Source organism: Malurus melanocephalus, unplaced genomic scaffold, assembly GCF_030028575.1.
Source record: "Malurus melanocephalus ecotype Western Australia unplaced genomic scaffold, MMel_1.1 scaffold_128, whole genome shotgun sequence".
Lineage (NCBI taxonomy): Eukaryota > Metazoa > Chordata > Aves > Passeriformes > Maluridae > Malurus > Malurus melanocephalus.
Genome location: NW_026623360.1, coordinates 221,181 through 293,102, shown reverse-complemented (window position 1 = coordinate 293,102; position 71,922 = coordinate 221,181). Strand labels below are relative to the sequence as shown.

The window sequence follows — 71,922 nt, the reverse complement described above, 5'->3', positions numbered from 1 at the left end:
AACAGTAATGCTTTAGAAGATGGCTTTGTGTGGAAAATGGTCCAGCTGTTATGCTGCTCTGCTCTTGGTGGGAACTGTGGTCTTCTATCCCACAGTGAATGCACACAAAAGAGACAACAAAATGAGCTGTGTCYTACTCCACAATGCTGTAACAGGAGKGAAGAAACTCCATCCTAAAAAACCTCTGTGGCTGGAGAAAGACCAAGGTCTCAGTGGTTTACCAGAGGAAAACACGGTGCCAGAGAGACTCAGCTGAGTTTAGGAGACACTTGCTAGACACAAAAGCTCTGGGCTCTGCAAAGCAGCTGGATGAGGCAGCAGCCAGCTCCTGTTCCTCCCAAGTTTCCGTCTGCTGGAGAAAATATCCAAGAAAGGTRTCCATTAGCTCTGTTCCACTGCAGTATTCCTTCACTGGATTAAGCGAGAAGCTGAAAGGTTCTCACCCACTCTGGTAACACYACTAGTGATGGGAACTGGTCATGAAAGATCCCACAGCAGCTTCACCTGGAAGAGGAACATCAAATCGCAGCTAGTGATGGCATTGCTTACACCTTCCCTTGTCACCACTGTTCAGCTTTAAAARCACTCAGCAGTCTTCATTTTCTGCATTTATACTCTCCAGACTATTGATTTTCTGCTGTTTCCCACACTAAAGAGAAGGGCTTCCCAGCAGCTGCCAACTCCTACTGTTGAGAGGTGTCACACAGATACATTAATTAATGGGGGAGTGCTTTGAGACTGGCAAGCAAAATATCTAACCAGAGTTTAGAAAACTTCTCCAATTGCTGTGCCTCAAGTTTTAGCTCCAGGTAGCTTATTGCCAGATGTATTTCCTTGGTTTCTCTGTGGCTGTAGTAAGGACTAACGCCAAACAATCTTTACATACAGAAACACTGCATGAGTTAGGCCAGGGCAAAGCAGCACATTCTGGCATTCTGGTGCACTTCACTGGTGTGTTTTCTGTCCCTTCTCATCCCATCCCTACACYTGAGCCTGTTGGTAGAAGGGCTTGGACTGACAGAGCTCCAGATTTCCCCCAGCTGGCTCTGAGGTCCTTGACCTGCTGAGTGAAACATGGCCTTCGCAGACTACAGTTTTAATGGCTATGTCCAGGATTTTAACCCCTGCTGCTGTAACTCACCATACATTTTTATTTGATCTATAATCCTAATAAAAGCCACTTCTATAAAACTAAGTTGTGCAGGAGTGGCTGCTCTTTTACTGGGAAGTAAAAAAACAACAACCCACACAAATTACAAGAGGCTCTGAGCCATCAGATGTGCCCTCCAGCATTTATTATCTGATTTGATGTGTTAATGGCTGGTTATTCTAATTAGCTGTTCTGTGGATTGACACAAGCTGTTTTCCTGYACTTAGGCTGTGCAGCCTAGTGTGTAAAGGCAATTAGCACAGGGCCTATGGATTAACWGGGGAATCAGATGTCAGCTGTGTTCCCATTCTCCAGCAGTGGCCTGAGGAGATGCTGCTTCTGCAGTTCACAGCTTCAGGAGTCCGTGGCTGAAGTGAAGGCACTGATGTACAAACAGGAAGGCAGGTGCTGCCCTTCTGAACYTGCACCAGGGAAAGACAAGACAAACAAGGCACAGCTCAAGCAGAACCACAGAGATTGAGATATTTGTTAAACAAGAATGTGCCAAGGGGGAAGGAGGGCTCTGCAAACACGCTGCTGTGCAGGAAAGCACTGGTGTTCAAGCAGTTTTACCTGGCTGCTCCATTTGCTGTGACTGATCCCTCCCTTGTGTTAAATAAAAACTGTCCACTGTGTTAAGGAAACCTGTGCAAAGCTCTGTACAAGAGCCAATAACATATCAGATGAGAGGGGAAACTGTGGAAAGCTACACCAGCACTTACAACAGAGAAATTCTTGTCTCATGAGGCCTGACATTTCAGCACACAGACGTTCTCTTGTTGTGTGTGAGGTAATGCTGTCCTCAAGGGAAAATCACTTGAAGTGATATGACTGAAAGAAATACAGTACTTCACCTTATTCTGAAACCATCTGAGAACAGAAAGCCTTTTGTTTTGTCCTTTTGTCATTAGAAGCTGGAAACCAGAGCACGAGACACACCTACATCTGATGCTGAAAAGAAATCATCTCCACAGTGGGAACAAAGAGCTGACAGACTTCAGCTCTCAGGCATAAAATCCTTGCCCAGGCTGCATGAAACCTTTCTGTTGGCAAAAAGTATTACAAAAGGTGGGGCCAGATGCCAGAAGGGACCTGGAAACAGATCTTGCTGCCCAGCGTGGTAGGATTGCTCAAATGGTGCTGATGGGTGAAGCCAGGCCAGCAGTAAGAGCCCACCAGCATAGCATGCTCAAGGCTCAAGTAAAGAAAGGTAAAAATAGCAGATACAAAGAGCAAAATGTGAATTTTCAGGTTAGAGGGGGAAAAACATGAGGAGGAGCATAAACAATGTGTTAGAAAAGCTGAACCTCAGTTTGGGATTTTAAAAAGTCTTTTTGAGTACAGGACTGAAAAAAAGAGGTATTCAGGCTCATCTAATCCCTTTGAAAATCCTAATTTGACCCAGCCTAAGTTTGTGTCCAAACTGACCGTGGAAAGCCAAATCAGCCAAGGAAGCCATAGTGGCTCCCTGTGCTCAGTGTGAGTGATACAGGCGAAGGAGAATGTCGCTGTTGTTGTACATCTGCAGTAGCATCTGCTGGGTCACTGGAGAGGCTGTGCAGCTCAGCACGGAGCTGCAGACACAGCCTGGCAAAGAGAAGGCAAGCTCCTCACCCACACCCTGGCATTCCCATTGCCCCATTCCTGGTGGGAACAGGCCACCGTTCTATGGACCCTGCTCTGGGTCATCTCACCCAGTGATGTTGCTCTTACCAATTCACAGTGCAGACCCTTATCTGCTAAAATTTTATCTCTAACTATATTCTGGTCCTAAAATTAGCTCTAGAGCATATTATTAGAGTAGCCATGGTGTGGATGTGATCTCCAGGCTTTGAACTTGCATGAGGCTAAATCCAGGCTAAATGACTGATGCCTGTGGATTACGGCAGCCAGTTAATGTCTACTACAACTCCCCTGAACAAACCATCACTACATGGACCTGAAAGGTTCTTGTGTTCTCCTGATATACCATCAACTCACCAAAAACATCACTTGGTCCTTTACAGGAACCACCTAAAGACACAATGCTCTGTACTCTGAGAAGTGAGGAAAGACTGAGAGAATTGGGATTGTTCGCTTTGGGGTGATCTCACTGTGGCCTTGGAGTGTCTGAAGGGAGCCCACAGGAAAGATGGAGAGAGACTCTTGACAAGGTCCTGGAGTGACAGGACAAGGGGGAATGGCTTCACACTAACAGAGAGGAGGTTTGGATTGGATATGAGGAAGAAATTGTTCCCTGTGGGGATGGTGAGGCCCTGGCACAAGTTTCCCCGAGAAGTTGTGGCTGCTCCATCCCTGGCAGTGCCCAAGGCCAGGCTGGATGGGGCTCTGAGCAACCTGGGATAGTGGAAAGTCTCCCTGCTCTGGGAAGGGAGTTGGAATGAGATAATCTTTAAGGTCCCTTCCAACCCACRTCATTCTGAGATCCTATGATTCTATGAAGTARATTACTTATCTATAAAAAGTTCTGATCAGCAGGAGCATCTATTAGTGTGTCCTCCAAAGAGATTCTTCATACCATGTCCAGGCCAAAGGATGCTGAAGGTTTGAGCTGTAATGATGGTTTGGAAGGTGTGTGCAGTGGATCAGCTGCTGCTTGTGAACTTGGTTTGGCTATATATGGAACCAGTGTGGGTCCATAATGTGGGTCCATAATGTGGGTCCATCCTGGCAACAGCTGGTCACACATTCATTTGGAACAGATCACTCTGAAAAAGCACCGTGCAAGCAGAAGCCAGGAGAAGGAAGTTGTGGAATGAATTTGGCTTTTCTGCTGCAGTTGTTCTACAACGTTTCCTCATTAGCTGCAGGAAATTCAGAGAGAAACCATGTGACAGTGCACTGGAGATGCTGACACTGATGAGGAGGAGCAAATTGTCTTCCACCTGGGACAGAAACAGCATCAGATGTTGAAGCAGGGGTTGACTTGTCACCATTAGGGGAAATGCTGAACAACATAGGTGCAATGCCACTGCTCCAGGGTAACCACTTGTCCCTTGGGATGGATACCAAGGGAGCACACACTTGTRGTCTGCAGAGTCATCTCTTACATTCACATTGTTATAAACTTGGAAAAGCAGCCCCAGCMTTTTGAGGAATAACCACAACAGCTATAATAGGAGAAAAAAGCAATCTTGTCTGTTCATTCCCATGAAACCGCTTGCAGGCAGACATGGAGCTCAGTGGTGGGCCCTCAGAGATTGCCACATTGGTAACAGAAAGATGTCAGCCAGAACAGCCATGACAGCGTTTTAGGCAGCCAAGTGGTTAAATTGATGGCTTGTAGTGACACAAACCCAGTTCAGCTTCAAAACATCTCTAGTGGGGGCAAGAGGAGAGTGAGCCACATGCTGCTGTCAGCTGTGCCACCGCRTGTGACAGCTGGAGACCCCAGACTTTGCCAAGCTGTCAGCCATATGGCAAATGAKGTGGAGAGCCATTAATCTGCATTCCCACAACAAACCTCTCTGGATAATGCAAGCATGGGGCCATGTCAGCACTCATAAGGCTTTGCCACACTTCTCTATAGCAAAAGCAAAACCTGCACAGACATCCCACGTGCACCCGAGTTCAGGTAAGGAAATAGTTCACGGTGCCATTGACCCAATCACACGGGTGACTCACCCAGCAGGATGCACTTGGCATGGCAAGGTCCTGCCAGCTTGGCTTGTCTGAGCTGCCTTGCCAGAGCTGGATACAGCCCAGGGCTCTTGCCTTCTGCACAAAGTATTTTCTCTGAAGTCTTAGGARGGTTATCAGCGATAAAAACAGGGCTAAACTTCAAGGGATTTAGTTCTGGGGTTAAAGGAGGATTTGAATTTGGCACTGAAGCTTTTGAAAGGGAAGAACCCTCCACCCCTGGTTGCAGGAAGCTGATGTGATTGCCATCCTTGATTTTTGTTTTCAAGAGTTAACAAAACCAGCAAACCCCAATCTTCCCTCAGGGCTGAGCTACAGWAACTGGCTGGGATGCAGCACTTCAAATTCCAGACAGACACTGCAATAAAATGTGGAAATTGGATGCAAATTATTTACTACATTKGTGATACCACATTATTTACTGGTACTGCAGTTTGGTAATCACAGCAATAATTTTCAAATTACCTTTGTTCACTATTCACTTTTATGGGTACTGAAATGCTTCTTAATCTTCTGAAGCAGAGAATTCTTAAGCAGRGAGGATTTCTAACACTTGTCCCATGCTCCTAAATTGAAACAACTTGCAAATTATTATGAAGTGAACTGAAGACTGACCTTCAAGGGCACAYATGGCAGTGAAACATGATTTCTTTACAGACAACAGAAGAAATTCAACTAATGATTTATTSCAGACCACGTAAGAAGTCTTGCATAAAACACTGAACAACAGTGAGAGTGTGTCCTAAATTCACACTCTCAAAATAAACAAAAAGCCACTAAAGCAACTTTCTTCTCCTACAGTGACTGGCTGTGTGTTTCTGAAGAGCACACAAAGTCCCTGAACCCAGTAGAACTGAGATGATAATCTCTATCTGATAAATTGCACCCTGGGACACCTGTTCGGTATTGACTTGCTTAGGTGTAATTGTTGGCTGGGACACATGGTAAACCAGGACATCAGATACGTACTGGGAGGAAGTGGAAGATCAGAAATAGGATCTGGGAGCGGTATCTTGCCATACTACATATCCAGGCAGGCAGGACTGTAAAGCTGACTATGAACAGGAAACTTTCCCCTCCCTTGAAATCAATTATCCTTTAACAAATTAACCAGAACGACAGGACAAGAGAGGTCTGAGTATTTCAGAATAAACTCAGCAAGGCAAGACGTGCTGAGTCTTACAGCTTCTAAGAGCTGCTCAGGGAGAACAGTCTCCCAGAAGCTATCCTCCATCAAAATGAGGATCTGACCTCCATCAAAATCCTCTGACTCAATATGAGGAGACACTGAAACATAATTATTACATGATGGTCATCTTCCACATGTGCTTTCCTGATGTCTGCACCCGTGAATAAAGGCAGACATGGATTACTTAACTGATGATGCACATGGTGTGTATTTTTGTACCACCGCCATCTATAAACAAAAACACATTTATGCGCTTATTATGTATAATGCAAGAAAAAATAAAAAAGCAAACCCAAAGCAATGAATCACTTCCCTGAAAGCAATTGGCTTCATCACGTGCATGGTCATGCTGAGTGATGCTGTTGTGAGTACGCTGACACATCTTCAGCTTCGTTTTCTCACTGACTAGAAGAGAAATGTCTGTGAAATACTCATCCACATCAGCAATTTAATGTGTTGTCTCATTCTCATGCTTTTGCTAATTAAGGATGTTGTGCATGATAGGCCAGRGCAGCAGGTAGCAATGAGATATGAACTGTGCTCTGCTCTGTGCCAGACAGCCAGCAAAGAGGAGCAGAGCAGGAAAAGCCTGGAGTGCACACAAACCTGCTCATGAGCTTTCTGAYGTGCCTTCTGAAGCAGCAGTCACTGGAAGTGATCAGCCCTTTTACACACCTCTGCACTGCAACCTTGGCTGCTGTCACACCAAGATGAAATTTATCTCACCTAAACACCAGGTGYCTGGGCTAGTTCTGCCCTTCAGGCCGATGGGGGAGAGATCCTCAGCTCATATCTACTCACAAGCACTTGCAAAAACACAGGAGCTTGCAGGTACTAAGTTCTGCTAAGGATTAAGCAGTCRGCAGTGGCAGGATATCATCATAAAATATCAATTAGCATCATCATAACATATAAACCATAATAATTTTATGGTAGCACTCTTACTCCAGGATTACCATCCTTATTCTCACTGCAAAGTTGTATTTGCTTCCTGTTCTCCCTACACCATGAAACCTCTTGGTCTGCAGCATCCACTGGGRGCATCACATCTGACACCTCACCAGACAAATGTTGGGTGATCTACTCCATAACTCTGTCCTCCCTTCCTACACTGGGACAGCAATGATGTTTTCAGCAACACAAACTAGCTGGATGTAACCAAGTTTGAAATTACTCATGGATTTCAAATTTGCCACCTGTATTTTCTTGACCCTGTGTGTTTCACAGRAGGTTTATTACTCAACCAGACAACTCTTTGCAGAATAACAATGTGGGCTTTTGCTCACAGAACAGAGTAGATATTTGTATTTCACAATCTGCATTTATTTGACAAACTCACAGCAAGAGATTCTGTTCTACTATAACCACAGATTGTCTTATTAAYAGAGTAAAACTAACCATTAGTCTACAGAGACAACTAGGCAAACACCATTAATTATCAAGTGTGTAAACAAAATAGGTCTACATCAGCATGCACAAAGCTGAACCTTGCCACCGCAGGGAAGCCTTCACCTCTTCTTGTCTGCTTTTCTTGGATTTTCTCTCCAGTGGTGAGGTTCAAACAGCCCACAAGGTGCCCCTCTTGCTATCATCCCACTATTAAAAAAACTGCTCCCTTTTTCACAGAGGACATAGAAGAAGAGTGTGAATCAAATCTAAACATAGAGGACCTGTGCTGAGATACTGACACATTTAATCATGCTTTGCACACACTGAGCTCCCATCTTACACTGGGTGTTTTATTCTGGTCCCTGACTACACAGTCTGCCAAGAGATCAGGCTCTCACACATGGATCCAGCTCTCAGACGTCCATCACACATCAGTGCTTCTTGTAATGTTCAAGGCCATATTTTCATGTACTAAGGTACTGATTTTTTTGAGATCATAGGAATGCCTGACCCCGTGTGGAGTACTCAGTAACCCCAAAAATCCTGTCAAGAAGAATAAAGTGCATGGAAGACCTATGCTGGTAAACTACAGCACTCCAAAAACCAGAATAAAGCAAAAAGTAAGCTCTGTTGAGTGATCACACCCTTGCAGAAAAGGTATCCCAGTGCCACTGTATCTTAGTGAACATGCATCTTTCCATTAAAGATTTCATCCCACAACTTGAGCCAGCAATCCACAAGAAGCTATAAATGTTTTATAAGACTCATCAGGGTCCATAAGATCCATCTAGTCTTTTAGTTTTTCCCTGATACAGATTTTTTTTKTCAAGAATCAGCTTTCAAACAGTGGGAGCACCATGTTTTGGAGGGCGGATCAGCGCAGTCAAATTCTGTTATTCCTGAGGCCTTCATGCTTCCTGAAGCATCTCCTCTGTCTACTTGAATTTTGTGTTTGATGGAAATGCCCTTCAGTCTCCTCCAAGTCTGAAAAGTGCAGGTTTTAAACACACCTGGTTTTATTCKGGATAAGGTCATATGCAACAGGTCTGCATTACTCCATGTGATGTGGGATTTGATGATCTGGAATCAGAACTGGAGCCAGAGCTCATCCATGAAACACCTTCTACGAAATGCTTGAATAGAACCAGACAAGAGCAAAGCTTCCTAAGGCAGCTTTCCCCACTTGCTTGCAGGGGCCATGGGTGCTTCCTTCTGCACCAATAAATTCCTGGGACACCTGTATTTACCTGTTACAGTAAAGAAATATAGGAGTGTTCAATCTGCACTTTAGCCCTGAGGCATCTGCAAAACAAAACTGGCTCTGGCTTGTTCAGCTCCGATTCCAGGAAAGCAATTAAATCAAGCCCTGAACCACACACAGGATGACGACAGATGTGTTTTACCTGCCTTTGATAAATATTTGGTCACAAAAAGTCTGTCACAGGTGGGAACACAGATTCTAAGTTGCAGCCCTCCATGCCCTTGCCTTTTGTTCTGCTGCTCTCCCTTTGCTTGACAGTTTCTTCCTCCAGTACTTTTTCAGGAGGGATACAAATGGAAGCGACCCCAGCAATAGAAACCAAGACAGGCTGAGGCTAAAACACACACAAGGCTGGCATTAGAAGACTTGTTTTTACAGCCATATGGCAAAACAGTAAATTTGTGTTTTTAAAGTGTGCATCTGCCTTAACAACAGCCTTGACATGCAGCTGAAATAAGATGCAATTTACCTTTGGTTTTGGGCTTTTTCCTCAATATGGCAGGAGCTCACCTGGATTAAGCACCAGACTCAAAGAGTGGGTTTATGCAGAGGGAGAAGCACACACAGAATCGCCTACTTAATCTCTCCACTGACTTTGAGCAGAGCACTCACCTTAGGCATCCTTCTTTGCATTTCCTTGGCTGGTTTGGGGAGTTTCTTGCTTAACTGGCTGCTTTCTCAAAATCTCATTTTCCAATGTCCATATACTGCACTGCATAAACCCATTGATGGGTTGCATGGGTTGTCCACTGGTTGCTGTCACACAGAGTTTGTAAAGCAGACAGAAAAAAATTTACAAATCCCATATTCACAGCTTCACTTTTTCTAACACCTGAAACAGTAATAGAAAGTGAGGGTCTGTGATTATGAACAGGCAGCAGATTCCTTCTTTAGCTTAAATACTGCAGCTACCACAAGATTTCTGTTAGTTTTATAAATCCTTAGTCATGCAGCTTCTACCTCTCAGCTCTGATCTATTAAAAATATAAGAATTTATTAGTTTATTACTGTGACCTCTGCAATGAGACTGATGCTTAATGGTGCAATTTCTGAGGTTCAGTTAAAGCCATTTTCTTGCTATAAAATTCCCATGCTGCCTTTGAACTATTTCCCTCTGATACATTAAGAGCTTTTATACCTGACAGGTGACAACTGATCAGGCAAGATCAATAAACACAGGGCCACTCTACTCGTTCCAGCCTTGAGATCCTTTCTGAAGACAACCTGCAAACAGGAAAGATGCTGAGTGTTTTCATTTTAGTTTCTCCTCTGATGTAAAAGCAGATGTGAAATAGCTTGACATTAGAAATAGCGAGGCTTGTTTTCAGTTCCTTACGGGAGATTTCTTTTGGAAACATTTTATTTCTTTCTGGAGGGGATTTTAAGTCKTCTTGGGATTAAACTGAAAGATATCTGACTGCTAAACATTCAGACAACAAAGCAGATCAGAAATGTAAACTATGTTGAAGGGACTGCAGAATTAAGAGTTCTAGGAAAACAATTTAAAGTTAAATGTAGGGTTTACTTTTTAGTAATGATAATGCAAAGCAGAAGTATCACATAGAGAAAAACCACCAGTACTATTGGCTATCCAGTCTTCTTTAAAATTAATTAAAGAAATCAGGCTCTGGAGCAAAATTCCCAATCAGTAGAAGAATACTCAAAAGGAGCACAAAATGTCAAGAGGTAGAGTAAAAGCAAGAAATGGAAAGTAAATATGAGAACAAAGATGAGTTAGTACTGCCTCAGTTGCACCAGCTCCCATCTCCCAACCTTAAAATTACAGTCCTGTCGTTTTGCAGAATTACACAGTAACTACCTTAAACACAGTAACAGGTTGAAGAACAGCAAATCATTTAAAATCTCTCCCAGTAAAGACAGACCACATTATAAACTGCAGCTCCTCAGTTGTGTGAAGAGCTCAGCCCACTTAACCAACAATATTTACAATTTATAAGGTACTTCCACTTGCAAACGCTTCACAAATATTTGGGCATAAATAACCTTCCCCATCTGGTGCCTTTTGGCACAAGCTGGAGGTTATTTGCCACACAATGAGCTCTGCCCATGCTCCGTATCCACTGCAGAATCCGGGTGGTGATCCCAGTCACTTCCACTTGTGTGAGCAATTTTGGCAGGCAGATGGGTGACAACATCCACAAGGGATGACACAAAGGATTTTCAAGTCTTTTTTTTCTATTTTGATAATGCAGATATGCTCCTGACCTTCCCTTTGAGAGACAAGTAAATATTGTTACTTCTAATGGCAACAACTCTCCAGTCTCAGATCATCTTTTGGAGTATTACTGCATCCAGAAAAATTTCTAGCCTGTTCCTTCTCTTATTAAAGCTATTGACAAGGTAAATGATTTATTGATGTTGAGTTTCTGCAGCACAGAATTTTAGCAGCAATAAATCTCTGTTCAGACAGATGATGTAATAATCTCAGCTTTCTACAAATTACTTAATGTTTCTTTACAAATGACTTAATGTTTCTTGGTGGTTCCTAGAACAGTTCGTATTTCTTAACTGAATGAGGAAATACATGAAGTAGTTTCAGTAAAAGGTTAAATTTTATTTTATTTTATTGTCTTTCCTGTCTGGGATGGTAAATTGGTCCAGTTGATCATAAGAAAAGATGTGCTATTTCTCAGCCTTTTCCATCTGTGAATTTTTAGGTACTTTGTGACTCATACAATAAAACCAAATGGAGAAATACATAAACCAAAGGGCCAGGTCTGAATCCAAACACTCCACCCTTCTTAAGGAGTGTGAGTCAAACTGCATTCCACCAGCACTAGGATTTTGATTGACTTTTTTTTGGAAAAGGCTGGTCCCTTCAAATACACATGAATACACACAGATGCATAGAGATGCACACGAGGGCATTCTAAAAAATGAGATTGTCCTTTAGCACAGCTTCTGAAAACAGCTGCTAATTTCCTTAATGCTGGTCATGTTTCTTCCCACGGTCAGGTAAAGTCAAAAAGTTCCTTTTGTTGTGTGTTTATGGGACTAGCATTGAGTATAACATAGATCATCTGCTGTTGGAAAGATAGATATTATGTAAAAATCACCAACAGYTTATTGCATTTCTAATTCCCATTATTTCAAGCACCCTAGCTCACTAAGATCCGCAATTTGGCTTGCTCTTTCTTCCTTTAGTCATTCTACTAGTCAATTTTCCTTACAACATTGTCCTTCATATTTTTAATTAAAATATCATCATTAGAATGCGCACAGGAGAAGACAGGTGAAAGAGTCCTTTCCACTCTTAATAACAACTGGAAGAAGAGATATTGTGGAGATAAAAGCCATTAATGAGAGAAAAAAGGCAATGTGTAAGTGATGCAGTTGCTGCCGTCAGCTCTGTCACTAAAGCCATAAACTCGCATGTGCACAGAAATCAGGGAASCTTCATCCCACGGTGATGTCAGAAGGGAACAACCTTGCTGCAGRAATTGGAAGGCAGAGGTGACAATGGGTTAGAAGAGCTTGAGTTTAACAGTTTAAGACTGAGCTTCAGCTGTAAACTGGAACTGGGTAAGTGCTGCCATGTCCTGGCATTGACAGTGGTGTGCATGATGCCTGCTTCTCTTAATATTTTGCCTGAAGAGATCTTGTTTTGGTATTAATCAGGWGTCTTGCTGAAGAGAGAATTTTTAAGAAAACTTAAGAAACTGGATTGAGTTTTAGAGCCTGTTTTAAATATTAGCTTAGCTTGAACTTCTGTCAATCACTCACATTTGGCAGCTGTCTAATAACTCCCTTTCCTGGCAGATCTCCAAACTAGTTCAGAGGTGTCACTTTAAGAAGGGTGTGATGAAATTTTCACAAGCAAAGGGGTGTAGTCTTGGTTCAAATTTTTAATTGAGATGCATTTGTTGTTTTTATTCCTGATTGCCTCACTGATGTTGCTACACACCTCAAAGCATCATTACAGGTAAGAGCAGCAGAAATATGTCACCTGCTGCATGCACTCAGTCTCTGGGAACCTCTCCTGGTTACAGCTGATGTAATTTTAGAAATAACACATTAATTTTGCAGATCTCCAGTTACTTCCCCTGTTTTATCAGTGTTTGTATCTATCTGCTCCGTGAGGTAAGTCCATGCCTGGAGAGGATGTGGCAACTCCGGAGTTACTGTACTAAAAGCTGCTTGCCAGAGCTCCATAAGGAACTGGCGCATTTGGCCACTTGCTCTGGCTGACAGAAGGCATTGCTTGGTGCTTTAGATGTAAGAGGAAGAAATTGCAGCAATTTAAAACAAAACCAGGAAGTTTCACCATTAGATAAGTCAAAATCACTGGACCATTTTGGTAACACTGGAAGCATGAAGTAGCTTTATCAGTAGGTTACTTATGAATTATTCCTTGGTAAATGTTCTATTTTTCAAGACTTCTTAAGTGGGGTTTTTTGCAATTCTACTCAATTCAAAATAGTTGTTGGAAAGATGGATGGCACAACTGGACAAGGTAACAACACAATGGCATAAGCTCTGCCTTCTTGAGTTTAGTTGTGCTACATCATAGTATTTTTTAAAAGTCCGCTAGCAAAATATGATTTTTACTAGCAACAGAAGTAGCTTTTCATCTTTTTATCTAATCAAAAATAATAAAGAAAATCTGGCTGCAGACAATCATTTATAACGTAGTGATAGTTTATTCTTGGACAGGATTAGCTCTCTTCACATAGCTGGTAGACCAAGAATTTGATGCTTAAAATACAGCATRTGAACTTGAAATCAAATTAAGATTGGATATAAAAGAGCAAGCTCCAAAAAGCACAAATATAGGGATCACTTGGATAATATTAATGTTGTAGCTTATTCTGACAAGCCAGAACTGCAGAAGCATAAAAAATCTGCTTGAAACAGATCTTTTCTTGAGTGAGGGGAAAGTAGAGGTGGTTCCAGTGTTCAGTTTCACCAATATTTTGTAGAGGACTGTAAGGAATTATTTTAACATTGTTTTAATAAAATAGGTCTTCCAGAGAGGGGAGGAACAAGCAGAACACTCTGATTAGCATCTCTTATGACGAACTTGTATTACTACACCTGAAATTTGTGTGGAGAGTCACAGCTTTGGATTTTGCCCAGAGAACCCGAAACCTCAGGGAACAGAAGTGTTCAGTGAAGTCCACTTCCACAAAAATGGTTCACCTATACACCTGCTTACTGCAAAGTATATTTTGTGCCTGTTTTGGCAGCAGATGATATGGTCTAAAAAAAAAAAAATATCTAAAAAAGCAAAATCAGATGAAACTTGATGAGAGCAAAAGCACCCTCACGGGCAGCCTAAGAAACACATTGACAGCAGTTCAGTGCCAGCATGCCATTGCCAGAAAACCTCTAATCGTCAATAAAAGGCAATAAAAGGCCTGACTAAAACTATGCACCACTCTGTGTGCCATCAAGAGCTCTAAACTCAGGCTTCAGTACAGCTTTTATGGGAAAAAAAGATCTCTCAGCCAGATGGTTTAACAGGAATACATTGCACCAGCCCTAGAAATCTCCAAAAAGCTTCCAGGTGATCACAGAAGCTGGTACCAGTGTGATTCTTACAGGATCCACAGGAATATGTAGGAAAAATAAAAGGAGTTTTCACATATGCTCAGGGCTATTGGAGGTAACAGTTAATGTCACTTTCCAGGAATAGTAAAGAAGCAACACCTCTTGATGGCCAGTGCTGAWTGGGGATTATCAACTGCAGAGACAACTCACAGTTCCAGCTATGAGATTTAAATGTTTACCAGTGGATTAACACATTTGTAATATAGAAGACAAATGCTTCAAAATGAAAAGAAGGCATTTGCACCTAAAGAAAAATAAATGTCACTGGATCTCCTTATTCTATTCTCCTCTCTCTGACTGATGTCCCTTGACCTCACTGGGTGTGCCACTCCTGCAAACAGCCACATGATAAGCAAATACTGTTTGTGTAGAGACCCATTGCCCACTGCCAGTTTCAAAAGGGATCACATAGTGGTTTTGGCATTCTATAAAGTAGCATAATTATTTTAAAATTATTAATTAAAGAGAAAACAAAACTACTTAGAGAGGAGCTACAAAAATGCCAAGCCAAAGGAGAGCCAAATTGGAGGCCACAAACTGTTCTGTGTGGTCCAGAATGTACATCAAGATATGTTTTTGGTGGAAGGATAGAAAAACACTTGAGAAGATGTCCTTGGGGGTTTTCAGGACCTTGCTGGATAAGACAAACTCTTGTAGAGCTGGTAGTAGCCCCAGCTCAAGGGGGTGGTAGGACATAACAATTTGCAGAGTCCCTGCCAGCCAGTGTTGCTGTGCTCCAGGTTCACAGGCACAGATCGATCTTGAAGGTAGTTTAGGAGGCAAACATGTGATGTGGTGGTACTTCTGCCATTTTTCTTGTTTTTATCTTGTTGGTGTACACCTAGAGATCTTATTTATGGCAATAAACATTTATGAAAAGTGAGCTATGATATTCTTTTCTCCCTTCAACTATTTGAACAGTTGTTCACTTCTGAAATAATTTCTTCTGATAAGACACTTCTCCAGCTTCTCTGAAGAATTTGGTTGCTGTTTGCTTTTGACAAATTTTTCCTCTCCATATTCACTGCAATGATGTTTTCTTCGTACACAATACTTAGGCTGCAGAAACAAAGGCTTCAGTTGTGATTTTACAATTGTTCCATGGGTCAGTCCTCCACCTCTACATGGAAAAGAATCACAGAATGGTTTGAGTTGGAAGGGACCTTAAAGATCATCTCATTCTGCCATGGGCAGGGACACCTTGCACTAGACCAGGATGCTCAGAGTTTCATTCAGCCTGGCCTTGGACACTTCCAGGATGTTGCAGCCACAGCTTCTCTGGAAGGAGGACAGGAGTCTCATTAAAGAGTAGAGACTCCTAGTTAGTTCAGCTGATGAAAAATTTCCAGCTAGTGGAACAACTCTAATATATGCAATCTCTTTGGAAATAGCCTTGGAGCTATGTTTTTTACTAAGGAATGCTGCTRTCCCAGGGAGACAGGAGACTAGTTAAACCATAAGAAACCTAAGAGAGTTTTTGTCCGTGTTTACATCTTTTTGTATGCACTCCCTACCATCAGATTGTTTGCTCTGACCCTCATAAAAGCAGGCCAGATATTTGACTGCTTCTCGTCCTTCCATAGCTACTCTCTTTTGTCAGCAATACTTCTGAGAACACTGRTTTTTTTCCACAGTTTTGTGTTAACTCAGGTGGTCAAGCTGTGGCCATGCATGGCTAATTATAGTGGAAGGAGAAAAATGAGTACATTGATTAACATTCTGTTCCTTTTGGAGAGACTGAGAAATGGCTTTGGCAGCTCCAGCTTCACTGACACCCTGCTGGCAGCTTATTGCCCATGCTTGCGAATCGCAGTAATTTTTGAAAAATGTGGCAGATCCTTGACTGCTAACTGGGAGGGTAAGAACAGAATTACAGGTATTTGATGTTTGATGCAGTTTTAAAAAGCTTTTCTTCCCTGGGCACCCTGTGGCCTTTCTCCATAGCAGGCTTGAGCACTGAAGRTCTAATTAGTCACTCTGCTTCCATTGGTGTAGAGGGTTCTGTGCTCCTGAGGGCTCTGGAAGAATTCCATCCCACAGGACAGTCAGTAAGACCCAGCATTACACAACTGGTCCAACTGGTCCTGCRTAATGTGCCCGAGCTGACTGTTCTACCTCTCTGTGACATTGTACCCATTCAGAGACAATGCACAGAAGGCTTTGGAATGAGGCCATGGCAACCTGAAGACCTTTAGTTGGCTTAAATTAAGACCTTAAACATACATTTTTTCTTTAGGGTTCTGCCTCATTTTTATCAGACCCAACYGTTTTCTTCATGCTGTGACAATTAATTGGATAATTTTCATTTAAAGATCCAAGCTCACGAGATAACTGGAATAGAACRGAATTGTTTTCCTTTCTCTGCTCTCCCTCATTAGTAGTCTAAACAAGTGTGAGGCTGCATTAAGTTTGTAGCTATTTTGTTAGCTTGGAATTGCTTTCTTCTCTTCTGCAGATGGAGACTATGCTTAGAWCATTGTATTCCAGGGTGCAGATGTGGTATATTAAAAGTGAAAAGGCTAGTTAAAGAATTTATGCCTGCAATTACCTTGGTAGTGAAAAAGGACAACCAAAGTTAATTTTGCAAAAAAAATGGAGGAAAAAGGAAATTGCAACATGTTTACATAATTTTTTTCCAAAAAAAGTTGCATAAAATGCTGCTTAAACAAATCCCTAGGCTAAATTGGGCAGATGTTGGTATCACTGCAAACTCTGCCTGCAACTTAGGTGAGCCTCCAAAATGTCATCCCATTTATTAGGYTCGTCTTCACAGGCTGATTGTCTCAATTTCACACGGGCTTGACCTACAAATGCAAATGGTTGACCAGTTCRTCTCCTTAGTAACCTTTGAAAACTATCGCTGGAATGCTAAAGCTCTTGTGGAACTGTCAGAGTTGTTAGCACTTCATCTGGAAACCTTCAGAGGGTCACTTCTGGGATGAAGGGAGAAGTTACTTGTTCTTTATTGACATTAAAACTTCAGAATGCAAGTGATTCTGCTGGGTTAKGCCAGTACACTCGACATCTTCATGTGCCAGATTTCATTACAGACTGTGCGTGGATGTGTTTGTAAGTAGGGCAGACAAATAGACAGGACCCCATAAAATTTCTGTCAACTGAGAACTGATTCTTGACGGTTTATCAAAACTTCACCAGCAGAACAATCCATCTTCTCCTAAAAAAATGGGTTAATTTTCTGTATATTTATAGTGATTGTGTGAGACATGGGGAAACTGGATCTTGTACCCCCATTTCAAATGAGAATTACACTTTGATTTTGAAATGTTTTGCCTAGAATCTCATATTTCACATTAGGTGCTAAAGGTAGCTCAACCAATTTGCAAAGCCAGCTCATTTCAGAACTGATCTCTGCCAAATTGAAAACTATCATTTTTTTTTATCCCTGAAGATTTTTACTGCATTTCACTGATGTTTGAGAAATACCCAGACCTCAAAAGCTGCCAGCACCAGTTCTGAGAGTAGTTTTCTCTCTTGCTTTGGGTAGCAGAACCAAAGTTTACTGGTTGCTGTCTAGGTTGGAGATAYGTTCTTTCTGCAACTTTGTCACTGCGGATCAGATTAGTGTTACAAATCTGGACGAGACTTCTGTAATTAAACAGCAAACAACATGGAAAATACTCTCATCATGTTCAGTAAGGAAGAACCAGTGATGAAAGATATCTCAAGGACATCCTGGAAACAAAGGAGAAACTCAGCAAGCTGTTAGTGGGTTGGGGAAATGTAATAGGAACAGTCAAGTACTGCTAAGCCAACTTAGGGAACAGGGACTCTAGGGAATGGAGCTGGAAGACAGTGAAAGGATTGGAAATGTAAATCAAGAACGCAGCAGAKCAGGAGTTGCATCTCTGTGTGACTRTTTAGGATGGAGATTTTCAGGCTTTCAATCATTCCACTGAAATGGAGAGTAGTCAGGGAACAGGGCAGAAGAAATGAAATAACCAAAGCACTTGCCTAAATCCTGGGATTTCATCATCTCCTTCTTTTCCAGACTCATGGTTCTTTGATTTTGTGAAAGCTTAGGAGAGGAGAACTGATTTAAGTTTCTTGACCATTTAAGGATTTGCAGTGCTTCACTAACCTTGGATTAGCTTGACTTGGGTTAGAAAAGCCTCTCAAGTTCTTTCTGTCTTTACACTGTGCTTACTTCTTCCACCATGGAAACAGTGACTCTGCTCTTGGGACTCCTTGATTCTTGGACCTGTGGTTTTCTCAGGCTGTCTCTGACTGCTGCTCTGGTCTCTTTGCAACCAAACCTGCTCCCTTCCATGCAGCTCATCTGAAGTACAGCTGGATCATTCATATTAGCAATGGAGTGCCTGAACATGACCACAAGCTTATACCAGTCCTTTTTGCACAAACCTTTCATGGTTCTAGAATKGCTTCTTCACAGCCCCACTGAGGTTTATTCCATTTCCCAGTAATCCRTCCTCTTACCTTCCACACTGGCTCCAAACTTTGAGCTACAGACTCTGGAACCACAAGTTTTTGCTCCCCTGCAACTGACCATCAATCCATGAAGTATCAAGAAGGAGAGCTTGTCACTTCATTCCCATTCTGTGGGACCAGAGGCACAAATGTACCCTGTGACTCAAGAGTGCTGGTCTGAGTTCCAACACAAGACGTAGCAGCTCAAAATCCAGTCAAGTTGTTCAGTCTCTGTGCCTCCTGTGCCTGGTTTGCTGTCCTTGATTCTCATGGGTCAGCTACRCTGTGCTGTGATGCCAGCCATCCCTTCCAAGCAAGAACAACCTCTCCCTAGGCTCTTCCAGAAGATGCATTCACTGGGATAGCTCCTGGGACTTCAGTTATCAGGCCCTAAAATAGATGCATTAGGGTTGAAAAACAGGGAACAGAATGTAACAGCAAGTTGCATCATTTTGTTTACATCTTGTTCCAGTTTCTTTTTTCCTTAATTTATTTTGAGAGCTTTATGTCAGACAGGAAAGCTGAACTTGATCACTACATAGCAAACCCAAGCAGGAAGCAAACGTTGAGTAAGAAGACAGACTGTGGTTAAGCTTGCAACAGAGGGATGATCRCCCATGTCTCAGGATAATGTGAAAAAAAAATGGATTTAGAAAAGAATCTGCAGAGAATCTTTGCTAAGAAGAAAAAATAATATGATCACTCCTGAAACAGTGTAAAAACAGAGAAATTATATTTTTTACTAAAAACAAGATGTCCAGAAAATATGAGTATTTTTGTTTAATATATTATTTTGTATCCCTGGGATTGACTGGAAAAATTCTCACCTTCATTTTTCTCTGGAGTTTTATAGAAAGAATAATGCTGACAGTACTAAMTGATGAATAATATTGAGCTTCCTTAATTAAAAAGTTATTATTAGTGCATTTGTTAACTTTTTTGTTCCAGACCTTTCCATGTTTCTTTGTTTATGGAAAAAGATCATGTACCAAATATGTCTCTTGCAAGTCCATGAAGGATTTTCTCCAAGGAGAATCCAGGAATAATATTTTAAGAGATGACGTTGTTTCAGTAAACTCAGCTATAAATATTTTAATTGCTTACAAAATGAATCAAATTTGTCACATCCTTAACTCCTGCATGAGGAATCTGGTATCTCTGTGCCAGGAAGAGCTATGCCGTGCGTTCCAAATTGCCTGCAAAAGTCACAGCCAAGCCAGAAATTCATGCTAAAAAAAATACTTTACTTAGAAAAGTAGTCTTTTCAATGGTATTGAAAATTGGCAAAATCCTGGGTTTGGAAGGGCTGCTGGGAGTTGCTAAGAYGTTCAGGATATGAGTTGCCAGTCTGTAAGGTGACTATACCAATTTCCTTGATTTTGTAGAGCTGAATGAGTTGCTTTGTTCCTTAGACTACACACATGGAAATATAAATGGTTTCCCTGTGACATAGATGCTATTAATATAAAGAAAATTATCTGGGCTTTCAGGAAAGTATAAACTAGAACTTCATAAGACAGGGTGTGGATACAGAACAGTCTGCAGTTGCCTCTGTGGAACAGAGCTGGACTGTTTCAAACATCCTCAAAAGGCAACTAATTTTAAAAATTGAACTAATATTCCCTATTTGTTGACATCATTTAACTTTTTCCTATTTTTAAGAGACATAGCAAATGGACCTCCAGATTAAGAAGTGAGGCAAAAATTATATGCCCCTGGTTACCTTCATCTTTCATCCACACTTTGAATGGTGACATTCTGGTTTCTTCACTTCCAAAAATGTAATAGAAATTGCAACATGGCAACACGACTGATGAAAGTATGGAACGGCTTCCAGGCTAGGGCTCTTTAGCCTGGAATAAAGAAAGCTCAGAGAGTACAGGATATAAAACCAAGAGTAGCATTACCAGGATGGACATGGATTGACAGTTCTATGCTGGTGACAAAACCAGGGTCCACACCAAGATGCTCTCAGAACCAGGTTCAGGACAAGCAAAAGGAGGTGAATTTCACACAACAGGTGGTTGAAGCCCCGTGTGCTGGGAATACAAGATGTTTAAAGGCTTTTAAGAGTAGACTGCCAAGCATTTGGAAGAACAAACCCTTGGAGTTACTACTTAGACAGAAAACATCAGGCTTGGGATAGGTGGAGGGCAAGGCAGCTTTAAAGGAATCCTTTGTGATTTTTTTCTATTCTTCCTTTTCCTTAGATGCCAGACCATGATCACCAGGAAGACAGAAATGTGACTGAGACAGAGCCCAGGTCTGAACTAGTGCAGACATTCTGATGTGAATAGKTTTTTAAATATTGATGACAATTTCCTAAAGATGGGGCATGACAGGAAATAACTGCATGAGCAAATGTTACTTCTGTGAATGATCTCACAGAAGTAAACCCAATGAATTTCTGAGTCATCTCACTCTTCAAGAACTTGCAGACCCAAGATCTAAATAGTTTAATTCAATTCTGAAACATTGCATATAAAGTTTGACCAATATGTGCCTGCTTTTAAATGTATATTCCACCTTTTAAGGAATTACATTTTTTTTCTATGTGGCAGCTTTTTCTAAGCATTTGATTCACTGCTAAAGATCTACAGTACATTCAACAGGTGTGAAATACTATCAGAATTGCGCAACAGCACAATGCTAAGTGTCATAAAATAGATTAAAGGATTTGCCTTTCTTCCTGGCCTTCTACCTATTAAATATCAAAATCATATACTTTTGTTATTCAAACAGATTAGGGAGTTACAAGTAAAATTTGGATTAGAAGTAGTATTAACAGCAGCTTAAAAAGTCATAATAAGCCAGTAGAAAAATTGTGGGAATGTTTCTGAATGGCTTGAACTATGCTTACCTACCTCTGCATTATTTCCTGACCAATCTTAAATGTTTTGGAATTTTTCTGGCTTATTCTTAAGAAATACACCTGGACTATATTAGAAAGTAATTAAGTAAGAAATAAAGAAAAGGAAGTCAGAATTTATTCCTAAATGTTAATTAAGCAGTTAGATGCAAACTACTTGTGAATTAAACATTTATAGGTTATTTCTGATGCTGAAATAGAGCTTTCATGGTTAAAACCCCCTCAGATTCTTTCCAAGAGACATCTCCCACATGACTCTGATACAGCAATTTGGATTTGTTACACCAATTGACTGCAAAGAAAGAAATGTCAACGGCCTCACATAAATGTCCTTTCTCTGATAAGCTCTCCCTCTTTGAACTACAATACCGAGGACAACATTGTTTTGCTTTGCCACAGACCTTCCCCTAAGTTTTTTGAAGGCTTCAGAGGTTCAGTGGAATTTGACAAGAGGTATTTGGGCTTTTGTGTTTTCTTTTAATTGCTGCACCCCGGGGTGGATCCTGCTGCTGCTGCAGCCGGGGCCATTTGAGCAGAGGGCGCAGGACCTTTGGCTGCTTGTCACAGCTTGCAGGACTGGGGCAGTACACAGCCTGCAGAAGTTTGCATGTTCAGAGCAAAGATTTTGTTTCAAAATGCCTGTYCAACTCCTATGCCTGGCAGCTTAATAGATGCTTTCCTTCTACACAGTGAATAGGTGTTTATATTTCTGTATTAAGGGTTAACTCTTAAAGTACACAGAAATGGAAGTTATTGAACTGTTGATTATGGTTCCACTGCAGCAGTTTGGGTTAAAACCTTAAGTGTTTGTGTCAGCTCTCCTTCAACAACAAACTTAATTTACCTGAGCAGACACTGCAGGTTTGGTTCTGCCATGGCTCATTTCAGGACGAGCATTTTGTTGTAGATTTCTTTAAGTGTACAGACCTTCAGAGACTATGGACAAGCTTAACTGTTCACATGAAGCATCAGCCCACTAACTTCAGCTTCAACAGTGATGAATCTGTTAATCAATCTTTTACAGCWGTGAGGTAACCTTCTATGTGTACAGCTCTGTTAAAAACATATATTAAGAATTAGAAAATTAAAATAAACCATGTGTGTTTTGGAATGGAATGTCCGTTAACATAAATGCTTTTACAGCCACATARAAATAGAAACATGAAATAGTTAGATTTTCCATACATCTGTTCAGCAACAGCCGGTGCTTTTATTAATATATTGTTTCTCTTGTTAAATGCACGATTATTTAGAAAATTTCATGATCCTAATTTATGAGGAAAGTTACGTGGAATTACACAGAAAATTTAGAACGCAAACACATATGCCTCATTCCTCTAAAACAAGAGATTGGTTCTTTAAATGTTCTCAATAATTTTTGTAGTCTTAGGCAMCCATTTGTTTTCCTTTCTCTCTTGAAAATAATTAAATAAATGAAAGTTTGCCCCACTTCTCCCCTCACACMTCCACATACATGCACACAAACCAGCAAAACTCAGTAGTTTTCCACTGGCACAACAGCCTTTCAGTGCTTGCCATCTGCTGTGCTGGCAGGACCCACCAAAGGAGCAGCAGCAGCAAGTCAGGAACTGGAATGTCATGTTGTGAATATTCATTCCATTTTCATTGTCACAGCTGGCCCTCATCATCTCCYAGACTGACCTTGCCTGCCTCAACTTCCCCGTGGCAGCTTTGGAGAGCAGACAAGAGTGAGCTACTGAAATCAAAGCTTACAACTTACAMACACCAGAAATCCCCAGTCAAAACCAGTCCCCATTCCTGCTGGGRGGTAGAGGTGTCTGTCACTCCCACTTATCATTTGTTACACAGATTTTTGAGGCCTTTTGCTCTGGGATGAGTGCTTTAGTGAAATATCACTTTTCTAGATCCATAACCAGTTTATTTTGGATTTATTTCTCGCAGAGTGTCTTTCCCCCTCTTGCTAATTCTGTTTCTGGGTTGTGTGTCCATGCTTTCAACACATGGTGAATGTGAGTGCACAACTTCATTACCTCCAGTTTCAAATGTGGAACCAGAGCTCAGACATCCCAAAGGGCAGCCAGTCCCTTCAGGAAGCACTCCTGCACCTCACTCAAGTTAAAACATGCTAATTGTAGGCTTCTGTTATTTCAAACCTACCAGATCTAATGCTTTCAAAACCTGGTCTCAGCAGGTAGGTCCACAGCACTCAGGGAGGCCCATGGTAGATTCCCTGGTTCTGCCTGCAGGTCTTGAAATTCTAAGGTCTCTGGGCAAGAAATCTGCTTTAGTGAACAAAGCTCCTAAGTTCCTTATCTCCACATAAAGACTAATGAGGTAAAATAAAKCAAATCTGTCTGTCAATTAAGTCCTCCTCACAAGCAACTCTCTTCAAGTCAACTGATGACATCAAGACAAACTTACCCACTTCCACACGCTCCATGTTGTGATGGAAGCAGATGATTGTACTTTGTCATTCCTCCAATMTGAGCTCACAGATCTGCCTTTTGCATAGCTGGATTTGTATGAAATCTGTACTACTGCATCCTTGGGATAGCAGCTTTCCCCATAAACGCTGTTGCTTTGTTTCTGCTCAGGTAGTACTGAAACCACAGCAGGGTTTCCCTGATCTGCCTGTGTTAACACCCTCAGCCTTGTGCTTCAGCAGTGGGACAGAGACAACTAAATCACAGAGCCACAGAACACCCCGAGTTGTAAGGAACCCACAAGGAATAGAGGTCCAAACCCTTGCCCTGCACAGGGCAGCCCCTGAAATCAAGGCAAAAGGCCTSCCAATGCTCTGTTTCTACTTAATTCTGCTGTCTTCTGTTCGAGCTCCTGCTGAGGCCAGTTTAAGTCCTGACTGTGAGTGCCCTCACAAACGAGCCCTTCGGTGAGTCCCGACTGCCAGAGCCTGYTGAGTGCCAACGTTTATGCTTGGCTGGAGAGATGGGATCCTGGGCTGCACTGGGAAGAGCATTGATAGCAGGTAGAGGGAGGTCATCCTGCCYCTCTGCTTAGCCCTSTGAGGCACATCTGGAGCGTTCTGTCCAGCTCTGGGCTCCTCAGGATGAGAGACATGGARTTCCTGGAGYGGGKCCAGCMGGGGCTGYGGAGATGATTCAGGGCCTGGAGCATCTGTGCCAGGGAAAGGCTGAKGGAGCTGGGGCTGTTCAGCCTCGAGAGGAGCCCCAGCTGAGAGGGGCCCTGAGCCCTGTGTGTCCCTGTGTGCAGGGAGGGCTCCCAGCAGGGCCCAGGCTCTGCTCCRGGGGGCCCAGCAATGGCCCCAGAGGGACGGGCAGGAACTGATGCCCAGGGRGTTCCACCTGGACAGGAGGAGGAACTTCTGTCCTGKGCAGTGACCGAGCCATGACCAGACTGTCCGGAGAGGGTGAGGAGTCTYCGTCGCTGGGGATATTGCAGAACTGTCTGGACATAGTCCTGTGCCGTGTGCTCTGGGATATCCCTGCTGGACAGGGAGGCTGGACCAGACTCCACCGGTGATCCCTCTCTGCCCGCCCGGCTCCGAGCTCCGAGCTCCGAGCTCCGAGCTCCGCTGCAGAGGACGCCGGGCGGCGCGGGCGGAGCAGCACGGGGCAGGAGGGAAGGGGCGGGGCCGGCCGGGGCGGGCCGGGCGGCGCGCGCCGGAAGGCGCGGCCAATCGCGGCGTGGGGCTCGGCGGCGCGCGGCTCTCGCGAGAGCCGGCGGGTAAACATCGGCCCCCGCCGGGGGCCCGCCCGCTGCCATTAGCGCGGGGGCGGCGCCGCGCTCGGACCGGGCGGGAGGTGAGTCTTGAGGGGAGCCGGGTCCTGAGGGGAGCYGGGTACCTTCCGCCACGGCGCTCCACGCGGAAACAGCCCTGGCAGCTGCCGCTGGAGACTGAGAATCTCCCCCTGCCTTCCCTCCTTCCTCCCCCCGCACCGTGAGGCAGCAGGAGCAGCCATCGCCGTGGAGGCTGTGGGAGCGCAGCCTCAGCCCCGGCTGCGGAGAGGATCGGGAATGGCTCTGGGCTGCCCACCTGCTCCCGGAGTGACTCGTCCCGCATCCCCTAGGSTGGCTTGTCCCGCTGCCCATGGGGTGACTTGTCCCCCTGCCCCCGGGGCTGCCGCCTTGTGGGGGACTGAGGTGTCCGCCGGGGGTGTCGGTGCGGGGACACAGGTGAGCCTGGCGGGGGGAGCCAGGCCCGGGGCTGTGCGGGGACCCCGCCGGGAGGGTCACGGCTGGACTGTACTCGTGCTACAGAACGTGGCTCTAGGCTTAAGGGTGTCCTGCCCTCTTTAGAAATAAATAAATAAAGGGACGAAATTATCTCCGTAATGCGCTTAGAAAAGCAAACAGAACCTTCACAAGTTTCCACTCGCGGGAGGAGCAAATCCCAAACCTTCTGCGAGCCGGAGGMGTTTGGGATTGGGGCCCCGTGGTTTGGCGGTCCGGCTCGTGCTCTGTGTCTTTAGACATTTCTCATTGAGGTGCAAGTTAAGTGTGAGAACTAGGAGAGGTCTCTCAGTTGTTTGGTTTTACTTGGTCTGGTGCTTTTTGGCTTAGAATAGAAGAGTTCACATGCATGTCTCCTCCGCTGTACCTGGTTTCCTCTTGCAAAATCCAGACTGGAAATAAATGAGCCTTGCTGTAGGCTCTGAATCAAAAGCAGGACGAAGTTTGATTTTTTTTTTTTTGTTTGTTTTTTGTTTTTGTTTTTAAGAAAAGTTTTCTGTAAGATATGTGATGGGATATACTAGTTTTGCTTTTGCCCTCTTTTTGGAGAGCAATGGGATTTTTGTTGACCACAGATGTTGGAGTTTGTCAGGTGTGCCGATTCAGTGTTTTGATTACAGTTTTTTAAGTCACTTGAAGCTGAGTGATCTTGTTTATGAGTGTTTATAGCACTAATAAATCTCACTGAGTTGTTGTGCCTGCTCCATAAAAGATGCTTGAATAAATACAGGAATCTGAAAAATTGTTTTCATTCCTTATCCTTTAGGAATGAAAGCATATCAGYCTTAATTTTACTCTGAAAAGTGAGAAGAAATAGGAGTCCACAGGCTAGTGACCTGAGAGGTGATGACCAGTAGGCACAYTGATTACATGTGAGAAATCTGTTCCTGTATCTAATAGAATTGYTGCAGTTTTACCTTCTGTGACATATGTAGATGTGTTTTCCTAGTTTTGTTAAGAAATATCTTGGCTAGTAAAAGTCAGATTTGCATAGCTCTGTGAACTCACTTGTTTTTCCTAGTTTTGTACATGGCATACTCTATGTTCAATTTGAATATTTTTGCTTAAGTGTTTMAAATTTTTTTAAGCTCTGTTATTTCTCAAACATTTCAGGGGAAGACAAATCCCAAGCCRCTAGCTAAACAGAATTCAGAAGCAAATATTTACAGAGGGCAGATATAATGCTTTATTTCTTTCTGCCCTTTTTTTTTATCAGAAAGGCTATTCTAAAAAAATCAAACAGCAAACCCATACCCCATCATTAACTTGTAGCGGACTTGGACCAGGCCTATGCTCTTGGTGAGAGAATGTTCCCAGGAGAATAGAACTTTTGGATTTCTGTCAAGTGATCTGTTGTGGCCCTGCTTTTGCAAATTTTTGGTGCTGACCTCTGAAGGTCTGATCCGCAGTGGAGTCCCTCATGGGACTCTCCTGGATTGGAATGATGTGGCATGTCTCACTGGAGTTCCATGCATGCACAGCTCCTCATGCATGTGTCTGAGGTTTGTTTACCTGTTCTTTCTCAGGAGTTCTGTGTAGTCTCCCTTTGATCATCTGTCTTTGTCCCTGAAGTTTGAATGGTGGGTAGGAGTTTTTTTTAATCATTTAAGTTACTGCTGTAGTTTGGGGATGGCTCTTGAATCCTGTAGTGACCACAGGAAGCTTAGTCACTGTCTTTGTCAGCTGTATCTGTCTAGGCAGTGGGTTTGTTTTGCTTTCAGAGCTCATCTTCTCCCTACAGATTCAGTTTTCACTCAGTCCATATTTATTCTAATAAAAATGTTCTTCCCACCAAGTTTAAGCTGAGCATTAGTTAAAATGTGAAGCCAGTTGATAAACTTAGGTATTTGTATTCCCGGAGATGCAGGGTTTACATAGAAATTGCAATGTAAAGAATTGCTTCTCTGAATGCARTATTCATCAGCACAAAGCCTGCTAAGCTGATATTATATGGTAAATGGTTTGCTTTTACTCTCCCAGAAAGAGGCTTTGTGTCTTAGGGTAATGGCAGTTGACATAAATCAAACATACAATTGTCCACAAAATCATTTAATCTTCTCTTGTTGCTCATTTCAACATATAGCTGCACTTAGCGCAGTTCTGCCACTAGTGGTAATTGCATTGCTTTGGCTTGAAAAGATRGGTTTGATAAATAACTGAAGTCTAATTTTTGAGATGGGTTGGTGGAGAATTTTTCAAAGTCTAGTGATTAAATAGCAGCTATTGTGCAAAATATTGTTATGCTAAGGGTAAACCAATTTAATAACGGAGGGTATGAACTCACAGAAGAGTTATYTATTTCATGTTGCAAATTTAAATAGTGAATTTAAGGTGGGGGATTGTGGCTTGTCTTGGAGGCTCAGAAATTAGTTGTCAAATGCAGCAGAGCAGACTTTATAATTTGATTGGTACAGAAAATCCTGCAAGTCTGTAGTTTGAAACTACAGAGTAACTTCTGGCAGACCCACTGATCCTATATTTGCATGGGGAATTAATAGAACATTTTTCTTTTAACAATATAAAATAAAACAGGAAGTAGAGGGATAAATTAACAAAAAAAGCTTAGTTTGCGTGTCATAAATAATTTGATCAGTATGGAAAGCATTAAAATGGACATTAAAATAGTTAATACTGTCTTACTTGTGAAATCAGGTAATCTTCTAATGCATTGATATCTCATTAAATACTTTTTAGAGATTAAAAAAGCAAAGGAAAATACTGGATCAGGAAAGAATATTAATCTTTATGCTACAAATATCTGGTTTTCTGAATTCTCGGTAATTTAGGTGTTGGACTATATTCTGGYTTGAACTGTAGATGTGGAACTTTGTTTCTGCTGCATGCCTTTATTATTTATACCTACAAATTTGTAAATTTGTTAGCTGAYACATGGTTTTATGAGAGCTACAACTGATTAGAATGTGAATTTGGAAGACTACTTCTATGGATTTTGATTGTCTAAGAAACAGTTGACTTTATAATTTTTCTAGTAAAAGGGAGCARTGGTTGGTGAAAATGGTAGTCTGGGTTTATGGGATTTCACAAGAATGAGAATGTYCTGAAGCAGTAAAAAAGGAATCAACTATTCACTTTTTAGTATCACAGAACAGCCAAGATGAAGTAATAGTTTGGTGTGAGCAGGTTGTACAAACAGGTGGAGTTTATCAGAGGTGACAGAATGAATGGGAGGGAGGAAGTAAAGGGATAACTCGTATCTGTATGGGAGAGGAATACTATTTACTGTATTGCAACTTATATTAGCTATGTCTCTTATGTTCCAGAGTTTGAGCCTGTGATCACTGACRTGCTGTAGAGGAGCTCCAGTCTTAGTAAAGACCTTGGCATATTGGAGTTTGTTTAATTTCGTTCCATAGAAGGGGAAACAAAAAAACTTTTTCTGATCTTTGAACRGATGAAAGGTTGTGAAACCTTTTTCTACTACATGTAATAAAGAGAGCTGTTTACAATTCTGAGAGCCCTGTGTATARTGTCACATTAAATACTGCATATATAAAATGTACCAAGGTATTTTAGCAATTGAAACTCCAGGTAGGAAACCAAAACCAAGCCAATCATCCCCGAGATGAACACTTGGAAAACTTTAGYCAAGTGGGTGCCTTCCCAGACATTTGTACTTAGTTGAAGGCCCTTTTTATGACCCACTGTAGTGGAATAATGCTTATGAGAAACACGGTTGTGCATAAATTGAGTGCAATTGAAATGAAGATATTAGGCTGCACCAAGCCATAGGAGTTGCAAAGACACTCAACTTCCATACACAGGAATATATGGAAGGGGGAGTAGTCATAACTTCCATTCCCATAACTGAGGGATGAGGAGGTAATGAAAGTGATCACTTTAGTAAGACCCATTGCTACCCGGAATGACTGCTGGGTACAGAAACAACAAAGGAAAGTGGCTTGACAGAWGCAACTTGTCACAGGTGGAGAGCTGTGTGTGCTTAGGGAGCTCTCCTGGTTGTACAGGCTCCATATGGCTGTCCCTAAAGAAATAGAGACAASTTCTCTGTCATGCTTGTGCTGTGCCATGTACTTCATCCAGGGTCACTGAGACCCTCCCCAGGGGACAGATGAGGTCTCTTCCTGCCAGTTCACTGCCAGTTTGGGGATTGAGTCTGTTCTGTGGGTAGAAATTCTCACTGTTTTTATGACTTTACTCATTAAAAGAAACCTACTTACAGCTGAACTGATAGGTAAATTCCAAAGGATATTTCCTTGTCTGCAGGAGGGCTAGCCAAGATGTGGATGACCTCACCAGAAAACCCTCTTACCCTTGCTTGAAGCTGGACTGGGATTTAGATATCTTAGATTTCATGGATCACATCTGAGCACAGAGGAGGTGACAGGGTGCAAATGTCCCAGTATTGCCCCTTTATTTCCCAGTGCAGAGCTGCCTCTTTGGCTGATCAGCTAGATTTGAACCAGATTCTGGAGAGGGCTGGGGCAGTTCACAGGCTACAGTGTTCCACTCTTTCCCATAAAAWGTGAGAAAAACCTTTCCTTTCAGGAGAAATTCCCTTTTCCCAAATTAGCCCAGTGGAAATGGCAGATCTCAGACCAATGGCGTCAGGCTCCTTTTGTATATTGGAGAAGTGTTTATTACAGACATTTCTTAAAATTTGTTTTAATTATTTTCTACAATGAACCGTTGCATAATGTGTTCCCTGCCCTTCCCTCTTGCTGGTGCCTTATAAGGGAGGTAACCAGAACGGCAGCCAAATATCAGCTGATGATGAAAGAATTGTTCCACTTAAAATGTCACTAATTTTTAGCCTGCTGAGTCCTGTATGAGGAGGAAAGTTTATATTAGTAACTCCCCAGACAAAGCATTGCACTTCATTGTTTAAAGACAGTTATTGTTTCTTGAAGTTAAGTATTCCTCTGTTCTGTGTTCTGTAGTGTTTGGCAGAGCAGGAAAGGAGAACAAATTTAATCACAAGGTAAGGATTTAGTGGGAGTACCTGTTTTTTCAAACGGTAGCAACTGGATATGTAGAATGAAGTCTGTTTAAGAGTAATTAAAAGTATAATTTAACAAGCTGTAAAACTTGGAACTATGAGGAAATTTTGAGCTCTGATATGAGATTCTCTGTGGGACACAGCCATTCAGCAATGRGAGCTATAGCTGGTACAGACAGGTAACAGGCAGCTGTTAAAGCACATTCCTGTTCAGTGGAGTAATGGCTGTTGGTTATCAGACACTGATGTAGCAAATACACTTGGTGAGGCTTAGCAAGTCAATTTGAAARGCTGAGACAACTGGAATTGTTCAGCCTGGAGAAGAGAAGCCTTTGGGGTGTCCTCACTGTGGCCTTCCAATAACTGATGGGAGCCTACAGGAAAGATGGAGAGAGGCTCTTGATAAGGGCCTGGAGTGACAGACAAGGGGGAATGGCTTCACACTGACAAAGAGCAGGTTTAGGTAGGATATTGGGAAGAAATTCTTCCCTGTGAGGGTGGTGAGGCCCTGGTACAGTTTGCCCAGAGAAGCTGTGGCTGCCCCTGGATCCCTGGAAGTGTCCAAGGCCAGGCTGGGCAAGGCTCTGAACAACCTGGGATAGWGAAAGGTGTCCCTGCCCATGGTTGGGGGCTGAAATTGAATAATCTTAAAGGTCCTTTCCAACCCAAACCAGTCTGTGATTCTTYGAAGTAAGGTCGCCTTGTGGTACAGATCCTATAGTTGCATGTCTTGGAAGGCAGTCAAGTGCATCACAATGAATTCTGATTTTCAAGACAGAGTGAAAGAAAGGAATTTTATTGCTTCTGGTGTCATTGGCATACATCTTTGTCACTGRATTTTATTGGTTTTGTTTTTTCTTGGTTGGTCCTGCTAAAGTAATATAGAACTCTGGTTGAGMAGGTGAGTTGCAGTTCTTTGACTGACTTGCTCTATTTCACTTMTGTAAATCAAAAGTTTTGATGTATCTAAAGAAAGCTTTTACTAAATTAATCTGCCTGCTGATTAAAATAATTTGTTTGCTTCACTCCATTAAATTAGCTACTCATGTATCTCCATTTCCATGATTGCTGTAGGAAATACTCATATTCAGGTTTATTGGGGAGGAGAGAAACAAACCAGGCAACCTTGATTATATTTTAGATACAATTTCTGGTAAAATCTTATTGTTAGGTCCYTCCTCAATCTTCACAGCAATAGGTAGAGTCTTACGAAGTAGGGACTCAAGACAGAATCAAGGTTTATTGAAACAGGAGTTCTTCATGAATTCAGCTCTCAAATCTCCTGTGAGCTAAGAGTATAAAAGACCATTTTATGTTGAAGTGTATTAGATAGTTCCTCTTATGGTTAATTATTATATGAATATTCCTGTTCTGTGAGATTCCTTTGTCTTTTCAGGGAGTTTAATTTTACAAAGACGGAGAGTTCATATACAGTCTGTATCACTTGAGCATCTTAGCAGTCTGGATRTGGTGACCTCACTGAACAATTCACTAAGTAGCAATTAAAAATTTTCTGTGGGCTCTTCTTTTCCCCTTCTTTATGAAAAAAAAATCCCCAAAAAATATGTTAAGAACACCTGGTATAATCTTCTGTAAGTTGCTTATTCTTTGTGAAATGRAAGTGAAGTTGGACAAAATGACAATAAGCAACAGATATTGAGGCTGTGGCTCTCAAATCCAGTGAACTACAAACTGCTATCAAGGCACCACACTCTCCTAGCCCATCATCATCCACCTCCCAGCCCACTGGACCACAGGCTGGAAATCATAAAGATGAGCTGTGGTAGTAAGAGCAAGCGTCATCAGAAACAATTACAGGTGAGAAATTTAATTGCAGGAAGATTTTTGAGAAGGAGATCTGGAAAAACAATACCAGTTGTTTGAAAGATGAAGGAATGGAGGATTCTTCTGCCTGTTAAATCTTCCTCTCTTTTTTCCCTGTCTTTTTTTTTTTTTCCATGAGCCAGTGATAAAGGGAAAAGAACAAAGTGGAATGCTTTAAATTTTCAAGCTTTGCTGRCAAACCTTCAAAGAAATTGGAATTTCTTTTACCTTCTTTCTTACGTTGTACCAGTTCTTGACTGATCTAGTTCTCGGTAATTAACAGTGTTTACAGGCAACAGTCATCCATTCCTTCAACAGGAAGGAACACACTGAAGTCTCTCCAAACCCCAGGTGCACAAGGAGGTGCCAAGTTGTCTCCAGTATTTGAGGCCATGTAGCTATGGTAATGTTACGGGAGAATGAATCTTTGGGATCGATTCTCAGATTCCAGCTGTGCTGGTGTGGTAGTCATATATGGAAGGATGGAGCTGTCYGGGTGAGGATTGGAATATGTTTAACCAGCTAATCAGTTTGATCAGGTAAATCCTGGCATTTCCAAAGGGGTGGTTATACCTGGGCGGYAATTTAGTGAATTTGGATAAAAGTTTCTTGTGACAGGAATGATGATGTGCCCTCTTGTCTTCCCAGCCTTGCTCTGGGCTTTGTCTCTATACGGAGTGTGAGATGAATGCCATGCTGATATGATCCATGCTCCTAAGGGTGCTGAGAGTTTCAGGCCATTGATGCATTAATAAGCTTGACCAATCTGTGGATATTTAAGTCAATATATTTCAGCTCTAATGCCAGCTCCCACAGTCAGTGCTGGTGGTGCTGGTGCTGCTGTAGGGTGACCTAAAAGAACTTTTCACTTAGTTTTTTCAGGAGGTGTCTGAGTAAACCTGCCCTATTCCTTGCTCTGAGTTCAGGCTGAAAGCGTTGTCTCTGACAGCTGGGGTTCATTCATAACTCCACTGTCCTAGGCTCACACTTTGATACCTTTAAGTCCCGTTTAATCCCAGAGGGCACCTGATTCATGTGAACTGTTTGCTTTTGCACACAGACAGGTAAGCCACTCTTGTAGTGGCACATGAATAAAGAAATAACAAATTCCTTTCAGAGTTCAGAAAAAAAGGTGGACATTGTATCACCAAAACCAGGGAAGAGAGAACTTCTGTTGTCTGAATACGCACTGACCTCCAGCACTGACTGGAGCTGCTGCTCACATCCTGACAGCCTGGCTGCTGACAGGATAACTTTGTTGAGCGCCTCTGCGCAGAGGGATTCCTTTGGGCCTGCCAGAAATACTGCTCACCTTTGGTCCGCACTAAGATGCAAAACTCTGGCCTTTGTGAGGGTACAGTGAAGAAATACGCTTCCCCTTTTTATGTTTGAATAAGCAAAATAACATTCTGCTCTGTAAAATAATCTTTACAGTCAGAAGCAACATTTGGGGAACAACCAATGGATTCACATCCATTTTTTTAATGTGTACTTTGAATCATTGCAGTTGAAAGGTTTGAAATCATAATGGAAATTCAAAAAAGAAAAAGGAAGTAATTATAAAGTAATTGGGGGGAAATAATTGTACACTAATAACAATAAGTAGTTTTATCTAGTKTTCTGTCTGCCTTTTGTGAAACAAGCAGCAAGATTTAGAAAGCCAGTTTCAGTTTTGTTTATAGTCCAATCTAGTTTCAAGTGTTGACCCCCAAGCATGGGATGAGCTTGTGCTGCTTGGGGAGCAAGGGCTGCAAAAGAAGAGTTATGATAGTTTTGCTTACATTGTTTTGCTTTAAAAAAAAATCCAAGAAACTGAAAGCTGTTGGTGTTATTTTTGTTTTTTCTTTTTAGAAGCCAATTTTTGAAATTTGTCTTGACAGTATCCTTCTTATTTCTATATGACTGTAATTTTCTCAGTCTGAAAACCATGGCATAAATGTATTTTCTTGGTTCTTTTGCTGAAGTGCTCCGCATCGGTGGCGCCATTTTTAAAGATGTACAGACTGAGAGGATAAAAGCTTCTGTATCCTTACTTAGACATTAGGGAGAGTGAATCTGCATCTGCCTGTGTGCAGTTGGAGAATGCATTTGCAGGATGAGGTTTTTTTTTTATGTGACTCTGCAATCCAAGTGCTTTCCATCCCTCTTGCTTGCCAAGGCAAGGCTGGGTTTTGCTACAAAGATGTTGGTTAATTAAGGGCCAGCCATCCCTTTTCCTTGAATCCTAAAGTAATCCTCCTCAGATATTGCAAACTAATAACCCACAGGAGGAGCAGTGCAGATCAAGCTCCATATTTGTCTTGGRTGGGAGGCTACACTCCTGTCTGGAACATCTGAATTGGTGCTTTGGGTGCAGCTTCCTTCTATTYAGGGGTGGTGATGATCTTGTCAACAAAGCACCTAATTTACAAGATGAAGTCACTGGCACAAAGAGGGCTCCCAGCATTTATGTAYATCTAGGCAGGGAAATGGGCTTTTTGTCTTGTGGTATAGCAAACACCTGCCTTTGCTTTTCCCTCCAGTTTTCCCTTCCTTGGATAGATCAGAAATGTAGTTTGTGCTTGACCCTGACTGTARGATCTTTAATGAAATAAAATTTAGCTAAGGAAGCTTTACTGCATGCATTCCAGTGACTTTCCAGATTAATGGCATTGACTTRTGTAGAAATTAACAACTAAATCTTGATTTCTTTTGGTACCTTGGTCAATGCTAATTCTAACCAAGAAGCCTCTTTCTTTGATAAATCTACTGCTCATACTGAATTTGGTGGTATAATGCTCATTGACTTTGTGGGAAAGGGAACAGACAAAGGATAATTGTGCTTCTATGGTGGATACTGTAGGACATTCTTTGAAGTGCTAGGCAGATATGAGTGTACCGAGTTGTTTTTTACAAGTACTTTTTCAATATTGAAACATGTGGTACTCTTTGAGGTACTGACCACATTTGACTCTCAGTACTTCACAGGCATTGTTCAATCAGTTTAGCAGCTGTTTACAAAGCACCAAAATTCAGAAGGCTTTCATCTCTGAATGAAACACATTCTTTTTTCTCAACTAGGCATCTCTGAATTTACTGAGCAGCACCAATCCCTTAATATTAAGTGTGATTAGACTCAGTTACCTTGTGCTATCCCAATGCAAAAAGTTGCAGTTAATTRATGGAATCAAGTGATGCTTTGAAAKCTGTTGCTCTGAATTGTGTTTGTGGCAYATACAGCTAAAATTACTTTCACTTTAAAATATTGTTATTTAGTTTACTAAAATTGTATCACTTGCTTTATGCTCTTTTACTGGCAAGATAAAAGATAAATACAACTAATGATTGATTTCTCTGAAATGAAGGGGTTGGTTCAAGGTGAGCCTCTGTTTCTATGCTAAATTTTCTTAAAGAAAAATGCTTGAGAACTCTGAAACCTTTCTTGGCTCCAAAAAGAAATTMATTTAGAATGTTGGATGGGAATATTCCTGTTCTCCTTTTGCATGGCTCTAGTGTGCTGGAAGCCAGCAGGTCCTGAGCTTTATTATTGGTAAAGTGTTTGGTTTCATGTATTACTTAAAGGAATACTTAGATTAGTTCATATTTTGTAAAAATGCACTGGGATGCTTTTACCAAAGATGCTGTATAAAAGCAATYTGTGTTTTGAAGTAATTTTGAGGGAGGATAATTCTTTTTCTCTACCTTATTCAGTCCTTGGCCTTTAGAATGGTATCAACAAAGGAAGTGACTCTTACTCTTGCTTTTGTGATGTGGTTCCTAATTTGCTGAGAGCTGGACTGAGATCCCTTGACTCATTTCACGTAAGCCACCAAAGGGCTATTTCCAGTTACTGCCTGGACCAGGTCTTGGAGTTGAAAGATGCCATCTCTGACTGCCAGCCATGCCTCACAAGAATCATAACAACTTGCATTTCAAGTATTTCAACATGATAATTCAGCCTTTGAAGTTTTGGCACCTATTTGGCAAGGGATGTCTCCAAAGAGGTATTTTTAGCAAACAGTATATATAGAGCTTCAGATCTTCATCTTTTTTCTTTATGTGGAGAATATTTTTACTGTCTGTGAGGTGCCCAGAGGTAAAAGCTGTAAAAATGACAAGATGCTCGAGCAACAGTTGGATTCAAATTGCTTTAAATTTGGTGGAAGCTGTGCCTATCTGCATTAGACAGTTGCTTGGCCTTCGTGTGCTGGAGGGTCCAGTGCCCTGTGCAGATGGAGATGAGGGGACAAGGGATGCCACCTATTTTATTTCCTTCATTTGGCTCTTGGAACATATTTTAACTGAAAGTGAAATCTGTCTGCTATAGAACTACTATTTGCTGAGGGTGGTTCTCTAAAAGTGCTTGAGAAACCTGTTACAGGCATGGCCAACAGTTACAGACTTTGCAGATTATGAGGAAAAGCAAACTGCTAAATCCAAAGTCTACTTCCAGATAACCTCATGACAATGAGAGTTGACATTGTGTCAGATGCCAGACAGGATTCATCTACCTGCCCCTGGGTGCTTAAAAGTTACACATCCAAGCCAGTTTGACATCTTAACCATCCTGTGTAGTCACTGGAGTTGGAAAATCACCAGGAGAGATTTGCTACTGCCTCCTGCAAGGGTGACTATAGGTGAAGAAGAAGGCCCAGGTGGACTTCCAGTTGTGCTGTCTGGAATGAACACCCTGATACTGCTGTGTGACTTCTGAGTAGCTTCCTGTGATGGATGAAACGTCAACAGTAAGATCTAGTGGGTTCACTTTTGGCAAATRTCCCTAGAGGTTCATGCAAGAACTTGTGAATTCACAAACTCATTTTGTTTTGCCAACGGGGGGGGAAGGATCCATTTGTTTTTCTCCAGAAGAGCGTGAAGAATGTGCTCCCTCAATAGCAGCTGCAACAGCCCTAGGGCTCCTGTGATCCTCTGCAGTTGCACCTCTGCAAAAACCCCAGGCTCAGGTCAACTGAGCTTTTTTTTCTGTTTCCTGCTGTAAGTCTAGATTTCCCCATAGTTCATTGTGCCATTTAGTGTTAAAAATAGGATTCCATAAAGCATTTTTATGTTCCTGAAGTGCACACACTTTATTTTTCAAACGTGTGTCTGTGTGAAGCCTTGCCAGAGGAGCTGTGTGTCTTTGCCCAGTGCTGACCTGATCTGACTGTAATTTTAAACTCAAGGTGAGAGTTAGGACTAATCCAGTGATTCCTGTCTCAGCTCTTCCTTCACATTTTTGGCAGCTTCTGCAACTTTCTTTTTTGTGTCTCAGATGCTGGTATAGTGCTGCATAGTTGACTTTTTATTTAATGTATTTTTTGGTGGTTCAGATTAATTTTGTAGTGCCTCACTTTCTGATTTCTGAAATAGGATTGAAATTGGCTGCATTTTTTGTCAACTGTATGTGGAGAGTGCTATGTCAGCATGTGTGGCTCACCATCCCTGGAAGTGCTCACCATCCCTGGAAGTGTACAACAAATGACTGGAGGTGGCACTTAATACTGTGATTTAGTTGATGTGGTGGTGTTGGTCAGGAGTTGGACTGGATCTTGGAGGTCTTTTCCAATTGTAATGACTCTAGGATTCTCTTGGGCATATTTCTGCTCCCAAATGTTCTGCTCTGTTCCCCACAGGCTGCTGTGGACACTTGTAACAAGTGAGGGATCTTCCCTTGCTCATACACTTTCCAAATCCTGCCAGGACTGAGCCTGAGTTTGCTTCATTTCCTTCTCAGTCCAGGTGATAGTTACCAAGATCATGTGTTTTATGTTTCAATTTTGCAAAATACCTCTAGATCTGATTAGAAAATATTTTAAAGGGGCAAAACATAATTTTCTTGAAGGCTGGGAGGAAAGTGCWTCACACAGGGAAGCAGAATAAAGCCTGCAGCTCCAGTTCATTGGAAGATGAAGATCCTTTCTGGCATTATTAACATGAGGGATAACCCAGAGGAGAGGAAAGCAGCTTGAGGCTTGGGAGCAACCCCARGAGACCTTTGTAGCTTTGGGCATGCTGGGAAGAGGGAGGGCACACCTTCCTTCCTGGAGGCTGCCAGCAGAGCAGCTTCCCTGTGCTTTCAGGATTTGGTGAAATTTACATAATCTATTTTGCAAAATTTTACTCAAGGGGATGCAAAAAAAAAAAAAAAAAAAGGTAGACTAGCCTCCAGATCTGGCTTCCAACCCTGAGTTACCATCTTAGATCTGGGAAGAATAATGAAATTTTTATTATGGATCTAGGCTAGGGAGGTGGGGCTCAGTATCAATGGGGCCTAATCTGTGTAGTAAAAAGAGATAGTTTTTCACAGACCTTTTCTGACTGCCAGAGGTAGTTCTAAAATAAGGGATTTCACTTGATTTTCTTTTTGTAAATGAGTGCAAGTTAAAATAYATTTTAAGGTTTTTCAAGGCTCAATTGAAACAATAGTTAATCATCTGTGGAATCACAGATGTAAATGTTTTTGATTCTGTGCTAATATAACATTATTAGACTACTTTCTCTTTATTTTTTAGCGCTCCTTACATTTCCAGAAGTGAGAGAATAGAGCAGAGCAGCTGCTTGTGATTTGTGAAACTGGGACATAATCTCTCTTACCCTGTGTTATATCGATATGACAARCTACCTTCCTGATACTGAGTGTGGCTTTACTGGGAAGCTGTAAAACTTTCCAAAGGTTGTCTGTTTATCCATACTTTAAAGGRCAGCTGATTAATGTTATTTGCATATGAGCAACAGAATATGTAAACATTGACTGGGAGTCATTGGAGGAATGCTCTCAGCTGGGCTCACAAGAGCAGCRTTTCTCCAAAGCTGTGTGAAGTTCAGCTTGGAAATGTTATCACCAAATTTGGCCTCTTGCAGAGTATTAGTATTCAATGGTCCTTTTTGTTGCTCTTTTCCATATATTTCCCCATTTCTGAATTCATGGTGGGATTTCAACCCTGTCCTTGGAGCAGTGCAAACCGTCTCAAGTGCTTATCTTGCCACACACACCTCCCAGTCCCTCAATGTACAGATCCATGCCTGGCTGCAGCCATCAAATGGGCAGCTCACACAAGTGCACTTCCAAAGGAAGGCGCAAATGTTCATGTTTCAGGTTAAATAATGAATTTTCAGAATTAATTAATAGTGTCTTAATGCTTAAGACCCCAGCCCTTTGTGCCTATGTACTCCTTAATTCTCTTAACACAACCTGCTGGCTGCAGGAATGATGTTTGCTTTCTTGTAGGATAACTGAGGCACACTTTAAGTACATTTTTTTCCTATTTTTCTATATCGTTTGTTTTTGCACATAGGAAATAAAATAGAATCCAGATCATCGGTTACTTAATGCAGTTTCCTGTGTTGTAGCCACAAGAGCATCCTTCCTCTATACATACATCTGTCATTAGAAACAGAAAACTCAAAATATTCATTACTTCAATGCTTCTGTCATTGGCAAATGACAGGAATTTATTGTGGTTTTATTTTGCAGGATTTGTCCACCTCAAGTTACCATTAGAGGTTGTGTTAGGGATACCTGAGTTGGTAACTCTTGTGGGAGAGTGCTTGAGTAGAACAAGAGGAGATGCATTAAGGAGTGAGTCAGAAGGTGGGCTTTCAAGTGGATATTCCTGGTACGTTACCATAGATCAGGTACCGGGCATTTCTTTAAGTCTTTGAATGACCATAAAACYATTCAGAATCAAGTACAAGTTGTGTCTGCTGCAGAGTGGGCTTCTTATCCAGGTCAGCATTGCTGTTTGAGYTTGCTTGTTTGTGGTGGGCTTTGCTCAATATGCCGGAGCCAAGCAGTGCTCCAGGAGGAGGACTTGGGAGAGCTCACAAACATGAGCAGCACATGGTACGAAACCTTCCTGCTCTTTGCAAATATGGCTAGGGTAGTCCATGGGAAGTGCAGCACATCGATGGATGCTCAGCTGTTCACCATCTTTGGCCTTACCTCAGCCATTCCCATCAGAATCAAATGGATTGTGTTCTGTACTGTTGCAGTCTGAATTAAAGAGAGTATAAGAAAGTACTTACAGCCTGTATTTTGAGAGCTTTGCACGGCTCTCTTGTCTACCAACCCATTTCCAAATGGAGCCAGCAAAAGTGGGGGCAAGAGGGATGTGACTCATTGGTGAGAGTCAATGTTTGTGTAACAGTTGTCACAGTTGGGCTCTAGGGTTTCTGTTGCATCCAATCTGACATAAATGGTCTCTATCAAAAGGGCCCTGTCCTCCAACTGCCACAAGTGGTGTATCCAAACTTTACTGGGATGTAGTCCAAGTCTAGCTGCCTGCAAAAGGGACAATGCTGTTCTCTGCCTTGTCCTCTGTGTCTGTCCCAATTTAATTGCTCCTTTTTCACTGAATTTGCATCGTCGGAGGATGGGACAAACCAATTTGCTGATCTTATGGAAGAGTGGTCTCCTTTTCACAAGAGCATGGGGCTGGTTGGTAGCTTAATTTTGTCAGGCTGCTGAGTTTCCCCAACTGGCCTGTGGCTGCGTTATTAAGAAAACTGTAGGACTGTGTGGCTGGCTGCATTATTAGGAAAACTGTAGGAGTGTGTGACTGGGACTTGAGGAATCAGCSAAGTGGAGAGGAAGAGATTTGTGTTTCTAAGAAGCAATTGTAGACCTTGAAGCAGGACTTGGCAGCAATGTCTGTCCTTTCTGTGTAAGGGCCTTGAGCATAGGACCCATCCCCATAAGGAAATGTTAATGTTAAATATTTCAAAAGTGGAAATGATCTCATTCTTCCTACGGCTTATTTGGGTTTTTCACTGGTTACTATTTATGGGAAATAGCTGATTGTATCCAACTTGTCAAGCAATTCAGATSGCTGCCCAAAGGACTTCTTTATTTGCCACTCCACCAGTCTCCATCTTTACCCATTGTTTGCACAAAACTGGTATTTCCGTTAAGATTTCCTGCAGGTAACTCCACTTGTTTTTATCTGCACTTGACAGATAAAGAAATGGAGGTACAATGACACTTGGTCACTTACAGAGCAGTAGAGACACCTTGAAGAGGAGCAGTGAGAGCCATTCTGCAGGGACACAAGCATTGCTTCTCCTTTGAGGTGACCTGTGTTCCATGAAGAGTCCTTGTTTTACTGATGAGTGTCTGCTCTTTTGCACAGTCAAGGGACTGCTTGGCCTTCAGCACATGSTCCAAGATTATTCTGTTCTGAAGGCTTCCTTGGTGGGAAAGGTTTGCTCCTAGAGAATTTATATTTTTTTTTCTTGTTATTCTTGCCATAATCCATTTAATCTTGAAAGCATAGGAAAGTGGGCTCTTTGAGATATTTTTTTTTAAATCTGAAATTTACTCTTTTATGGATGTTTTACGTACAACCCTATTATCATAGAGAAACTTAAGCAGATGTCTTCTGTTCCTTTTTCCTCTCACTCCCTTGCAGCTGGGTATAACCAGAGCTTTTATCCAGACCCTGGTCTGCTTCTCTTTTCCTTTAACTAGAAAATCAGATAATAGAATCCAATATCTTAGATTAATTTAAGGAAAAACAACAGCCATTCTGAGTGAACTTTCCCAGGCCAAGACTGGAGAGCTGCGTCTTACAGGGAGCTAATGCCCATCACAGTCCTCATCGTCTTTCACCTATGTGCAATTCCTTTTTTGCCTTTCTCTTCTCTTCCTAGAAGGGTGAATATGCAGTTGTGTAGGAGGGATCATGTGTACATACAGACTGTCATAACAAAGCATTCCTGGTGCCCTTCAGCCCTGGAGGAGATGAGCAGTTGGGACATGGAGGAATGGCTGCCAGAAGACTCTCAGGTTTGACAAGGCAGTCTGCCTCTGCAAGAGCTGTTTCCTCTCTACCTAAACTTCTAAATCTCAGAAGGAGAAACCCCAGCTACCCACTTGCTGTGTGTTTATGATATATATGTTCTCAGCATGATAGAAATGTTGAAATACCAGACCACAATTGCATTGACTGGTCTGCCCTAAACCAGTCTGATATTAAGGCGCAATGGTAAAGCTTTCTCTTCTTAGTTGTTCTTGTTATCACCGTGGGGATTACATGTTGCCATTATGGTTTCTTCGTGAGATAATTCTGTCTCCACATTTGTACTGATGGCCAGGGCTGCTGATGGTTTGCTGGTAAGAGTGTGGCACAGCTCCATCCTCACTATTCCAAATCTTTTTCCCAGCTTCTGGCAGCAGGAGGGTGGTACCATGTGCTCCTCTTACATCAGGAAACCACACACATCTCTTCATCTCTGTRCACCCTGGGCCTCACCAAGTTAGTCTGCTTTGCGTGCCAACAGCTGTCTGCTTCTCCAAAAATCATAGTTAAAGAAATGAAGTGTTGTAGTGGGATTTGAATGGGCAAACATCTGTTCTTCACTATTGCATGCACTAACAACATGCACTACCTGCATTTACAGTTTTGTAGGGCCAGAGGGATCTGTTGTGCTCATTAACCCTGACTGGAGGCACTGCACAGGCATGGCTGGGCAGTGATGTTCTGCATCTCATTTACCAGTCAGCTCCTTTGCTGGCACAGACTTATCATGTGTAATTACTTAATTTGATTGATGTGATCTAAAAAGAGCCTGGGAAGAGTCAGGGATTCGAACATGTATCAGTGAGAAAGATAAGTCATTTTCTCCAGCATTCTTTGGTGTGAGAGTCTCTCCTAATTCCAAAAGGTCTTGCTTCCCTAGGCTTCTTAGGAGGTAGAAGAGCTTTACAAAATACCTAAAATCTAGGAGTGGAGTTTCTTGGATCACATCTGAAAATATATTCCAGTCTCCTTGAAACTTTATACTCGTGCTCTGTTAGAAGCTCCTTCACTTATTCTTCGCTTCTGTCCTAAGTTGTRTCTCTTGGCCACAAAAGATTTAGAGAAATTCACCATGACTCAGTGTTGCCTTTGGACAGTTGTACATGTTTTAGACTGGGACATATTTCTCATKGGACCTCAGTAGGACTTCTTCCAGAAAACTGTTAATTGAGGAGGAAGCTGATTTATGATTGTTGACCTTGTTGTCATTATTTCATGATCCAAAACATTGCAGCAAGATATTTAGCACGGGCTTTTTAAATGCCAGTTAATTTAACAGCTCTTAAAACAATATTTTCTTATGCCTGAATGCAAGTACCTGCTAAAAGATGTGAAAATGCTTAAGTGCACAGGAATGCAATTACTCCAGTAAACAGAAGAGCTTCCTGTTTTTAGACACTTTTGAGAGGACAGATTTGCACCACTGTGAAACCTGGAAAGAGCCAGGAGAAAGGACAGATACAAGTGAGCTGAAGCAAGCTATGAAATGCTATTTCACTSTGAAGCATTGTTGGCTTTCCAGCAAGCTACTGATTTCTCTTGTCCCCAGGAGATTAAAATGCATCAGTGGTAAACACTGGAAGAAAGGAGTGGCTGCTTGGGACTGCAGGTCTGGTTCCCTCGTCATGCCTCATGCTTCATTTAGTCATCCGGAGTGTTGTCCTGAGCTGACCTCCCACTTGGAGCACTCCTTGGAAGACAGCAGTATGTGGATACACCAGCACCTCTTCTCCTTTCCTGTTCTGGCTCTAGCCCTCCATCCTTGCAGAAGTACAGCCACTCTGTGTCCCCTCTCTCTGTGACGTTGGGGTSGATGGGGGACTCCTGCCCAAACCAGACATTCATGTGGAGTGAGGCAGTTGGAGTAGGTACTGCTAAATCCCAAATAGCTGGATTGTCTTAAGAAGTAAAGAAAATAAAATCATTTATTTGAAAGAACTGAGCCCATGAAGATTCTGGTAAGTCATTGCATGTCCTTCAATGCTGTGTGAGTGTTCTAAGTATAGAACATCTCCAAATGTGCTCCTAACTTTGGGACAGAGCTATTGACGGTAGAGCATAARGAATGTAATTGTATCACCAAAGGCTGAGGTGAGTGGAACTGAGATGGAAGTGACCTTATTAGTGGACTGGTGTTTCTAAACTTGAGATGACCGGTCTCCCATTTTTTTGTGAAAGCCAAGGTTATGACATTTGGATCAAAAGTTTCTTTGCTGCTTGAAATGGACAAAGGATTAACTCTAAAAGAAAATAAACATAGTTTATGTATCTTATATAGATGTAGGTAGACTTAGTTTATGTATATATTCCCCTATACAGTCTCATATACCCATACATAGTTTCAGCCAGCCTATACCTATTCAGGGAAATTAATTTGTGCTTGCTTCTCGTCGAAAGCAGCAGAGAATTGAATCATGGCCRCTGCTCATGGGAGACTTCTGCTGCTCAGCTGTGTTGAATGGCAGGAAATCCTGGAGTGCAGCACAACTCCAATATTCAGTTTTTATTCCATATTAGGAAATATTTCCTTATCATTACTGTGGGTGTGTTGGAATGATTTCTGAGATTAATTTCTGCRAGCCAAATTAGCAGACGAGGAGGCCTTGTCCGCTTATTTCCCGCTCTCGGACAGATTCCATGGGAAGGAAAAAGCAGGCTCAACCTGGGTCAATCCCTGCAGGTGRAACCAGCCTCACCCAGACTTATTTTAAAATGGAATAATTTCAGCCTGGTAATGTTTCCTCAGTCTGGGTCGTGCAGCTTCTCATGCTGGCACCAAGCACGGAGCGGCAGCGGGAGGGCAGCAAACAGATGGTTGGATAGAAAATGGGCTCCTTTCAGAGACAGTCCTCGCCTGTGCCAGCTTACAGCACGCACACAGCCACGGCCTGGGCTGGGAGGGCTTCCTGCTGTTGGGCAGAGGATTTTTTTTGCCTGCTCTAATCAGAGCCCCACATTGACATTTTGGGATATTTTTAGGTTTAGGAATCTACCCCAAAGCAGGAAAGTACCTTCCTTCTTAGGAGCAACTTTTTTTTGGGTGCATTAAGCCCCTCTGAAGCTCAGAGGAGGATGTGGGAGCTGGCTGCTGACACCCCAAAATGCTCTCTGAGCCTCATTGTCCCCCAGATTTTCTTGGTGTCATCATCATCATCATCACCACTGTGGCTCCAGGACTCATGCAGCATTTTCATCCTGAGTCCTGTGTGTCTGTGAGTGTCTCCCCAGGGTTTTTCTCACGGCTRTGGGGATCAGGCACTGGGAGTGTCCCCTCCTTCTGGTTCAGAGTCATGGAGCACTTTCTCCTTTTAGCTGTGACTATAACGGGTGCCTCGCCCAGATGCCCCATGGGGARAGAAAGACTGAAAATGGCTAAAACATTTGAACATCTTTGGCTTTTAAATAGCAAAGTCTGTTCCAGTGGGGCTAATTTTACTCACTTTCTTAGTGGTACTTTAAATAGAACAAATATAATGAATTCTGTAACTTTAAAGTAGCAAAACTTACTCAAACATAATGCACACTGGGGAAGGAAAGCTAAAGGAAATGAGGTAAACAAACAAGGTAAATGAAAAGCTGAAGTGTCAGTGATGCCTCGTTGAAGTGTTATTTTGTTTCTGTTCCCAAAAGGGGACTTGTGAAAACTGAAGGGTGTCAGAAGGATCTGGTCATGGCAATAATGTTGAAGAAGAACCTGCACGTGAAGTATCCAATTTGTTTTATCTGACAGGGAATGTTGCTTCCTTTAGCTAGCAGGTTAAATAAAAAGGGGCTTGTGAATGGTGATACTACTGAAAACATGAATTATGGAGGAACGAAATATTTATTTTTCTGTGTGAAACATACCCTAGAGTAATGCTTGGCAGACATGCTGATCTGATAATTATGAACCTCAGTAACAGCAGCTAGCATCGTCCCGAGGCTGGAATGGGAATACTAGGTCAGCACCTATTGATCTAAGGGTTTTTTTGTTGACATGAGTGAACTTTGGACAAGGTTCTATTCTGAGCACTGAAAGCTGTATTTAGAAATAATACACATATTAAGATCACACCAGAAGAGTAGACAAATACTGGCACATGATTGACATAGATAGGAGTAGTGAGGTTTTTAGTCAGCTTGCTGCTCAGAGACTTCAGGGTTCTGTAGAGCTTTGGGTGTTTCTGGAGGTTAATCAAAAGCTTTGGAATTAGAATTAAAGTGGGTTATAGAATACTCCCCCCCATGCTGGGCTGCAGGGAAGGGGGAGGGATTCTGCCCCACTCTGCTGAGCCCCCCTGCAGGGCTGCATCCAGCCCTGGGGCCCAGCACAGCAAGGACAGGGAGCTGCTGGACCAGTCCAGAGCAGGGACACCGAGGGGATCAGAGGGATGGAGCAGCTCTGCTGGGAGGAAAGGCTGAGAGAGTTGGGATTGTTCACCTGGAGAAGAGAAGGCTTTGGGGTGACCTCACTGTGACCTTGCAGTGCCTGAAGGGAGCCCACAGGAAAGATGGAGAGAGACTCTTGACAAGGGCCTGGAGTGACAGGACAAGGGGGAATGGCTTCACACTGACAGAGAGGAGGTTTAGATTGGATATGAAGAAGAAATTGTTCCCCATGAGGGTGCTGAGGCCCTGGCACAGGTTTCCCAGAGAAGCTGTGGCTGCCCCTGGATCCCTGGAAGTGTCCAAGGCCAGGTTGGATGGGGCTCTGAGCAGCCTGGGACAGTGGAAGGTGTGCTCATGACAGGGGGTGGGAACTGGACRATCTTTAAGGTCCCTTCCAACCCAAACCACTCTGTGATCCTCAACAGGAGTAGATTCAGTATAAACAATTGGATAGTGAAAATATGCACAGCACAGTTGCCAAATCTGTGCTAGCAGAAACTGTTGTGCAGAAAGTCATTTTCCCTCTGGGCTGATGGCGCGGTATGGCCACTTTCTCCTTCTGTTCCCTCRCTGGAACTATCAGCTGTTGTACAGCATTTTTATCTTTGCTCTYTACTCACACCATGTACGGCTGCATGTCTCAGAAGCTACTCAGGATATATCCCATCACAACGTCCTGCTGAGCCCTAGGCTGTTTTTTTCATTTGTCTGGCCCTGCCCACTGCCCCTTGGTGTGAATCATGCTGTTATTTGTGTATGGTGGGTTGGTTTTTTTCAGTTTTATATATATCCTGTCTCTCTTTAGGAGAATTCAARTAATTTGGAGACAGTGAGGCTGCCGCTCGTGCTCAAAGCTTTTCTGTGTCCATGCTGCTTTCCTAGATAGCACTTCATTTTTAAAATATAATCCTTGTCATTTTTTAAATACAATCCTTTTCAGCTGTGGGTTTTAGTGCCTGGCTTGGTGAGTTGCTGTGTTGTGTTGTCTGGAAGGAGCCAAGCAGAGTSTGCTCTCCCTTCTCACCCAGAAGAGCCCCRGCTCKGGGCACAGTGGTGGCAGCTGGAGTTTCTGAAGGTACCCACTTCATTGAACTCTCTGTGTTTGCTTAGTTTCTCCTTTCTGTTTTGCTTCCTAATTCTTGAAAAATGCTGTTTGTATACTTCATTTCAGGAGCAAGTTCAATGTCATGCTGAAAAAATGGGAATTTTGAAAGGCAGAAATRTATTTCGGTATCTGTCTTATCCAGGGGGTTTTCATTCAAGAGGTTTTCATTTTAAATTCTCTTGGAATGTTAAATGGAAACTTCATAAACTTGGCAATTTTTACTGTAACAGCAAACTGCTTTTCTAACAGCTGGGCTCTAGTAGTGTGCTTGGGTGGATAAATTAAAATTGTTGTCAGTCTTTCTGTGAATTGATGTCGTTTTGGAGGGAAGATTGCTCTTCCCTGTCCTGCTGAACATGTGTGTAGCTTGACATTGTAAATGCAGATTGGAGACCTGGCAACATCCTTCTATCATGTGGAAAAAAGGTGGTTTTCTCTCTGGCAGAATTGGATGTGGTGTTTGCTCCCTAACTTAAATATTCACTGAGYCTTGAGTGAATTTATTCTAGGGCTGCTGTGGAACTGTACTACACATGTGGTTTCAAAAATAAGAATGATATTTTCATTGTGTGACTTAGGTCCAGATTAGTTTGATAATATAGATCCATCCTTATTCAATATATTCTGTGGCTTTTCTTACTGCCACAGCTGTGCTGGAATCTTGTCTGTGAARGGACTGGTCCCTTCAGAGCTGTTCTTAGGAAGTGGAATGCACTCCTGCCACCCACCACTCTCCCACTGGCACAGACTGGCTCTTTGGCTGGCAGTCTGGGCAAGAGAAAGCAAGTAYTAATCCAGCAGGTTTCTGCACTATGCCAAGAAACATGAAAGCCTCCAAAAAAGAAGATACCTGGAAAAATTGTTTTCAATTTTCACTGCTTGTATCATACTCTTACATGTGAGAAATCAGTAAAAAATTAAATGGCAAAGGTTGGAAGAATATGTTAGAAGGATCTGAAGCTATGAGTTTAATCTGCTTTGGTGAGGGGGKTGTTTTGTTGCTTGGTGGATTTCTTTTTCCTGTTGAAGTATTTGAATCTTCATCATTGCCACAGTTGAAATGTTTGGTGATGTCTTTCAATTCTAGAGCTACCTGGCTAAATAGGAGTAGGCTCTAAAATTACTGAGGGTGTCCATCCTTCCTCCCTGCCAAGCAATAGCTCTGTGCTCCCTTGCCTTCAGGCATCCTGAATGCTCCAAAATGTAGCTGTGAGGGCTGGAGATGACATGCAGGAGGCTTGGATTCGATTTTCTTATCCCTTCCTGATGAGAAAGTTATCCCACAAAGTGCTGTGTTTCAGGGGAGAACAGTTCTCTGTGTGCTTTGATTTCTTCCATCTCTCCAGAGCTGCTGCAGCAGGTGGCATTGGATGCCTCAGTGACTTTTGCTCTCATTAACAGGAGACTTAATCCAATAGTCTAATGAAAACATTAATGACAGGCTGTGGGGGCTGCTAAGAAGTGCCCCAGAGAGGATGTGGGGTTTGAGTTTCCAGTGGTGTAGCAGAAATCTGGGTGTGGGGTTTTAAATGGTAGAAGCTTCTCCAGGGAAACAGATGCAGAGTTTGACTTAGAGCTGTTGTGAGAAATGGGAGTGCAAATTCAAGTTGTAGTAAATGCCACTTGGCCTTTCTCTGCTTCCCACTCAGGAGAGATCTGGGAAGAAAAAGGTCAAATGTATGCTTTGATTAGGCAACATTTTTCTGCCATGAAGAAGAGAACCCTATTGACTGAAAAATTCCATTCAGTGAGGATCAGGAGAGGTTTGCTTGGAGCCTTCTCTTGAAAACTCCAGTTCAGTAGCATTTGGCTACTCTCCCCTTTCTGTAGTTGTTCCCTGCTCTCCCTCATCTTTCAGACACATCCTTCCTCTCCTCCCCTCTGTGCTATTCTTCYACCTGCCTCTGGTAGCAAGATTTTCCCTGGTTGCTGCACATCCAGAAGTCCTTATCCCCATGCTGCAGGTGCTTTCTGGGAGCCAAGCAGGCATCAGGAGAGGCTCAGGCTGGGAGTTCAGTCATCCCTCTGGGAGGCACGGACTCGTTTTCTGGGCCAAGCAGCACATATGGCATTCCTGCTCCTGGCAGCTTCGAGCCCTTGTCCCGCAGGCTCAGTGGCTCCTGTCGATTASATCCATTTGATGTCTTTCTTCCTCACAGTTGGGGATGTTCCAGGCCCTTCGGAAAGATCCCTGTCAGCCAGAGGAGTTTTGGCTGAAGTGGCTGGCTGGTTGAATATATGACCTTCTTCATTGTCCAGGAAGCCAAAAGCAAAGCCAGTGATGCAGCAGGAGTGGAATGGTTCCATTGTGGAAGTGGTGGGAATTTGAGTGAACTAGTAGGCTTTTGAGGGTATTTCCAAGAATTCTGGGTGGCATCTTTTCAAACCATTCCCGTTAATGTGGTGAGGTCAAGAAGTGTGCTGTCAATAAAAGGTCTGTTTTGAAGCTCCTTCCTTCCTGCCCCCATCCCTCTGCATCATTTGTTTATAAAGGTCATGCTTAAGGTCTGTACTTGGTGACTCGCAGCTGAAAATTTAGTTTGGGATGTGGATTTGTGCTGTGTTTTGGGGCTTGTTAATGGAAGCAGAGAGACAAGGAGGAAAAAGGCTGAAGAGGTTTTCTCGTCTGAGAATTCACATAGGATTTTGTGGGATRTCTCAGATCTCCTGCCAGGTTTGTGCTCTTTTTCATTTACTTTGGGGAATCWGGAGAGCTTAAGGCATCTCTTGATTGTATAAATATTTTCTTTGTTGTGGTTTTGGGTTGGTTATTTTCCCCACRGTGGCAGAGCTAACTGAGGACATGCACCTGTATTTCCCTCCTGTGAAGCACAGTGAGGGTCAACCCCGCAGTTCATAGTGTAGGGTGCCAGTGCTGGAATTGGGATCTCCTTTTTTGCAGGCTAGATAAAGCCCAGTGACTTGGATTTGCTGTCTGGCAGTGCCTGCATTTGTGAGTGTAGAGTATGGGGAAAACAAGTGAACAGGAAATCAAGTTGCAATGTTGCAGGARCACAAGACGTGCAAAGAAGAAACATCCGGTGCTTGAGTGTGCCCGTTATACCTTAAGTAAAGGTTAATCCATTTCAAGCCTGGTTAATGCTGCTCTATCCTGGTGTTCCAAAATTATCAGAAGGCGGGTTTGTTTTTTTTTTTTTTTTGACTGTTAGGTCATTTCTTGAAATAACTTGATCACAGATGCCAGTGTGTGGTCAGCAGTTGCTTTGTTTGATTTGTTCTTATCAACTTCTTTGTATTTGTCTTTTCCCACATATCAAGGGGAAAAGTGTAAAACTGTACAATAAACACAACCAATGCTAAGTTCTCTGAGCTTTTGGAGATGTATCCGGCATGGGGGATGTGTCTGTGTGACAAATAGAGCCGCTGAATGTTTAGTAAATGCTRCTAGGAATTGACAGATCTCATCTTTCTTTAGAAAACTGAAGGGGATAAAAGGTTGATTAAAAAAATAGAAATATTGGTGTCACTTTGAAGCAGTTGTAGTGCCATTAAAACCTCTTTGTATCTTTATGGAGAGATATATTTTTATTCTCAGAATTCTGGTGTCTTGTGTACTTCAAAATACACAGCTAAAATARTCTCTACATGATGATATAAAATGCCTTTATTTGTGACACTGCAGCTGCATTTCTGGCAACAAATATCCTATTGTCACATCGAATCCAATGAAAAATCCACAGGATAAAATCCCACCCTCTCAGAGTGTAGCAGGCAGAATCAAAACAAAGAGCCTGGAACAGAGTCYAGTAATGCTCCTGCCCCAGTGTGGACGTGCAAGTTTTCTTTTCCATGAAACCCCTAATCAGTTCACCTTAAAAGGTATTCAGATCTGCTTAAATTAAGCCTAATTTGGGATTTGTCTTCCTCACAATCCCCTAGTGAAATAGAAGGATTACATAAATAATAAAAAGGAAACCCAGAGCCTGAAGGGCGCCTACAAGGAAGGTGGAGAGAGACTCTTTACAAGGGCCTCGAGTGACAGGACRGGGGGAATGAATTCACACTGACAGAGAGGTTTGGATTAGGTATCAGGAAGAAATTTTTCCTTGTGATGGTGGTGAAGCTGTGGCTGCCCCATCCCTGGCAGTGTCCAAGGCCAGGTTGGATGGAGCTCTGAGCAGCCTGGGATAGTGGAAGGTGTCCCTGCCCATAGTAGGGAGTTGGAAWGAGATGATCTTTAAGGTCCATTCCAACCAGGCTATTCCATGGTTCTGTGATGTGTACTTCCCTGTAATTTTCCAAAACTAACTTCAAAACAACCTGAACAAATGAGAGTGTGGCTGAGATGCTGCTCTTCATGCTTTTATTCCATGAGGCTCTKCTAAAGTGCCTCAGCCCACTTCCAGGTAGGGCATGAATCTTAGGACAAACTGTGCTGGTTTTGTTTTTTTTTTAAACTCCCCTGGCTTTCCTGTATCAGCTGCAGGGCACTCAGAGCTGCCCTGAGATGTCTTTTTCCAGCAGTAAAAAGTTCTTTGGGTTCAGCATGAAAGCTGTCAAGGAGAGCAGCCTTTCTTCTTTCCTCTTTCTTTCTTCTTCCTTCCCAGTTTTTAGGTGCCTAGTGACCATGTGCCCTTWGCTGTAAGTACCCCCTGTCCACTTTGTTGAGCAGCTTTAAAATTCAAATGTATTTGATGGTTATCTTTATCCTTGAAGTAAGTTCTCCTTTGGGTTGAGGTTAGGSGTTTGGTCCATTTGTTGTCTCATTTTATCCTGTGCTTTTTTAAGCATCTAGAATTTAAGCATCTAGAAGTCTGAAATTGTCACAGCRTTGTGACAAGTCCAGCTGTTGGAGCTGCCTGATCCTTCCCTCTCTCTTTTCCTTTTCCCTCCCCCAGGCTGGGCCCAGGTCTGCCAGAGGAACATTTTCCTTATTTGTGGACAAGCACAGCTGGGTGAGCTACCCAGAGCGTGCACTGCTCTTTGCTATGATTCACTCTTTGTTTTGCCAACATGTTATTTTTTTAGAGAGTGGGTAGCACATCCTCCTGCTGTCTTGGCATAATTTTATAAGGCAGCTGTTAATGGAGTTTCTCGTATCTAAAGAACCGTGCCTTTACTGTGAACTCCAGAGTGCCTAAGAATTTGGAGCTGGAGAGTGGGGAAATGGAATGTGTATTTTTTAAATTTTATTTTTGAAGTGAGTAATGATTTGACCTGCTCTGTTTCAGTACATGTTACCATGGCGATGACTGCAGGGACTACAACATCCTTTCCCATGAGTAACCACACCCGGGAGAGAGTGACGGTGGCCAAACTCACRCTGGAGAACTTCTACAGCAACCTAATTATACAGCACGAGGAGAGGGAAACCAGGTACTGCCTCTGCTTCTTCTCACCCCTCTGCAGCTTTTCTTCGTGTTTGTTGAAGGGCTCTTCAGTCCCCACGGATGGGACAGCTCTGGGAAGTTTTTCTCTATGTGCTGGCAGGGAGCAAGTTCCTAAAGGGCCCAGGCTGCCTTTGGGGGAACCTGTGAACATTCYGCTCACTGAGTGATCAAGAACCAACTCTTCTGAAATTCTCATGCAATTTATCTCCTCATCAGTTACTTTGTGGAAACCGCTCTGTGCAGGGTCTTGTTTGCAGTATGTGTGAGGTTTCTCCTGTGGTGTGAGTTGGTGGCCTCTGTTCCTCTGCATGTGCCCCAGGGAATGAACTCTGCAGAGCTGCTGAGGGGCAGGGAGCTTGGTTTAGGGTAAGGCAGTGGCTTATTGTGTCTGTTCCTGCTCTGCAACATGGAGCTCATGCTAAGACTCCCAGACCCTGCAGGAGGGAGTGTAAAGGAGATAGGGAACAGGACTGAGAGGTATTTGACAGGGTGATGGGGTAAGAAAAGGAGGCAAAGAGCTGGGGTGGAAATAAGGGCAGTAAAGAAATAAGAGGTTGATGAGGGAGGGTTTGAGAGGCTCCTGGGTGGGCTGGAAGACTTCTGGGAATAATGTAATCCCCATCTGTAACTTCTGCTTGGGTAGGGCTGACTGGTACTCCTTGCATGGGAGTATGTCTTGGTCATCTCCATTCAGCTTCTCCCAGCAGTGCCCAGTCCTGTCTCTGAGGTGGTGAAGTGCCACTTGAATTAAGTGTCAAAGCACCAAGTGTTTGATTGTAATGAATGTTGTGTTGGATTGTCATTAGTGTGTGAAATTATCATTCCCTTGGTAATACGTTTTAATTGAAGGGTTTTCAGTCAAGCAGCAGGGTTTCTATCTTCATCATATTTAGTCATTATTCCATGAAATGGAGTTGCTTCTAGTTAGGAGAATAGACTGCCTATCCAGAGCCTTTAATTTAGGGGATCCTGCTGTATTTCCCAAAGTGCAGAAAGGCACCAGCAGTCTGGCTCCAAGCCTTTGAGTTCTTGGCTGCTGCTGGGAGGTAACCAGCCTTCAGAAAGCTGCACCCTTACAGCCATAAAGGAGCATCCTGCAGGTGGACAAAAAGGGCTCCTGCAGCCACACTGCTTTATGCTGACCCTCCTCTGCCATGTGTGGGATATTCCCAGGCTTTGCTCCCCACTCAGAGCCTCCCAGCCTGGCATGGCACCAGCTGGAAGAACCTTGGAGCTGGGAGCCCTGCTCTGGACAGGGCACTGGGAGGAGAGCTTCCAGGGGRTAGAGTTAGTTAGCATGGCTCTAAGGTGGGTAGGACCATGTGTGTGACACACAGGGAGGTGGTCACACAGAGGGGATGGAAGCTGGAATGGACTCGGGTGTGGGAGATGGATAGAAATGGTGAAAAAAACATTTTAATTCTGGTTTGTAATCCTAATTGATAAAATCAGCCTTAATTCATCAAGATATATGATTTTTAAAATATTTGTGTCATTTGTGTACTTACATGTTTAATGCCTAATTCTGGAAATACATAAGCATGTGCTTAAACTTGCTTCTACATTTTCCACAGCTTTGTTCACAAGTGAGTAACTGGGTAGAGTGGGGCTGTCTACCTTCAGATTTCCTTTTGGGGCAAATTCTTCAGTTATTGGAGTATGTGAAGCAAAGGTGCTCACTTTGCTGTAGTATTATGTTTGATTTTAGTACATCATAAAATGTACAATCCCGTTTTTCCCCTTGACAGGCAGAAGAAGCTGGAAGTGGCTATGGAAGAGGAAGGCCTTGCAGATGAGGAGGTAAATACTGCTTAAGTAACCTTACAAACTGCTTTGCTTTTGTTCCACTACTTCAAATAGGCATTTGAGGAGCTCACAGAAACATCAGCCAGCATGATAGTTTTATTTTGTATATGAGTGTTGCCCTTGTAAATAAGCTGTTTATTAGGGAAGCTGGGAATATGCTTGAATGATACATGAAATAKCTAGTCAAGGCTTTTCATACTACCTGTAGTTCTTATGAGACTTGCCCACAGAAGGTATATAGCAAGCTTTTCAAAGATTAAAATTTTTTGTTGTTGTGTTTGGGAAGAAAAGAAAGAAGTTGAGATGTGGTTAGAAKGGGGTAGAAAGCAAAATGCTAAACCAATTTTTCTTGATTTAAACGATAAACTGTCACAGCGTTGCTCCGTTTGGAAGTAGGTGAGAAGGGATCTCTGCCTGCCACCTCTCAGAACTTTGGTCAATAAGTTGCTTTTCTGAGGTCCGTTACACCACGTTTGCCTTCAGGATAGGCTGGGAAATAAGGAGGAAGAGTGACTCAGTCCTTTCTGAGGTGTTGGTTTTTTTTTTTTTTGCTGTAACTCCTGGGAAGTGGGAAAATGAGTGTGGGTGTGTATTGCCATCTTGTGGCTTTAAAGGATGCTGTAAKCCCAGCACAGAGTCTGGCAGGTGCCTGATCCATGGATCTCCGTAGCAGTCTCTAAGGAGATCTTGGCATCTCTGAGAGTATTGTTTGTCTTCCCTTGAGGTGAATCCTGTTGACATTTTCATCAGACAAAATATATGATGGAATTTGGACAGATTTTTCTTTCAGAAAAAAGTGTTTGCCTGCCATAAACCAAATGGATTTTGTTGTGCATCTGTAACCACGACCTCTGCTGCTTACTAATCTCTTTGTTGCTTGTCATCACCCGTTTTGGTAGGGTGCATGTTTCAGCTCTTACTGATCCTTCACATTGCCCAAAATGAAGAATCCTTGCCTCAGACAGTAACTTTGGCTTTGGGACTGATACACCTTGTTTGGACCAGTATGATACTTTTTCTTCATTATCTTTCTTACTTTTTTAATAACTAAGCTATAAAAATAAAAATATTACCACCCACCAAAAACAAACAGAACAAAACAAACAGAAAAAACAAAACCACAAAAGAAAACCCCACAAAAAAAACCCCAAAAAGTGAAACTGTTCTGCTGTTGGGATTCAGAGAAGAATTTTCCAGGAAGGGAGGATGCATATCTCTACTGCCAAATGACTGACAGATTCCTGTGCCTGTGTCCTCAGAAAAAGCTGCGCAGATCACAGCATGCTCGGAAGGAAACAGAGTTCCTACGGCTCAAGAGGACCAGGCTTGGCTTGGATGACTTTGAGTCTTTGAAAGTCATAGGAAGAGGAGCATTTGGGGAGGTTCGTGGTATTCTTGCTTGAACAGAGTATTAAAATGGGATGGACCAYTGTAATGAAGCATTTTAATTACCATTTAATTAATTGTTTTGTTGTAGAACAGCAGCTACTTGTGTCATTCTCTAAGCGTGATAAGTCTAGTAATTAATCACGTGCATCGATTCCTCAAGGCTCCTGGAGAGACCCTTAGTTTCCCATCGCTTCCCACATTGATCTTGCCCACATGGCCCCTTGAAATCATGGATTTGCAGTGGCACAGCTCCTCTTTATAAACCGCCTTGTGTCACATCAGTTATTTTTCCTGAATTTTAGTGTACACAATCCAAGCTGTCTGGAATTCCCTGTGCCTGCTGACCCCTCCTCAAACAGTAACTGTTCTCCATGAGTGTTAGTATTGTACGTGGTGCAGAATAATTACCTTTTCCATGTGTTTTTAAATAATGAATGAAAGAACTCTTCCATGTCTGGCAGTTTGGAGCCTTCCAATAGATTTCTGATGCACAGAAGACTGACTGCRTTCTCTCTCTCATTAAAGGTACGCCTTGTTCAGAAGAAGGATACAGGTCATATTTATGCAATGAAGATACTGAGAAAAGCAGATATGCTGGAGAAAGAGCAGGTTTGTGGTATACAAGTCCCCTAAATTTCAAGCATACCCTGTCAAGAAAGTAGTTTCCATCTTTGAAAGCCCCTGGCGGTCTGGCGGTCCAGAAGGTCCWTAAAGTTGCTACCACAGCACAAAAKAGGCAGAAGTWAGGAAGTGAGGCATTTAAAAAAYATTYTATTTACAACCAATTTGGAATAGTGACAGATTTTMTTTTTCTCCACTTATCAACATGAAACTTGCACTACTGAATCTGTAAAACTGCATTTGAAGGAAAATGCTTATTGAAAAATTATCCTGTAAAGTAAGAACTGAGGTATTTGATGTTTTCTTTTAAACAAAACCAGCAGAAATCACATTGCTCATCAGCTTTGTCTTCCTTGGGTTTGYTTTATAGTGGGGTCTAATCTTGTTGCGGTTTTTTTGCTTTGATCTTKTTAGTTTGGYTTGGTTTGGTTTTTGCTTTTACTTTTTAGCTAACAGTTCACTATGAGGACACAGCAAGTACTTTAGAACCAAAAAGCAAAGAAATCCAGGGTTGGTGACTCAAGTGAAAGAATAGATAAAAGAGGACTTTTGTCTTACTAGTCTAAACCTTACCCATCAATTGCATATCATTTCCCTGCAGCAGTGGCTTTTTGTTTTTTCCTGGCACATATTTTTTAGCTCATGCCCTGAATTTGGGGAACCAGAGGAGCAGCATGGTGTGCAGAGCAGCCAAGATTTGTGTGGTCCTGCCCCCATTTCATAGCCTGATGTGGGAAGGRGTCTGAGTTCAGGCTCTACATTCAGTTTCAGACAGTGATTTTCCCTGGAGAGTGTTTATCTGCTGGAATTTTCATTGCCTGGCTTGTTCTATGGAGAGCAACAGAAGCCACACATAAAAAGTCCTCTATTTTTTTCCCAAGCCTGGTTGCAACTGGGAGAAATCTTGGCTATTTTTAAGCAAGGTTTTTCTATTGTGTTTTAGAACTGCATCGAGGAATGGAGGGTGGAAATAAATATTTTTTTCGAAGGAGACTAAATAAAGCCAGATAAATCCAAGTTGGAGTGTCTGTTACTGTGGGAGAACCTTTGCCCTGTGCAACTCTGTCACAAGATAACTGTAAAGATGCTCCTCACCAGTAGAACTGGGGAGGAGACAYGGAAGGCTGTTCGATGCAAGTATTTCTTCATGCATAAGTCTTCAGTTTTTCCTCCAGTATGAGGGTACATTTGTAATGAAAACACACACCCCTCCTGCAATCTCCATTATTTTTAATTTCCAGCAAATTATGGGGTAGCAGATTTTTATGTATTTTCCAAACCTTAGCTGGAAGCTGGAATACCAAAAGTAAGGTCAGATATTCCTGAGCTTACTCACACTTTTTGCACCATCTTTGTAAATTCTTTCTAACAAACAACATCAGTTTAATAAGCCGTGCTTTGTGTTTTTAGAGAGACCCTAGGATTTAGTAAGAGATAATGGAAAAGATGAGCATGGAAAGAGCTAGAAAATAGTTCCTTTGCCAAAGTTCATGGAAATATATTGTAGGACTAGGAGTGTCATATGATGTTCCTTGTTGAAATATTTAAATATTTATCCTTTAATAATAGTAATTTTTAAAAAAAAATTTAGGTGGCCCATATCAGAGCAGAAAGAGATATTTTGGTTGAAGCGGATGGAGCCTGGGTAGTGAAAATGTTTTACAGCTTCCAGGATAAAAGAAACCTTTACCTGATCATGGAGTTCTTACCTGGAGGTAAGCTGGATGCTGTGGCATCAGGTGATGCAGGTACTTCTTCCTTATCTTCTGTTGGCAGTTCATAAAATGTTAGAGACAAACACACARTGTAATTTGTGATAATAAAACTGTTAACAATCTTTTAAATTGAGTTCCAGTCATGTGACCACTTAYGACTTTTAGGGGAAGGAGAAACGTTGTGAAGGGGTGTTAAATAGACTTGAGTGTCACAATTATTCTACTAGAAATTTCTGCTTTTTACTGCTGAGGCTGTTATCAGTAAGAACAAAACAAAGTCTTTGTTCAAACAGTTTGTGCAGTAAATTTAGTGTTTGTAAAAAATCACTGTTTTCCCAGGCTATCCATTAAAATTCCTGTTTAGAATTTTTAACATTTGTACATCCAGCTTACTAAAAATGTAAGTTGGGTTTGTAGGTCCTTGCAGTAACAGTTTTATAATTAGTAACTGTAAGGCCAGTTACAAGGTTAAATTTGGATTCTATTGGGACTTCTTGTAGTCTTGTGATTCACATTAGTCTTGTGATTTAAAATACTTTGATCCCTAAGCTGTGATTTCTTCTCTTTGATTAGGCGACATGATGACGTTACTAATGAAGAAGGACACTTTATCAGAGGAGGAGACACAGTTTTACATTTCTGAGACCGTGTTGGCCATCGATGCCATTCACCAGCTGGGATTTATCCACAGAGACATCAAGCCAGATAACCTCCTGCTGGATGCCAAGGCATGTACTGGGCTCACAGACTGCTGCTTCCAGTCTGCAGATCCTGGTGCTGATCAGCTGGAGCCACTGGTGCCACACCAGAGATTTAACTGGCTGGAGGGAAGGCAGGGAATGGCCACTGTATTTTAAACAAAACCAAATCTTGTTGAGAAGCKTTTTAACCATATTAAGGCTTTTAAGGGAGAGAACCCACTCAGGGTGACCAGATGCTGATATTCATACACATTTAAGGTGACACTCTTGCTTTCGTGCATCTTGAAGTAACTATGGAAAATTCAGATGATACTAAATATTATTAACAAGTTCAATTCCTACAGCTACCTCATTTGTTTAATCGCCCATCCACCTGTGGAAACTCCCTCATCTAGACTGACCATTTTGGCCATGAAATGCACCCAGTAAGCATCACAAAATCATGCAATTATCTAGGGTGGAAAAGATCTTTTAAGATCATGGAGACCAGGCATTATCATAGCATGCACAAGTCTGTCAGGTTTGATAGGTTCTATCTAGCACTGATGTCTGGAAACCTGATTAAAGCCAAGGTTACCACCAAAATAAAACAAAGGAATTCGGTCCTGGAGGCTTTCTCAGTCGCAGTGGTATCCAGCTCAAAACAAACCAGGCAAATAGCTGCCCTCAGCTGTTGTGAAAATGTAGACATAGCCATTCCTGGGAGACAGTAGCCTGCTGGAGAGAAAACACACTTTTCCAGTACAGTAAGGTTCAGTCATTGCTTCCCTGGTAGCCCTTTGCAAATCCATCATGGCCTGGGGAGGAATCTGCAGTGATTAAAACTTTTGTTTTTTTCAGGCACTGCCTATCTAAAAAATGGTTTCATGTTCTCTGATTATTTTTTAGGGTCATGTAAAGTTGTCTGATTTTGGGCTCTGCACAGGTTTAAAGAAAGCCCACAGAACAGAGTTCTACAGGAACCTCACACACAACCCACCAAGTGACTTTTGTGAGTATGAGCTGTCCTACTTTGACATGTAAATGGTTTTGAGTTGCAGCTGCACATTGTACATGTGTTTCTGCTGGGATAAGCAAGATGGGGCAGGCTGATTGCATTTAATTGGAAAACTGGAAATGCTTGTTCCCTGGGACATGGAAGCAYTTCACAGGCAAGAAATGATTTCTACAGTGATTTTTGCACATTCATACAGAGAAACGAATACACGTAATATATCTATATTTTAATTTATTTTTCATAACATTAGTGAAGTTGCAGAACTGCTCTTTCAGGAGGGACATGGGTTTCATGTGACACCCAGCTGAAGTCAGTGACAGTGTCATGAAACTTTTCAGAAGCTGATCTAAAAATTTTAGCAAGTTCTAATTAGAATTGCTGATCGTGTGTCCTACTTACATGAGTTTCAGCTGTGCATTGGACAGACAGTAGTTATTCTCATGTTCCCATTTTCAGTTACAATCAAGAATTTATTTCTAGACTAAAGAATTCTAAATATACAAAATAGTTATTTAAAACTGGAACCTCATCAATGTTTTTTCTCTTAATTCTCACAAAGGCATTTGTTATGTAATAACTTTTGTAAATTAGCATTTCAGAATATGAACTCAAAGAGGAAAGCAGAAACATGGAAGAAGAACAGGCGACAGCTGGTGAGTTAATTAAATAAYGTATAACTTTTGTTTTGCTTTTAAACTATTTACAGAAAATGTTAAATTAAAGCTCTTCAACAACACTACTGGTTTTCAAAACCTGCGAGGCCCTCACGTGTTGCTCCGCAAGCTCCCAAAACCACAAATAACTCAAAAGATGGTGGTCTAGTAGTTCCAGGGAGTTGTGGCATGAGCTGAACCAAAGGAAAATGTCTGTCAGCCATGGGATTTCAGACTTTCATCCCTGATGATGATCACCCATGATTTTCACCAAAAAAACTCAGCTTGCAAATTTTGGAGCCTCTTATTTTTCCACACTCTTTAAAAATATCTAATGGAGTATTCCCAGAAAGCTTTTGGGTTATCTATCCTCACGAGACATAATGAGATTACATTGCAATCATGCTGCCTCTTGGGGCTGTACTTCACAGCCTTATTCCATCTTGGAATTAGATCCCTGAAGACTGCATCTCCAGGTCAGTACAGGCTGATGTGGCAGAATTGTGTGCTGAAGAACAGTCCCACAGAGGGAATACAAGGCCAAAATGACAACTTGCATCAAMGCTGTTGGAAAAGGAGCTACATTTTTGGTTTTCTGTTGGTTCAACCCTAAATGTCTCAGGTCTGTTCAATAAAGTGTTTTCTTTATGGTCAGACAAATGAAAGTAAAGTATTTTTGTGGCAAAACTGCTTTTGGTGGACATTTTTGGCAGTGAGTATTTTTTTGTTGATTGTGGGTTTTTTTCTGTTCATCCTGCCCCCTGGAAAATTTTTCAGCTGTAAAGAGAAATTTCCAATACACAGAATCTTCCCAATACACATCATGAGTGTCACACATGGGAATCTACCACTGTTTATCCCTTTAAAAATAAACAAAGGCCACATCGATAGAACTTCTTGGGTATTTTTGTAATGCAGCTACCTGAAAKTTTAGCTAAGATGACTTTCTGATATTGCAGTTGCAATATTCTATGATTTCATCRCATTTAAGAGAATGATTGCCATTGTTTTTGAGGTTATTTGTGTTTAGTAATATAAAAGAATAATATTCTTGGGATTTTACCTCCTGTGGGTTCTCATATGAAGCATTCTTGCCCATCCAAACAGCAAGATCCTGAATGTGAATCCCCAGGAAAAGGTATTGCAAAGTGCAAAACAGCAGTATCTATCTTATAAAGAGAGTATTCTTTTTTTCCAGGCATATTCTACTGTAGGAACCCCAGACTATATTGCTCCAGAAGTGTTTATGCAGACTGGGTACAACAAGCTGTGTGACTGGTGGTCCTTGGGAGTGATCATGTATGAAATGCTAATAGGTACGTTAAAAACCCCAGATTAAGAATTGTTCAAAGGTAAACGGCGTCTGTTTGTTCAGAGGAGAAAACTTGTGGTTAAGGCTTGTTAGATTTGGGACCCCTGGTGACAAAAGCAGAGACCTAGGTCATTGCTCCTGGAAAAAAGTTTATTCATTTTTTATTTGTTTCGTGCAGGGTATCCACCTTTCTGCTCAGAAACACCACAGGAGACTTACAGGAAAGTTATGAACTGGAAAGAAACCTTGGTATTTCCTCCAGAGGTGCCCATTTCAGAGAAAGCAAAAGATTTAATTCTAAGGTCAGTAACAAAAGTCCAGTTATCTTCCGTCAGGCTAAATTCCTGTTCTGTGTGAAGGAAGCTTTATGTTGGAGGGAAGGCTGTTTTCTTCTATGTCACCAGCCTTGATTTTTTTTTTTTTTTTTTTTTTTTTTTTTTTACCATTTGTTTAACATGGAAAAATAAGCTGGAATGATCTTGATGTGTACCATGGTATCAGGAAAAACAGCAGGCAAAAAGAAGTGATCACCACAGAGTTTTTCTCTTCTCAAAGGGGGCAAGAAAATAACCATTCATCATCATTTAATGTAATGCACAGAAATCTTTGAATGTTTGGATTCACTCACTACTTTCAAAATTCCAATTTTTAATTGTTTATGTGAGGGTTTTGGTCACAAGATCAGGCAGAAATGCTCTCTTGTCCTGGAAGGGTTTGAGGGGGGCACATTGGTTTGGGGTTTGATATTTTGTCCAGGTTTTTTTTCTTTTTCAAAGTTAATGTTACWGGCTTCCAAATGTCATTACAGGCAAAAAGGGGAACGTACTTCACAGAACTAGAATTTATTATTAGTTCAAGCAGTGCTCCAGTAACCTACAAAAACATAACAAACACAAGAAACAGTTATCCTGCATCCAGTTAGTGATACTAAAAGCTCAAATAATTGAATTTTTGCTAATCCTCATTAAGAAGTGCATGTAGAACAGTTACATTGCATTTTCAGTATTTGCTTCTCTAGTGTTCTGCTCAGCCTTCCTTGTCAGCATCCCAGGTTCTCTGTGGGGCAGAGTACAGCATTACTGTTGAGGATTCCTTTCTTCTCAATCCTGGCTGTRTTTGGGGAATTTTTAGAGATTTTAGTGTATTGGTTTGCATGTTTTGCTCTTGAATCTACTTATRCAACAACTACTTAAATTTATTAGTTTGTCCCCGCATGGAGAAAGGTTTAAATTGGGCGAAACATCTTAATTATAGATAATCTACTAAAATGAGGTCAAAACAGCTTGGACAGCAACCACCTGGGCATTGGGTACTTTGTCCATTACAGCTTGAACAAGTTGGGCAATGTGTGTTTTGGCTTAAAGGGAGATGCAGACAAGGTATTTGTTATGGATACAGATAAATCCAAACTAAAATAAGCTCAAGTTCAGACAAAGCCTGACAAATCCTGTGGCCTGCTCTGGCTGAATGTTGTTAGAGGGTTTGAGGATTGTTAGTCCTTGGCACCATCCAACCTGCTGGGCTGCAATACAAATGSAGGCAGCTTTTCTTCCCCAGTAACACTCAACTACAACTAAAAGAATTTTAATCTGTAATTGGAGACAGTTTATAGTCTAACCTGCCATGTTATACATACAGAAGGTGTCTGGGATTTAATGAATTCCTAGGCAAAGTGTTGGTATTCCCATCTCCTGGATGAGATACTTGGGAGGCTTTTCCAGCCAGCTCAGCGTCAGTCTAGAGAAGGGTCAGCCTCTGCTGTTCCCTGCAACAAATCCCTGAGGTCACTGGCTTCCTGTCAGAGAGCTTCCACATCCCTCTTTTGCTTCTTGAGCATTTTAGGTTTTTCCTGTTTGGCCTGCTTGAGCAGGTAACACTCCCCATCTCAACAATCCTGTCTCTGTCTCCAGTTTCATCTTTTCCTTGCTGCTATTTCACGGCTGCTTCTCATAAACTGTCAATTTCTTCTGGAGTCTGAGAGTAGGTTATGCAGCAGGGCTGCATCAGAAACAGGCCCTGGGTCTTYACACCACCTGCATCTTTGAGGAGAGGATGGGGGGAGAATGGGGACATGGCATGGTTGTCATGGGCTGGCTCATTGGGATTCCAAAACATGATTTACATGACTTTGAAACATGGGTGTTTAAGTCATTGAGAACATGCAGAGGAGTTTTCAGTAATAGGGATTTAAGTCTCCATTCCAAACAGATCTCATGGGACTAAAATGTGTGGCAACTTGTCACAAACCTGTAAGATGGGGATGCAGTAGTTTAGAAAAGGTGTAGGTTACTGGCATCATAGCTTTTTGTTTTGGTGTTTAACAATTCTCTGCTTCTACTATTTCCCTTCTCTCCTACATGCACTGGGCTGCTTTGATGTTATCCCAAGGGGTGGAACAATTTGAAAGAACTCCTTGAMATTCTTGATGTAGGATACTGTTGCTTGTGTCTGAATTGATTTTAACATTCCCTTTGTTTATTCCCCTTTTTCAGGTTTTGTATCGACTCAGAAAATAGAATTGGTAGCAATGGAGTAGAGGAAATAAAAAGTCATCCATTTTTTGAAGGAGTAGACTGGGGACATATCAGGTATGTATATACACACGTGTTTTACGGAGAATAAAAGCCATGAAAGCAAGAATTTAATGTACTGTGATGTCAAGGATAATTATTTCCAGTTTATCTCTCATTTTGAAAGGCAGCTACTTACAGTAAGTGGTGACTCTGAAGGTTCTCTGGCCTTTCTGACATTCACAGAAATGATCAGAGTTTAACTGTCTTGGGATACCTCAGATTGTTCCAGAATGCCCATAATGGAAAGAAATTGTTGTGGGGTGGCTGTGGATTCAATTAGGTGTAGTAATTAGAACTGTGATGAGTAAATCACTGCCTTTCCCACAGTGCTGTGTCCCAGTGTGAATGCCTTGGTGGGACAGCTTTCAAAGCCTCCTTAAAAACTCCTTCAAGGGCTCCCTGACTGTGGAGCTGCCAGAGCCAGTCTGGTCTGGGAGAGAAATGCTGAGTGTCACAAAGAGGAGCTACAGTCCAAAGGTTTTGGATCAGGCCCAGGCTGATGAGCACTGGAACTGTAAAGCAACACCTCTGCTGGCTCTGGATGCAAATGCAATCCTGCTGGGCTAGGTTTGTGAAACAGAGGTAACCACAGTGATAGCTGGTGACAGGCAAGATCACAGTGATAACTGTGTGGCAGATAAGTGTGAAATGCTCTCTCACTTAATGGGAAAATTATGTATGCCCTGAGCCTGCTGGGGAAACAGCGATAGGGATAGGGAACCAGGCAATCTCCCCATGGTGTCAGCAAACAKGCGAGTCAAATTCAGCCGTGATGCACTCAGTGAAACTCTTGTGCTCTGCATTAAAGGTGTGTTGTAACTGTAAAAAACTAAATTAAAACTGGAACTTAATGTCTCTTTTCCTAATGTTCACTCTTCTGTATTTATCTTTATTTGCAGGGAAAGACCAGCTGCAATCCCTATAGAAATCAAAAGTATTGATGATACTTCCAACTTCGATGAATTTCCTGAATCRGACATTTTACAGCCAGGTGAGGCTGCTATTTTGAACTCCAAATTTCCATCTGTGAYGTGCCCGAATATTCCACGGATGCTTTTGCTATTGTTTATATTAATTTTTCTGATGCCCTAATCAAGTTAATCTAGGGATTTGATCTAGAGACTTTCCTTGAACTATGAGTGTAAACCTGTGATCTCTCAAAGCTGCAAAGCCCAGAGTTTTTAAGAGTTAAAGCCATTAGTAAAAGTGGTTTGCACAGGTCGTGAGCAAAGAAAGCAGTGGASTTTTCTGCCAGGCAGTCTGTCTAACCGGATTCTGGGAAAACATCATGCACTGATTTGCTTTTCATCTTTGATGAATTTTGAGGTTTTATTCCAAACATAATTGTTGAGATATTTGTGAGCAAGGATTTCCAGACAGTTGATTCTTTAGCACAGTAGTTTATGAACCTGAATGGCTCTGTAAATCACTTCAGGGTTTTAATTGTTGATTTGTCTTGGCAAGTTATAAGAAATTTTTTATATGTGAAAGGCTTGATTTTTTGACATGTAAATACTTTCAGGTCCCCCTGTTTTCAGTTACTTGAAGTTTGGCAGCTGTTTAACAGGAATTAATTGCTAAATGTTAATAGCTGTGTTAACAACCATAAGAATTATCCAAAAGCTGGGATTTTTTTCTGATACGGCTTTTATTTAATGGGGAAGAAGTTTGTCCTTTTGATGCAAAGCAATCCATCTCTAGTGCCTAAGCTGTTTAAGTCCGTATTTGGACAATACCAAGAACATTTGGATTATTTTGGCATTTCAGACCTACTGAAAATGGTTCTGTACATGGGGATACCTAAATATAAACTCTGCTATTGGTATGCTTGGTGTCTTGAGTGAAAATATTTTTAGAGAAGTACAAAGAAGCCAGTGTGCAGCTTGCCAGCCATGTGGGCTGCTCATAAAATGAGGCTGTACAAGCCTTGCTGAAGCTTGAAGCAGGGAGGAAGTCCTTGGAGACTGGTATTTGTGTGATACACAGAGTTCTCTTGGGGAAATCTGGATATATCTTCTGTTTGTGGTGAGGATAAATGGGATATGTTGTTGTGCTTGGAGCATCAGAAATATCCTGGGATTTGTAATTGTGTATCCTGTGGGAGTGTTAGGGGGTTCTTTCAAGGTATGGAAGCCTGGTAGACATAAATAAAAAAAAGCAAAACAAAACCCCTCCTTTTGCTGCTTCCAAGTTATATTCTGAAATTATCACTCTTCTCAGACCATTGACCGAAGGCAACTGACCTGATTAGAAGCAGGATTTCTTCCAGGAATTTCTGCTGACTAAGGAAATAAGAGTTCAGGGCTGTTTAACTCTGTGAAAAGTCCTGTCAGACGCAGCACTGGGTTTAACTGTGCATTTGCTTTTGTTTCTTAATTCTAGTGCCAAACACAACAGAACCTGACTACAAATCCAAAGACTGGGTTTTCCTCAATTACACCTACAAGAGGTTTGAAGGGCTGACCCAGCGTGGCTCCATCCCTTCCTACATGAAAGCTGGGAAGTTGTGAAACAGAACACAACCCCCCAAAGGAAATTGCAAACACAAACCTCAGGTAGCTGCATCACCAGGCCCGCTTGGCATTAGTTATCAACACATCGACTCTGGTGCGCATCGATTTCACTCGGAAATTCTACAGGATTAGGATTTCTAAGACTACTACAGGAATTACTTGGCAGTGCCAGCTGGCTTTTTTTTTTTCTTCTTTTCTTTCTTTTTTTAAAATATTTGAATATTTTTGTTAACTTTATTATACGAAGGTACTGGAATAAAAGGAACGTGCATCCCTTTTCCTGCACTGCCTATGTGTGGATAACGGTTAATTATGCCTCTCTGTACTGTGGCTTTGTTTGTACTGTAAACCATCTAATCCACCCAGGAGAGAAACATATCATTTAATTCAGCATTGTTGTTGTACTGCTCACCTGGTSGGGTTTAGATATGCAGTATAAAAAAATTGCCCATATTTGCAAATCTCTCTGAGCAGTTGCTCAAGGGTGTTCCTTAGGAATTTGTGGTCGGTAGATCTCCCATGAGCACAGCACATGGAATTATTTTAAATAGCAGTGTCCTCTGGGCCTCTGTGTGCCCTCTCTTATCCCCACTGCAAGACTTTATCAGCCCTTTATCATTATCCTTTCTCTTGCTTTTCCCATGGTGTGTGGCAGTGAGGCAGTCCTTGTGATCTGTTTAGTGCTATTTCTGCTTTGAATGATAGTTGGTAGGTATTGCTGTTTAAGATGATGATGCCTGCTGGCAACTTCAGAAGAAAAAAGGAATCTGAATAAAAATGACCAATATTTTTAAAAGAAGGGAAACATTCTGATACAACATTTTGAGGAGATGGCAGAGTTTCCAAGACTGCATTCTTGCCTCTGCTCTAAAGCAGATCATCTTTGAGCTACTCCTAATTCAAACATTCTCTTCTCTTCTCTCTGCAYAGAATGTGTTCTAGAGAAGTGATCAGATTGGTGCTTTTTCTTTTTTTCTCTTCCTGAGAAGCTGCAGGCAGAAGGGATCCTGCTCTAGGCTTTTCTCTCCAGAATAGCAGCCTCTGCTCATSTAGAGGGAGTGGAGTGACCCACTAGACTCAGACTCTCCAGTGCACTCTTTTTTATTGTAGTATCTCCACTGGGCATGGCCATGGGATTACAAGAGATCAGCTGAGCCTGCAGCCCAGGTTCCGGGGACCATCTGAATGCTCTTGTGGCAGTCTGCAGGATGATGATAAACTGAYAGGTCGCCTTCACCCGGGCAGAGGGAACAGAAGCAGAAATACCTCCATGTGCAGGCTCTGGTTTTGCTCTTCAGCGCAGGAGCAGTTCAGGACTGAGTTGCACTCCCTGAACAATTTGCAATTTTCTGGTCACTGGTGACTTTCTCTGCCTGTACTCACAGATTATCCACAGGGCTTTGAATCTGTCACAGTACAGTAGACATCTCTGCTGTCATTTTCTGGTTAAAAGACATGTACAGCAATGAACAATTCTCTAGTGACTGAATAAGCAGAGTCGTTGTTGTCTCCCTCCTCTCAACACCAGTGAAAGGCACCCTAAAACTTCTGCAGTCCCCTCCAAGTGAAACACAGGATGTTTTGGCATAAGGTAGGAAAGACTCCACTAGACTGGCTTTTGCAGGAATATGGAAATTACTGTTATAAAGCCATTAGAGAAATATTTATTGCTGTCAGGCACTGTGGAATCAGCTGTTCTGAATTATTTGTATGCTCTGAAAAACACACTGGGATGTTCATCTGCTGCATAAGAGCCCATTTGCCAGCAAGATTTCTGTGCATCAGTGCCTTGTGGTGTGCAGGTAGTCTTCCCTGATCCAGCCTTTCCTCCATGGTTTTGTCTCCCTTGAAGGATTTAAAATCTGTTATTTGTACCAAACATTTTCAGTCTTCAGCTCACCAAAGAGGAGTAGCCAGTGCYTCAGGGCCCATCCAGTGTTATATCAAAGGAAAGCTAATTTTCTGCCTGAATGCTGGACTAAGATGGGAACAGTTCCTTGATCTCCCAGATTTGCTTCCCAGACCTTACAGTAATTAACATCCCTGTATTGCTGCTGGGGCAAGGTCCTTAGGAATTCTCCAGTGTTGTTCTTAGCCTTGTCAATGTGGTGAAGCGCAGTCTGTCCATCAAGGGCTGTGCAAAAACAGTAACTCACTTAAATCCACCTTTCAGGCATCATTCTGCCAGTGGTCCAACAGCTCCTGAGGCTGCTCAGGAAAGGAAATGCCCTTCTTAAGGCCCTGAATCCAAGACAGAGAAACTCAGGCAGAAAATACCTGAGATGCAAACTTGGCCTCAAAGGACACTGCTATTCAAAACAATTTTCATTGGTTTTAATTTCCAGTCTCATCCATAGGGCATCATGTGCACTGGAATTGGAATTCCTGCAAACACCAYCTTTCAGAAGAGCACAGTAACCCCATTAACGTGACCTACAAAGASGTCTTTGCTCAAACTTGTTGAGACAAGCTCAGTTTCATGGAAACTGCAAATACTCAGTGATACTGGTGATTTTTTTTTTCCTGTGGGGTTTAGGGGAGGGCAGAGAATACACACTTAATTTAAAGCTATCTATTAAACAACTATGTCTGTACATACTCACTGGTTTACAAACTCGGGAAAAAGCTCAACCCTTCTACTTGCAACACTAAAGATAATACTCATTTGAAACTGCAGATGATTAATCATATCAGTGCTCACATAGGAGTTATATCCATAAGGAAACAGCCTGCAGCCTATCTAGCATAAACTCCTGTATTGTGGTAGTTGACTTYTTAAAATTTTTTTGTAACCATAGCATTATTTTAATCAGTAAGTCAAGTTAAACCATATTAACTACTGCTTTTAGGATAATAGGGGTTTTTTTTAAAGGTGAAACTGTGACACTGTAATGGATTAAAGAGAAACAGCAGGTTAATCTACACTGGCTTTCAAAAAAAAACGGAAGTGCAACATATCTTTTGTTATTTCTGTCTGATTCCTTTGAATGGTTGTGTGTTTTCCTTTGGTGATGTTTGTCACTGTGCCATTTATTTTTCTTATTCTTGGAGTACCAAAGATCCTGAAATGGCTTGATGATTGCAACCATGTGAAAATTTATTTTCTGGAAGTATGTTTTGTTAAACTTTTGTTAAAATGTGGAATTGTGTATGCAAATTGTTATCAGAGGTTTGCTGGGACATTTACCTATTCCAGCAGGGAAAACTTGAGTGTGTCGATGGAAGTGGAGAGCCTGAATCGAAATTCTGGATCTGAATTCTCAGAAAGTTGGGAGGAAGCTTGGATTGGGAACTGCAGCTGAGCTTTTGCACTCCGTTCCATCTCCAATCAGTGTGAGTGAGTGGCCTTAGGTACAGGACATCAGCAGAGGTTGTTTCATGTGCAAAAGGAGTTTAAGAAAAAATTGCCAGCATTCAGAAATCAAATCTTGTTGATACTGCATTTGCACTGTTCAATTTGCCTTGCTGGAGAGTTATAGAAGTGTTATTTTTATAGGTCAATTGTTCCCCACCTGAGCCGTTGGAGACAGTCTGGGATAAAGGCACCTGCCGGGGGAGTTCAGCTGGTGGCACTAGGAACGGGCACATGGCTCTGCTGTCAGCTCCTTCCCAGAGGTGACATTCCTCCTGTGCCCCAGCAAGCAGGGAATGCTGCAGTYTAGCCCGGGTAATGCTTAGGAAGTGCTCTCACTTTCTCAATAACACGAGCAATTACAGGCATTGTAACATAATGTACCTTGTCCTTTTACTGTTGGGATCTCACAGCAGCTCGTTCTTGGAGTCAAAATGGCAACTGCTATATTTTTCCTAGACTGTTTCATTAGTTGTGGTTGGGAAAGTTACATAGAAGCATTATAAAAATTTATATGAGGCTTTTTACAGCATTTGAAAATAAAAGTAGCATTCTTTTTGTAAAGTTGTAGTTTCATTTTGTTCACCCTGGTGTACTGGACTTCTCTTCCAGAATGGGAGACATCTGAGGAATTGAGATCCTGTTTTGTGGATTCTCATCTTGAATTTCACAAACAATGAAACATGCCAGTGTTGCTACACTCAATCGGAAAGCAGAGAAAACAAAAATTGTTTGACTTGTACCACCCGCAGTCACATGAAGTTACTTCTCAAATAGTTACTGATCTTCTCCAGAGTCTTACCTTCCTCATAGGCTGTAATTTATATCTAGGAAAGCCTTCCAGGGGCAGTTGTGTCCTTTGATTCACTATAGAAACCTTTCTGTCCTACTGTTCCCCTTTCCCTGCCAAGTTAGAGCTGCAGCAGATGCAATGAAAGTTTGTAAAAAAATGGTCAGAGTGGAGCAGCTGAAAGCCAAGAGCCTGGCCTTGTTTGGAGGCTCTCCCTCCACTCCAGAATTGCTGCTCTCGGGAAAGGTAAAAATAAAACAGAATTGTACACATTATATTCAAYGGGATCTCCCTTTTCTTCCCTTAACTGTACATGATTGTATGGCAGGGCTACACATCATAAGGAACCATAAGGTTCTTCACCTCTTTGCATTAACAAATCCAGTATTC

General features: G+C 42.1%; 1 protein-coding gene across 2 annotated transcripts; it reads left to right on the top strand.

Annotated features, from left to right (window-relative positions):
- Positions 1-25,194: 25,194 nt before the first annotated feature.
- Positions 25,195-67,666, top strand: STK38L (serine/threonine kinase 38 like). Of its 2 annotated transcripts, XM_057370505.1 has the most exons (15): positions 25,248-25,278; positions 47,595-47,729; positions 52,952-53,096; positions 54,859-54,910; positions 56,176-56,298; positions 56,831-56,914; positions 58,518-58,641; positions 59,215-59,369; positions 60,231-60,333; positions 60,931-60,992; positions 62,191-62,308; positions 62,483-62,606; positions 64,797-64,892; positions 65,777-65,868; positions 67,260-67,666. In XM_057370505.1, exons 3-15 carry the CDS (start codon positions 52,963-52,965, stop codon positions 67,385-67,387), a joined length of 1,395 nt encoding a protein of 464 aa, XP_057226488.1. In that variant the 5' UTR covers positions 25,248-25,278; positions 47,595-47,729; positions 52,952-52,962; the 3' UTR covers positions 67,388-67,666. The 2 variants fall into 2 exon arrangements, with proteins under 2 accessions (XP_057226487.1, XP_057226488.1); XM_057370504.1 differs by lacking the exon at positions 47,595-47,729 and having other exon boundaries at positions 25,195-25,278.
- The last annotated feature ends 4,256 nt before the right edge of the window (positions 67,667-71,922 follow it).